The sequence below is a fragment of the Vicia villosa genome, unplaced genomic scaffold (assembly GCF_029867415.1).
Source record: "Vicia villosa cultivar HV-30 ecotype Madison, WI unplaced genomic scaffold, Vvil1.0 ctg.001122F_1_1, whole genome shotgun sequence".
NCBI classification, from domain to species: Eukaryota; Viridiplantae; Streptophyta; class Magnoliopsida; order Fabales; family Fabaceae; genus Vicia; species Vicia villosa.
The window spans coordinates 40,393-105,992 of NW_026705489.1; the positions used below are offsets into that span (position 1 = coordinate 40,393).

The 65,600-nt window shown below is 31.1% G+C and overlaps 2 protein-coding genes across 2 annotated transcripts; both read left to right on the forward strand.

The window, feature by feature from the left end:
* The first annotated feature begins 29,220 nt into the window (after positions 1 to 29,220).
* LOC131633400 (putative pentatricopeptide repeat-containing protein At1g12700, mitochondrial) lies at positions 29,221 to 30,910 on the forward strand. The gene has a single exon (XM_058904112.1). The coding sequence runs from the start codon at positions 29,221 to 29,223 to the stop codon at positions 30,877 to 30,879; it is 1,659 nt and encodes a 552-aa protein (XP_058760095.1). The 3' UTR covers positions 30,880 to 30,910.
* A 14,333-nt stretch (positions 30,911 to 45,243) lies between these two features.
* Positions 45,244 to 47,852, forward strand: LOC131633401 (protein FAR1-RELATED SEQUENCE 5-like). The gene is made up of 5 exons (XM_058904113.1): positions 45,244 to 46,989; positions 47,044 to 47,370; positions 47,450 to 47,581; positions 47,658 to 47,714; positions 47,796 to 47,852. Exons 1-5 carry the CDS (start codon positions 45,253 to 45,255, stop codon positions 47,850 to 47,852), a joined length of 2,310 nt encoding a protein of 769 aa, XP_058760096.1. The 5' UTR covers positions 45,244 to 45,252.
* The last annotated feature ends 17,748 nt before the right edge of the window (positions 47,853 to 65,600 follow it).

Consider the following 65,600-nt stretch of genomic DNA (forward strand, 5'->3'; position numbering starts at 1 on the left):
CATAAATTTTTCGCGATAGGCTCTTTTGACTGAATATGGCCTTAGTTTCTTCTAATTTTGCTTGTAACGAAAATCCCTAAATAGGATCTAAGAACCCTAAAAATGGTAACCTCGTATACAAGCATTCAAAACTCAATTAAACTTCCAGAAATGATCAACACATCAAGCTAAACTCAAATATATGTCTACATCTTGCTAAGTATGCGTGTATGATCAAATACGAGTTGATTTATGTTTGAACAAACCGTGGCTTGTGGGGCTCGATTTGTGAGGATTTGATGCTTAAAATTTATTTGGACAAGTTCAATGAAGTTCAGAGATGATGTTTGAATGCTTAGTTTGTATTGAAAATGACTTAAACTTAAAATTCGAATTTCAAGTTTCTTTGAATTTTACAAGTTGTTACAAGAGTGATATATGCCTATGTAAGCTTCTAAATTCGTCTCCCCTTGATTGCTAAAGTATGATAGCTCTTATATAAGCAAAGAAGTGCTTAGAAACTAAGCTAAGAAGCATTTATGTCTTTGTTGAATTCTTGAATTTTTTAATATATTTAGCTTTGAATTCAAGCCACCATAGCTTGAATTTTCCACACTTCTCCTGCTGTACTTCCTTGGCTGCAGCATATTGAATGATCTTTGATGAGTCATGCTTAGAAATTAAGCTATGCATTATCCTTCCATTTTCCTTTTTCAATTTAATCTTAAATATGATAAAATTAAACCAAAAATGGAACAAAAATGATGTGGGCTTTGTCTTGGTCGTGGGAGGCCCTTTACATCATGGTAGACATGTTTGGATTATGGAAATTAGGCCCCATTTGAAAAAAAATACATTTTTGATCAATGTTGATTTCATGCATTTTCCCAAAAAATGGTCAACTTCAACAAGGTATAAATCCCTCAATTTTTATCATATGAAGGAGGTCTTTCACTTTTTGGAAACCTCAAAGATTCCTCTAACCAATGTCCTTGGTCTCATGTCAAAATGATTTTCCATGCTCCTTGTGTGTCCTTTTGAAAAAAGTGTCTTTTTGTTGACTTTGAAAATGACCTGTAATGTCTTTGTCCATATTTTTCAAATGGTGAATCTAATGACCGTGGTACCCATTTCATTTGAAAGATAATTGAATTTCCTTCAAAATGAGCTTTGGTTTGAATTTTTTGGATGAAGGATGAGAGAGTTATGACCAGTCAAAGTTCAGTTGACTTTTTAGGAGAAAACCCTAATTTTGAATCTTAGGGTTTTGTTGATTTTTGATCTTTCCTTGATGAATTATGATCATCCAATGATCAAATGATGAATCCTTTGACAAAATATGGATGTTGACAAAAAAATTCATATTTGACTGTCTGTTGACTTTTTTGGTCAAACGGGTCGTCTGTTGACTGTTTGAGCTGCTGACAGTGCGTCTGAGCGAATTGAAGTTTGAAAATTTGTATGGTGGTACTTTGAGATATATGGAGGTCCATGAAATCCATTTGAGGTCTCAAAAACTTATTTCTCCTGAAAAAAACAATAAACCCTAGTCAGGGACTGTTTGTGTAGGAGACAGTTAAGCGTACCTGATTTTTGTGCAGTGCTGAGTCTCCGCTAACCATGTGATATTCAGAAGACTTCTAGAACAAAAATCTTGGAATTTTTAAATGCAAAAGTTTGATTTGATTGATAGTACAAAACACGGAGAATTGCACTGTCAGCGGTTTGACTGTCAACTGACTGTTCAGGCATTAATGTAGCAGTTAGAGTGAAAATTCAACAGTCACAGTTGATTTTCTTTTTGTTGTTTTTGTTTTTGTTAATGTTGAAAATTTATTTACATGACTTGTTAGAAAAACACAGACATAATAAATAAATAATATATACTGTATGCGAGCAAAATTACCGATAATAACCCTGAAAATCATTTAATGCACAGAAAAATAAATATTTAACTGGCAGAAAACACACAAAATATTATTTGGATAATTAAGCAACAGTATGAAAAATAGTACAACATTTAATACTGACAGTACAAATATTACATACTATAATGAACGGTACGACGAGTAAACGGTACATTAAGAAATAAGAGATACGGCAAACTTTAAGAATGACGATTAATAACCCATGCTACTAACAATAACATGTAGATGATTGGGAGTGTCAACATCCCAGGTCCACATTTTTCAGGGCTATGTAGACAGAAGAAGGACATGATTACCACCACGACGGTGATGATCATATGAAAACACGTTTCTAACCGCTTCGCCATTTTTGCCGGGGGAAGAAGAATGAATATGAAATAGAAAATTGGAGAGATGGGTTAGAATTTGATGTGAGATTTTATGAAAAAAATGAGAGGTATTTATAGAATGAAAAGAAGGATAGAGACGTTGGGGAATGAAGTGATTCCGTACAAAAGGAAAATTTGAGTGGAAGTAAGATTTGAAAGAAAGTGTATGATAGTGTTGGGAAAAAGAGAGATGTATAGAATAAAGTTAGGATTTGATTTTTGAAAAAGAGATTTGAAAAGAAAGGAAAAGATTTTGAAAATAATGGAATATAGTACAAAAATTAGTGGGAAACAAAAAATTAATAATAATTTACTTGTTACCAGTACAGTCTGAGCCCCGGACTCTGCGCCTGCAAAAGATTTAGTTCAGTACCAATTGCGTTAGTACTACTTATCTGTAAATAAATATCAAATAAATAGCGTGTGTGAAGTAATAAACAGTAATTGGCGTTTGCGTAAGAATAAATCCAACAGCGAGCCAAAATACCGTATAAAGAAAATTCTAAAAACCAAGTATTCATAAATCAGGATATGAAAATCCAAAATCATATGAAACTCTTAATTTTTAGATTGAAGTTTTCTTGAAAAAAGAGGCGGGCAAATTTTGGGGTATAACAGTATCACTATAATCCAACACAAAAATCTGAGTGTATCCTTTGGCTACCAAGCGAGCTTTAAATCGATCAATCTTACCATTTGGACCAATTTTCACTGCATAAAGCCAACGAGAACCTACTAAAAATTTCCCAGGGGGTAGAGGAACCAGTTCCCAAGTACCACTGCTTTGAAGAGCACACATTTCATCAATCATTATTTGCCTCCACTCAGGGTGAGATAATGCTTCACCTGGAGTGTTAGGAATAAAAATAGAAGACAAAGAAGACAAACAAGTATATTGCAAAGGGGAAAGACGATGATAACATAAATCAATATAATATGGAGAAGGATTTTGTGTTTGACATATACCTTTTTGAAGAGCAATCGAAAGATCGAACTCAATTTACGGGATCAGATCCAATGATGGTGAAGGTGTCGGAGGAGAGTATGCAATAACCTCGAGGACAGGTACAGTCTCAGAGATAGGTACTACCTCAGGCATAAGTATGACAGACGTGGGTTGACGATGCTGATATGATTGAAGTGGGCGAGAAGTGGGTGGATCAACCGTAGGGATAGAATGATGGGGGATAATGGGAAACGAGACTTCCGAAAGAGGTGTGGGAGTAATGTCCTGAAGGGGTTCTGGAGTTACTTGGCTGGACTCGAAATATGGAACAACGGCCGAAACGAGGTATCGTTGTAGAGTATATGAGTAGAAACAATAACCTTTTTGGGATCAGTGATAACCAAGAAAGACACACTTTAGATTATGCTGATAGTTTATCAAGACAATGAGAGAGATTGTGTTTGGAGTCGAAGACTCATGGAGCTATTGGGTGAAATGGAGAATTGGGAAAAATGATTGAAGGAGGGATTCTATTGTTAAGGAAAAATGAGGGCACATGATTTATAAGGTAATATTCCATTAGCACATCATCCCCCCAAAACCGAAGTGGAACGTTACCATGGAGAAGTAGGGTCCGAGTGGTTTTTACGAGATGCCGATTTTTGCGTTCGGCTACCTGATTTTGTTGAGGTGTATGAGGACAAGATATTCGGTGGAGAATACCATTACTTGACATAAACGTTTGAAATTGTTGATAAGTATTCACGAGCATTATCACTTCCGATATATTTTTCCTTAAAAATAGCCACGTGCAACGTGAAAAATCATCAATAAAGGTGACAAAATACCTAGACTTAAGTGTAGAGATAATACGCGAGGGACCCCAAACATCATATTAAACTAAAGCAATAGGGGACGAAGCTCATTTATTGACTCATTTGGGAAATTGACTACGAGTGTGTTTCCCTAACTAAAACGACTCACAATGTAAATTAGACACCTTTGATAAACTTGGCACCAACTTCTATAGTTTATAAAGACTAGGATGACATAACTAAGCATGGATAGTGAGTGGAGAATTTTTGGCTGAGTATACATGAGATGACACTGAGAGGTAATAAATGCCTTAAGATTCACATCTAACACGAATCATCCATTTCGAACTCTGATTTTGCAGGGTAACATTACTATTAGTGAAGGTGACAATACAATAAAGAGAACGAGTTAAACGACTGAGTGAAAGTAAATTAAATGGAAAATTAGGTACATAGAGAATGAAAGTAACAGATAGAGAAGGTAGAATTTGAACAGTACCAATTCCTTCATATCGGGTTTGAGAACCATTGGCGAAAGTTATATTAGGTAAGAAACCTGAGGTAGAGAGGAAAATAAAATGATTATTATTACCAGTAACATGACCAGACGCACCAGAATCAAGGATCAAAGGTCCAAGAGAAGATGATTGAGAGAGGCAAACAAATGAATTACCAGTGTGTACAACTGAAGCAGTAGAATCAGAGTTTTGATAATTTTGATACCACTTGAGAAAATCATCGTAGTTTGGTGTAAAGTTTTGAGAGTAGCCCTGAGTATCGGATCTAGAATAATTTTACCGTGGCGAGTGTGGCAATGGAAAAATCATCGGGATCGGTTGGATCGTAGGAGGTGTTTCTTCTAGTAGGGTTAGTTTTCCAGAAGGTCGCCAGAAACAATGGCATCAACAGCGGATGGCGGCAGCAGTCTGGTGGTGATCGGAGAAATTCAAAAACGGATGCCGAAATGAGTCATGATAGTGAATGAAAGGCAAATCAAAATTAGGATACGGTTTTCCAAAAATTTCTCATTAGAAGACAGTGGGTCAACCGGGTAAATCATGATAAAGAGTTGTCTCTCAGTAGGCTCTAGATACCATGTTGAAATACGAGAGACTAAGAGACATTTGAATAAACCATGTGCTTAGTAAAGCACTACATGGACTTTATTATATATTGAGAGATTACATCTAATTACATGATATAGTCGATGTGTGACTATTCTAAATACAAATATTCTTAACAATATATATTTTCAAATATCAACAGATCTCAATGCCATAACTTTTCTTAAATTTTTTATGCATAATCAATTTCGGATTAAAGATTTAGGTGACTTGAAGTATTATCTGGGCATGAAGATATCTCGGTCAAATAAAGGTATATTCATTTCGCTAAGAAAATATGCTTTGGAAATTCTAAAAGATGGAGGATGTTTGGGAGCTAAGCCTGTGGGTTTTCCCATGGAGTAAAATATAAAATTGTTAGATGAATGAGAATTGTTGAATGATCCATCCTCATATAGGCGACTTGTAGGACGCCTAATTTATTTGACTTTTACTCGTCCGGATATCACCTACTCAATGCACATATTGAGTAGGTTCATGCATGCCCCTCGAAAAAATCATATGGAAGCTGCCATGCAAATGTTGCGGTACCTAAAGGATAATCCAGGCCAAGATTTATTTTTCTCTTCCCAAAATGATTTATCTTTATGTGCCTTCTAAGATTCATATTGATGAGGTTGCCCGATATCCAGAAAATCAACTACGTGGTATTGTGTTTTATTTGGATCCTCAATAATTTCTTGGCGAACCAAAAGACAAAAGACATTTTCTCTATCTACAGCTGAAGCACAACATAGAGCTATGACAAGCGCATGTTGTGAGTTGTCTTGGTTGCGTTCATTGTTGAAGGATTTGGAGACATTGCACTCAAAAGCAGCACTGTTGTATTGTGACAACAAAGCAGCTCTTCACATAGCGTCTAATCTGGTATTTCATGAAAGAACTCGACATATAGAGAAACAATGTCATTTTATTCGTGACAAAATCCGAGATGGTTCAGTAGAAACTGAGTATGTTCCTTCGGCGGAACAAATTGCCGATGTATTCACTAAACCACTAGGGAAGGAATCCTTTCTTACAATGAAGCACAAGTTTGGAGTTCTTGATATCTACTCTCCAACTTGAGGGGGAGTGTTAGGAAAGACAATTATATTCTATGATTCTTGTTATCATGAGTTAACTATATCCATGATTCATGCTGTAAATATGGTAACACGGTAACGTTCATATCAGTAAAATTAGAATAGCTTGATTCTAGCGGAATAAATTGTTGAATTATAGGAAACAAATTCTCTAATTAGAGAGATATATGTGTATATAATACCCTAATGTTTCTAAAGGAAATACAATCAAATTATTTCCATCTTCTTTTATTTTACATTCTTTTTGGTCAAAATTTAGAGTAGAGGGAATAGATTGACATTGATGAACTAAGTGAAGAGGTGTGCAATTCTCAAAGACATTGAAAGGCAAAGTTGTCAAACATTATTAAAAAAAGAAGTGTGGTTTGGCTTGCAAGTTATTGGTGCATTTAGCTCATGAGAAATAACATTTTATTCTAAGATGAATTATGCATAGTGGACGAAATTATAACCAATATTAAACTAGTATTTTTAGTTTGTCATAAGTTTAGAGTGTGTAAGAATTTTTACGATTGATATAAAGTTTCATTAAACATCTTTAAATTGAGTTGAATTTCTTTTATTTGAGTTAGAGTATATCTTGCAATAATTCATTCTGATTATAAAAATACATATTTTTACGGTTAGACAATTTTTCTAAATATACTATATAGTTTGTCATGCAAAATTTATATATATATATATATAAATATATATATATATATATGTATATATATATATATATATATATATATATATATATATATATATATATATAACTTCACGTTAATGTTGGTCTTTTTATTTTTGATTTTTGAAAACTTTAGTCTCCCGGTAAGTTCGAAAGTAATTTTTAATGTCATGAGACTCATATTAATGATGTGTTAGTATCAGTTCAACAGTGAATTGTTAAAAAAAATATTTTTATTTAAAATTTATATTGAACATGTCATCAATTTCTATGTCATTAAAAATTGCCTTCAAATTTACAATGGACTAAAATCTTTAAAGAAAAATTAAAATAAAGAGATTAAAATTCAAGATTTTAAAATATGGGGACTAAAACCTAAAAAAATAAAATATAGGAGCCAAAATATAAAAAAAAAAATGCTTCTATTGTTTCTGGCACAACATTTCATCTCATTTTTCCAATTTATATAAAGTCTCTTAAATATATAATTTTTAAAATAGTTGTATGATTTACAAAAATAAATAGGTAACCATTTACAAAGCATATTATATTATTAAAATAGAATCGAAGGAGAGTAAAAATGAATAATCATGAAAAATATTTTCATAAAAAAATAGAAAATTACAATTTATAATTGCTAGAAACAACCTAGAAAATAGTAATTGCTGATGCATCAAATCCTATATCATGCTTATTTCTTCAGCCATCTCTCATGCTCATGATCTAATGGATAAAAATTTATGAAAAACAAATAAATAAATAAAATGGATTTTAAAAAGAGAGAAAAAAGACTAATGGAGGGCTGTGATTGCAGCAGCATAAAATGCAGGTGAGGATCTGTATCCAATTTTTTTCTTCAGCACTTGTGAAGCCTACTTCTTTTTATTGCATCTATTTTTCTTGTTTTTCTTCATATTGTCAAAATTAGTGAGATAATGAGCAGCCATAACTTCAGAATTCTTAGAAAGCAAAGAATGTGATGACTCGAGAGCATAATTTTCATCATCATATTTGCCAATGTTTTCTTGAAGATGAATATACTTGTAACACTTTGAACAAAGGTTCTTGTTTGAAGGAGAACCATAAAATCCACAACCATTAACACAAAGTGATGGATTCATGGTGATCTCAAGGAAAAAATGAGAAGAAGTTGAAAGTTTAATGTTGGAAGATTGAAAAGACAAGTTATGTTAGTAATTTATAGTGTTTATGGCAGCAGAGGCGGAGCCAGGATCAAAATTTAGGATTTTCCGAAAATGAAAGTAAAATATATAAAAACGTACGAAAAAATTAACGACAAGAAATATGATAATATTACTTAATAGAAATGTACTAGTATTTTAATTACAACTCAAAAATAATAAAGATTCTAGTCTAATCGTAAATGCATTCTTCTCTTGTTCATTTCTTGAAAACACTTGATGATATCCATATCATCAATTGTATTAAACACCTCTTTCTCCACAAATATCACTAAACAAACATTTAGTCATGGATTAGCCATTCTACTTATCAATTCATTCTTAACATATTTCATCTCCGAGAATACTTGCTCAACACTTGCAGAAACCACCGGTAAGGACAAAACTAGTTTTATAAGTGTTTGTGGTTATAATTAAAATCTAATAATTAATGATGATTTAGAGTTCACAATTGATTGACAATATTATAAACATTAATTATATGGTTAGTACATACAAATTAAATTTTATATAAAAATAAAGTTTATGAAAAAAAAGGTTGAAGTGGTTAGAAGAAAAAAGTTAATTTTAAAGGTGTGTTTTCATTTATGCTAACTAGTATACAACCAGGGCCGGCCTTGGGCCAGGGCAAGCAGGCCCACAGCCCAGGGCTGGCCTCAAATAAATAGGGGCCTCAATTTAAGAAGGTGTAGGCAAGAAATTATAGACTGAAATAAAAATATATATAGCTTTTAGCGAAATAAATATTAAACTTGATGTTTCAGCGCAGCGGTGTGTGCATTGCCTCAGATAGTTGTTGTTCTCGGTTCGATTGTTACTCGCTTTATAATATTTGAATTAATTTTTTACGGGAACGGTTTGTCCACAATTTATTTGATTGCATGCATGTTTTTATCTCTTATAAATTATTACAATCATTTTAAAAAAAGTTTTAGCAAAGGCAAAACCTTTTTTTTGTCTCTCAAATTTCTATAAAATTAGTATCTTTTAAATATTAATTATAAAACAATTTATGTATAAGTAATTAAAATTTATAATGAGATTTTAAATTAAATTTTATTCTCGATGATTATTTATTGTAATCCTTATAATTTTATTATAATTTATTTTAGTATAAATTTTATTCTCGATGATTATTTATTGTAATCCTTATAATTTTATTATAATTTATTTTAGAATAAATTTTATTCTCGATGATTATTTATTGTAATCCTTATAATTTTATTATAATTTATTTTAGTATAAATTTTAGAGACTATTTATATGTAATAATTAAATATTTAAAAGTTTGTTATACAATTAATTTATTTATTATCAAATTTTTATGATGAAATCAAATTTATTATAATCTGTGCTTTGATTTATTATTTTTCTAATAAAAATAAACTTTTTACGAATTAGGTAAACTTGCGTATTAGGGTCTTAAAGCAAAAGAAAACGTCACTTTTTTTTTTAGAGGATGGATGTTGTCTAAAAATTGGAGCAATTAAAACACTTAAGAGATTCTCATTCTTATTCATATTTCGATTTTGAATTCTTTAATGATTTGTTGATGGTTACTTATCCGCATTGAAATTCCTTTTATTGTTAGAAACAACAAAGACTTCATATTTTTTATTTTGTCTCCGAAATTCTTCTTCATTTTGGAGGATAATAAAACATCTGTATTTTGTTAGAGGCCAATTTATTTATTTGTCCTGGGCCTCTAAAAAGTCGGGGCCGGCCCTGTATACAACCCGCGCGTTGCGCGGTTGACCTATAATATATTATTGTTATTGTTTTTAAAATTTTAAACTTCATAAAAATTCTAAATTATTGTTTTGATTATAGAGTATTTTTCAAATAATTTTATTTGAATAATATATGTAGTATAAATATATATTTGAGAAAAAGTTGAGTTTTAAAAATAATACAGAGGATCAATTATTATTATATATGAGTTTCTAATATTTGAGATATGTTGAATTTTAAGGAGTAATAAGAAAATTAAAGTAATTGTAAATAATATAAGAATTATTTTAAATTTTATCCAATTAATTTGTATCTTAAAAGTTTAATGACTTTAATGAATAATTATTTTTATATAATAATATATTAATAACTTCCCACCACTGTACAAATTAAATTAAATAAAAAAATGAAAACTTGTAGAGAGTGAAATGGAGAATTTGTTTAGGTGGTTTTTCCGTTGGATCCTTTGAATCACGGCTTGTTCATAACTGTTTTTGGTTTTAATATAATCATTATTTCCAAAAAAAAAAAAATGAGAATTTCTTATATGTCATCCTAATAATGCTTATCATTTTAAAATTAATTTTTAATATTTGTTTTATCACGTTATTTGTATATACATATTTTAGTTCTCATTTTTTTATATATTAATCCATTGAAAGTCATTGGTCTATATAAAAAATTGTATAGTCTATAATCATAATATAGCTCAATAATTAAATATATTTTGAAATATAGTGATATTATCTTGTTTATTATTAAATAATTTAGAATTAATAAATAATTATAATACAGGACTTTATATTAGTTTTGATATTTAATTTTCTAAATAAATAAAAATTAGAGTCTTAAACATGGTTTTGGATATTTTTATGATGTTTAATAAGTTTTTAGAAATATTTTATATTCTATCATATTATTGTAGTCATATTTTTAATTAATTTCATTTATTAATATAAACGGTTATATTTATTATATTTTATTTTTTATTATAATCTTTAACAAATTTTCTCGATATATTAAATGCAATATTATTTATGATACAGTATATTTTAAATGAAAAAACACATTGATTTTATATATTATTTTTGTTATGAAAAAAATTTGTGTATAATATTTGGTCAATCGGTTACAATACCTAAATAAAGAACATTATTCAAATTATTAAAAATAGAAAAAATTAAAAAATTAGTGTAGTCATAATAGAAAAAAAATACTTCTGAAACCACAAACCACAATAAATAATTATAGCATTACACAATTAATAATTTTAATGAAATTTATTCTTCTGAGCTAGCATAAAAATATAAACATAAAAATATATATAAACAAAAATAAATATATTAAATAAATGTATGGAGTGTATAAAGAGAAAAGAGAATTTTAAAGTGTATATGTATATTATTGTTCTTCTGACCCATAAACTAATCTACTATGAGGTGTTGGGGCGTTGTAGATTCAAAACTAAAATATAAACCTGAAAAAGCTTAAAAAAAAATATAAGACATAACAAATTCCAAAATAAAATCCAGACTTAAAAAAATACGAAATAAAATTTTATAAAATACATACCATTTATCCTTCTGACCTAGCATAGGAAAAAAATATATACAATTTATATAAATTAAATTAAATATTTTAAATCAATGTATAGATTTAAAAAAGAGGAAATTAAAATAAATTCTAAAAATAATATATAAATATAAATAATATATAAAAATAAACAAAATTAAATATTTGTAGTCACTGAATAGAGTGAAAAAAAGGAGAATTAAAAGAAAATATTCAAAAAAATTCATATCGGATTATTCTTCTAATTCTAATATTGAAAAACTAAATTGAAACAACATGCTGTCAATTATCAATCCTCTTGCATGCAAAAGGTATGATATATACCTTTGAAATTCATAACCATCCTTTAATGTTAAAATTTAGATATAAAAACCTTTTAATGGTATGAATTGTATGCTTTAGAATTCATAGAGTCTTATTTATTGCTAATTTTTACTAACCTTCCACTAAATTTTATTTATTTCAAATTATTATTATTACTATTTAATTAATTACTATTTAATTAATAGGAGAGATTACGAATATTATGTGAAGAGGTAGATTTATAAAAATTTATTAGCATTTATTTAAATTATTTAATTTATTAGAGGAATATATTTGGGAGGAGGTTATAACTATGTGGAAATACTTAAAAAAATGCATTTATATAAAATTAATTAATTGATTAATTATTTTTTTTTTTTTGAATCAATAAATTTTGATTAATTCAAAAAAATAGTAATTACACGGCGATCGCACACGATCCAGCCAAGCACAGATCAAATACACAAGCGGAGTACTATTAATGATAATTGTTATTATTTAATTAATAGGTGAGGTTACGTATATTAGTTGAAGAGATGGATTCATAGGAAATTATTATTATTATTATTATTATTATTATTATTATTATTATATTTATTTATTTAATTAATTGAAGAAGTGTGGGTGAATTATGATTATGATAATATATAAAGAAATAGTAAAATTTCAAATTTTTTATTTTTATAAGTGTATATTTTATAATTATTGAAGAATCAGTAATAAAGTAATGATTATTTATTAATATTTTACTATTCAATGTTATTGTTAGAAAGATGATTTAATAAAAAAAATTGGTATATAAAAATTGTTATATAAGATGATCAATATTATTAAAAAATAGTTGTTAGAACAATGGTTTTAATAATATTGTTAGAAAAAAATTGGTATATAGAAATTGAAAATTCTAAAATCATGCCACATAGATTAGAGTTGTGTTTATAGTTGCTAAAATCATGCCACATAAGCATTAGGGTTCTCTTCAAGGTTGCCATCATGACAACCTTGGATTTATATTAAGTAGATTAAAAGAAGTTGTGCACGAAAAAAAATGTTAAAAGAGGTGAAGGTAAAAAATTAAAAAATTGAAGTGTAATAAAAAAATAACAGAATATGCAAAACATATCTGTTACAGATTTCGAACCCAGGACCTCTGGTATAAAACTCCCAAAAAGCTTTTATCACGTGGGCAAATTTCTATACATTTAGGGTATTCCATGAAATACCCTATACCCCTTGGATCCGCCCCTGCATAGCCGCCGTTAGAGTAAATATAGGAGATTTATGTGGATCGGATATCTTATAATTAAAGTTTGAATTATAATTTGATATTAAAAATTGAATTAGATTTAATCAGTTTAAATATATAATCAAATCTTTAAATAAAGTTGTTAGAGTAAATTAGGAGATTTATGTGGATCGGATATCTTATAATTAAAGTTTGAATTATAATTTATATTAAAAATTGAATTAGATTTAATCAGTTTAAATATATAATCAAATCAAATTAAAATGAATTTAAAATTAAATATATTTATTTAAACTCACAACTAATTTTTTGGAACGATTAATTAGTTTTTACCTCATGGTATTTATTGTTCTTTAAATAAAGTTGTTAGTCAACTTCGGTTTAATATATCCCAAGGTTCTTCTTTAAAATCAAAATATGAGACAAAAAAATAAATAAATCACATGTCAAGTTTATTACAAATATTAATATCCATATTTGAATCGGTTCCATATTAAACTTTATTAAAAAAATTAGTCTCAATATTCTTTCTAGAACTGTTGAAAATCCAAAGAGAAAATTGAAAACTTTATTTATATATAAACTCATTTGTTTTATTTTGAATATTTTATTTTCATATTTATATTTTTTATTTTATTAATTTATTTTTTTCCCATATATGGATAGATAGTAACGATATATCAAATAATTATTAATACAGTTAGACTTAGATGCATAATTATTAGGAGATAGTTAGTTTAAATCTTTTAAAAAATTAGGGTTTGATTGATTCTAATATATCATAAAACAAATCTTATGATAATAAAAAAGTATTATTTAAAAAAAAAAACAAATCTTATATTTATTAACTTTTTTTCTTATAAATTTAAACTCTCGCCTATTCATTCAATCATTCAACAATTATTTTCATATCCACACAACTTCTTGCTCTCTAAAATTGTTTTTCACTTTTTAACTTAGTCTTCACTTTTCTTTGAACCTATCAAAGTGAACACCATGGTTCCACCAATTTGTAATAACAAGAAGTGTGGCACCTATGATGTTATTGGTATCAAGGCTATTTGTGGAAAGTGTTTTGTAGAATCCATCAAAGAACATCCTATTGCATCTAATATTGAACAACAAGTTATTTCAGCAAGCCCGGTCAATAAAGTACCTTCTCCTATTCCTGCTACAACTCTCAAAGATTTTAAAAGCTTGAAGATCACACAAAAATTGGACTAATAAAATTTGAATGTCGACGTGAAAAAGTTTTTTGCGGAAGACATAAATATTTAGAAGTAGACTCATGTAATCTGGATTGAACAAATCTTTATCGTCCAAACAAATCCTTAAATTTGTTGGTGATAAATTAGAATGTAGTATTTCTTAATGTAGAGTTGTTTTTTTTTCTACTTTTCTCGAATTTTTTATGAATTTTGCGATATTAGTCATTACATTTGTTATACTGATATATTAAATCAATGTTCCAGTTTTTTTCAAAAAAAAAAAAAAAATTAACCTTTTATTTCAATATTGTTATTGAAATTTGAAATTCAATAAATAATTTTATCTTATTTATATTTTTGACATTAAATAATATATATTTTTCTATAAAATAAAAATATACGCTGATTAGTGTATAATGATTTGGTTGATTTTTTTTGCTAGTATGCACACAAATAGTGACATTTCTATATTTGTTATGTTTTTCAAATAAAGATCATAATCAACCTCCAGTCCACCATGGAGAAAATAAATACTTGGAGTGGTGTACAAAATTATTTCGTTTAGTGTTATTATTATTTTTTTATTTACAATATTTTTAGTATAAAATTAACTTAAAATTGATTTAATAACTTTATAGAAAAAGTAAATTTAAATTTAAATCAGATCAAACTAAAATTTAGAAATTTAATTGAAAAAAGAATACATTTTTAGGATGATTATATAAGTAAATTAGTTACGTTGTAATATTTTTAAACTATCATCAATGAAATATCATAAATAAATTCACATGAATCCTGATTTTTATTAAATAGACTAAAATTGATAATAAAAACTTTTCGAAGAATTTAAATTTTAAAAAAATACAACATTTAAAAACACATGTTAAACAAAAAACCAACAACCTATTTAACCTGATATTTTTTTTAACAAATATCATTATTTATAACTATTAAAAGTTTACAGATTATGTCCTGCAAAATTAAATCTGCAGTAACAAAGAATGGTTTTGTTGGATTAAATTAACGCACATAATCTGCATATTCTTATTTTGTTTTTAACAGAATTCATAACTTTTTTTTTTATTTATTATTAACACCGTTAATTTATCTTTAAATTATTTTCCAGTATCGATATTATATAGATATATTACTCAACTAGTAAAATACCTGTGTTTAGGATGGCAAAACGGACGGTAGCCCGCGGGGTCGTCCCGCGTATCCGCCAAAAAATAGAGGGTTGAGTTGGGATTTTAAGCTCGCCGCTCACTAAAGTCCGCCCCGCCAAAACCCGTCGTCTACCTAAGTTCGTTCCGCTAAAGTCCGCCGCCCGCTAAAACCCGTCTCACCTATTTGTTAAGCTCGTCTCACCTTAAGCCCGCCTGACGTCAATTTTGTCACCCATACCTTTGTTTATATTAGGGGTGGCAAAACGGGCCGCCCGCCCCGCCCACCGCCCGCCCCGCCTTATGCCCGCCAAAAAACGAGCGGGGAGGGCATGCCCGCCAAGTAAAATAGGCATCAAAGTCATGCCCGCTCCGCCAAGATGGCGGGTTGGCGGGCGACGGGCTTACCCGCCTATTTTTATTTATATTTTTTTTAATAGATTAATAGACTTTTTTTACATTTTAATTAAACTTTTCACTTATTTTTTAAAACAATTTTTTATAAAAGCAACTTTTTAACAAATTTATTTAAAAAAATATTACATATATTTATAAATAAATGTATAAAATAAATCATCAAGAACTGCAATTACTAGAATTAACTAAAAAAAAGAGTGAGTTTTGGAGGAGGGGCGGGCTTTGGCGGGCGGCGGACTTTGGCGAGCGGCGGGCCTAAAATCCCAACCCAACCCGCCATTTTTTGGCGGGTGCGCGGGCTGGCCCGGCGGGCCAAGGCCCGTTTTGCCACCCCTAGTTTATATTGTATGCACATTTATTTTCATATTTAAAAAAAATGATACTGGAAGTTGCCGTCGAGTCATTACTACTGATGACTCGTACCTTCCGCTGAAATGGGAGTGGTGACCCCATTTTCAGCACGCTATACGATCGACGCCGGCTCCATACCCTGGTGGGATCTGGTTTGGGAATGTGGTCCAGAAACCCTTTCCCAAACCCTATCCCAGGGGTGGTGAGGTAGAGAGAGGAAGCCCCTACCCCTGAACGAATGATGCCGTAACCCTCTTCATTAATAAAAAGATTCATTACATCTTCCAATAGAATTTTTAATATTTGATTCAATACTTTTATTTTTTTCTGTTTTATATAATTTTTATAATAAAAAATAAAATTTATCAAAATTTTATTATATTTGAAATTTTGTAAAAAGGAAATACTAAAATTGGTAATAAAAATATTTAGACTATCAATATTTTATAAAACTTTTAGAGAAATTAAAAAGAAAGTTGTTGTATATAGAAGATAAAAAAAGCATACTTAATTCTATTATTTAATGTTATTAAATTATAAATTTAAATTAAAAGCAATTATTTAATATAGTTAATTAAAATTATTTTAGTATTTTATCATTTAACCTATCCATTTAAACATGCATGGAAAAAGGCACCCAACTAAAAGGGCACCCAAAAATTAGCTTCTTATTCTTCCATGTCCTCTAAATCACATAAGTTAGGATTTAAAAAAACAGTAAAAAAACATCACGATAAAACGATTTTTTGATAGATATCGATATTGATACCATTATCATATTTTTTATATTAATGAATTAATTAGGACTAGTTCACACAACGACAACTGTAATTAATGTCGCAACACCTGTCCAGACTCTTCCTTCTCTAAGCCTGAACTTCAAAATCTCATCGCAATGGTCTCTCTCACTCAAAAAATCGAAACTGTTCCAGAGAGTAGTCGCGAAATAGGGATTGTGTTTAGATGTCGAATCGTCACGAGTTCTCTTGTTCCTTTTCTTTCACTTTTAAGTTTGATTTTCGATGCAAAATCGTTGTTGTGATGTTATTCATTGTTGTTGCAGGTTGTGGTTTTTGAATTGATGAAAAATTATTACTCAATTTATCGTTTCGCGCTATGCACATCAAATGTTTGGTGAAATGCCTGAACCATGTTATCGTTTCACTTACCTTATTTATCGTTTCACTTACCTTATAGACAGCAGAGCCAAATCCACCTTGTCCAAGTTTATTTTCATGACTATAATTTCCATTATCTTTCATAATCGTTTTCTTATCCAAATATATTGTTTGTTTATCATTGATAAACTACTTTTTTGTTGCTCTTACTACTGTGTTTTTCTCTGATTCTTAATGGCATTTCTGATTTTGTTCAAGAAAAATTGTGGTGAGTCGTTCTCAAGGTAATTCGCTAGGTGGTAACTGTACAATCGTTGCAAGACAAAAACATGGTTAATTTTGTTAATGGACAACAATGGTTGATGTCTGTAAAACTTAGGTGAAGGTGGCTCATGACATCAAAAATTAAACTGGTACTCAAATATATGAAAAGGTAGATGTGACTTATGTTATGGAAATAGAAAGAACTGGGTGAATTAGGGACACAACATATAGTGATGACTTATGCTAGTAAGAAATTTGTTATAGGAATAAAATTCATTTTTCCTTTACCAGAAGAAAACATTGGTATACCAGATAAATAAACACCAAATCCTCACGTTCAAAGACTATAACCTACAAAAGAAAAACCATTAGACATTTAGACTATAGCAGAGTTATACTTGAAGTCAAATATGAGCCTTCTTCATTATCCAATGTATATATTCTAAGATGTAGTCTATTTTTTATCTATGTTGGCAAAACAAATTTTCTAGTAGTAAAAATATCACATAATTATTACAACTATATGTGCATGAATTTTATGCATGGGCGTATGAAATAATCATTCATCTCAGAATGACAAAGAAGTATATGGTAATATGGATGAGTGGGGATCGCGAGTACATGTTCTAGAATCAGTGAATCTAAACTAATATATAATGCATTTTCATATTCAATAGATCACTCAAGTGAGCTTATGCATCAACACCTAATACATAATTTTAGATTGATATTTATCCAAATTTATCCATATTCTATAAATAAATTTAAACCAAAACATAAGATAAATATTCATTCAAAATTGAAAAATCAGCAATTATGTAGAAAATGAAATCATCCTTTCTAGACCAGCATTGAATTTCAAAACTATAAGACTTGTTCATAGTGCAGCTGTAATTTGGACTTAGCAACTATGGTCTTAGAAAACTTAAGTCATTCTAAGCTTACTTCACTAAGGTGCGAAACCATTTAAGTGGTTTTAAAATGGATATGGTTTGGTTTTTGAACATAACCAACGATGCACATCCCTAAATACAAAACAGAATTGGTAATGAAGAATCATGCTAAACCATCTTTCAAGCCCTCTAAAAAATAAAGCAGATAACAATGTTTCCATAAACATAATTTATTGTCAAATTAACTATTTTGATACTTGAATATATATACGTCAGACAAATTGACAGAACTAGAAAAAATTAACAACAAATAATTTGAATACTTTATTTTAAGAAAAAAATTAAAAATTGATCAATTTTTTTAAAATTATTTAAATTTCTTAAATTTTCACATAATCAAATACGTTAGAATAAGCTATGTTATTTATGTTTTTGATGACAAAAGTGATTTTACAAAAAAAGATAGGGGCATCAACCAAATCCCTATCACATAGAAACGAATTTAAAGAATGGCATTCCTAGCCTATTCTTTACATATTCCGCCCTTAAACTAATCGGGGTGGAATCAAAAATAGAAAAATCATTAAGGTTAAGTCATATGTTAGCAAGTGCGTCAGCACAACAGTTTCCCTCTCTAAAAATGAAGATCTTAAAATATTTGTTAAATACTACGGATAATTTTTTATTAGCAAAAATAAGACTCATAAGTTAATATAAGAATTTTAGATAAAACACTAATAAAGATTAAAACTGAATCAAAATTACATTTGATATTTCAATGGAAAAAATGTTTAAAAAATGGCATTTTTAAGGGAAATATTATATTGCAAGAAATTTAGTTCTTAGAAGATTATGATGAAGTATTTGCACAATCATAAATACATGCAACATGAATATTAGAATTAATTCATTAATCATTAACATACATTTCTAAAATACGAAGAGGAGATTTGGACATGTTAAAAAACATATAAATATTAAATTTTGAAAGTTTCAAAGATTTAAAAAGAGAAGAATTCACTTCAAACTCAACTCTAAAATAAAGAAAAGAAAAAGAACAATCTACCATAAAACTCATACATTCATGATAAAACATAAATTTATAATAACACATTATTCTCATCAATTTAATAGCTATATAACAAAACAAATAAAAAATAGTAAGAAATGTATATTTAATGACTCAACCACACTCATCATGAATATTTAATGTTTGGTTTAAACAACAATTCTACAAAAATTTAATCGATATGCATCACAATGTAAATATATTTTATATGGTCAGTTAATTAAAACCATTAAATTTTAATAAATATTTGACTTTTTATTTAATCGGAATCAAAGTATTACAATTTACATATGAATGATTCTGATGCATTGATGATATAAAACTTTTTATCGGTGTTTAAAAATCGGACCTAACCGGTCGGTCGTAACGGTCGAACCGAGAATCGACCAGGTAACCGGCCTGGTTTAATAGATGGATCGGAAATATCATTGAACCGGTGTGAACCGGTCAAAACCGTAAAAAATGACGGTTTTTCGAAACCAACGGTTTTTGAAACCGACGGTTTAAATGCATTTTTTATTTTTATTTTTATTTTAAAAAATTAAAACGACGTCGTTTTGATTATATTAATGAAAAATTAAAAAAATAAAAAAATATTGCAGATACGGTTGATTTTGTTATCGATGATTTTGATAATGAAGGAGATCCCAACATTGAAACAATTTTTCCTTTTGAAATTAAATTTAGTAAACAATGAAATTATTTTTTTATAAATTATTCAATCAGATTATGTTGCGATTAAACTTTGTTAGAATATAACTAAATAGAACATTAGTAGATATTCCATAGTTAGAGGGAAAATGAGTCTTTTTCCTTAAGGATCTCTTTTACTAGTTGTATGCGTTCTCTTAATTTTTTTGGAAGGAAGAAATCAAAATGAGTGTGTGTGTGTGTGTGAGAGAGAGAGAGAGAGAGAGAACGCGCTAATGGAAGAGGTTAGAGAAGTAGGAGGAAGAGCAAACTAATACCATTTCTTGCATTTTGCATGTGAGGTTTTGATTATCTCGAAGAAGAAGAGATACTCTAATCAAAAGCTTCAAGAGTTAAACATCATTACCTTCTACGTCTCTCATAATCAGAATTTCATCATCAAATGAGGTGAGTTCCATTAGTTAGGAACTTGGGTAGAAATTGGGGGAAGATTTCATGATGTTGGGGTTTAGATTGTGATTAATATGTTGCATGCTTAATTAAATGATGAAAATGTGTTCTTACGATGACTTTACATGCCTTAGAATGTTGATACATGTTGGGGTTCAAATTGGGATAGAAAAAAGGACGGTAGAACCTTAATTTCATGGTCTTCTACTGTCAAGTTTCTCTTAGCGAAAGTCAACAAACTTGGACCAAATTGGGTTTCCACAGAAATGGCCATATCTTGAGTTTTACAAACTCGAAACGGAGCCTGGTCAGAAGCGTTGAAATTTTTTTTTAATGCTCCTTATGACTATGTTCAGATATCATGATTTTAGTTCAGTTATGACATATGTCAAATGGATGTTTAATTACGTGATGTTGAATAAGCATAAATGGGCTCGAGAATATGTCTATAGGATGTTACCCCTTGTGTTAATGTCATGCCATTAGGTATAGCCTAGATCTTATACATGACTAATGCTCTCTTGACCCGAGTAATGGATGCATGGTTGTGATTTAGCAAGTTCTAGCGTATATTTAGAAGTTCTCATTTTTCTAAGTTTCAGAGCTTTTGCTTAACAAACTACCTAGTTCCAGATCTGGGTTTGCCTTTGTTTGAGTTTGCTGGGACTTCGCTACACCTCACTTAACAAACTTCCCTGAACAAAATTTTATAATTTTATTCCCTTGAGTGCATGTTTCTTCCGTGATGCGAACCAGACGCCTCCTTTGTCTAATATGATTAATGTGATGTATTGTGAGTTGATATATGCTATGAGGTGATCATTTGTTATGCCTCTCTTATATCTCTGATTAATATAATGGACTTAGTTTTCGATGCTCTACCATTGCGATGTGTTTGTGAAGATCTTAAAGGGCGTTTCTTAGTTGCTGTTCACATCGACGTTATTGGTATGTTGTATACACATGAGCTACCATTGCAATGTGCTTGTTGGGGTCTATATGGTGTATACCCACTTGGTTTTCACATCGGCTTGAACAATATGGCGGGGATGTGATGCCAAGTAGGCAATATCATACCAGACTCGCCTTTAGTGATGTCACATTGTTGCACCCCAATTTTTTACCATTTAGATCCCACCATATTCCAAATTATTGGATCATCGTCATTATCATCATGCATATATCATTTGCTAACAAAAAATACAAAAAAAAAATTGTTGCTACCACTTGCGTCCTAAGACATGGAACTGATCAAAGAGGAGACTGAGCAAATTAGGATTTTGAGGCCCACAAGGAAGTTCAAAATTCTCCTATGATACAAGGGTTCTCCCATCAATATTAAAGCCCAAGGATGGCCCAATCCAAGATCAACCACTTTCAAGATCATCTGAGACCCAAGTTAGGGTTTTGACTTAATTCCACTAGAGGGTTGACTTTTATTCAGGACATGGCTCAAAGACTCAAACCATGATTCAAGGGCATCCAAATCAACATTATAAACCATTCACATTATTCATTTGAAGAGGAGAGCTTGATTCATGTGGAATCCACACAATTGTAGTTTCATTTGGAAAAAGTCAACTTTGTGGGTCAACTTTTGACTTTTGAGAAAACTGGTCAACCATGAACTTTTGAGGATTCAAATCATCAACATATGATTATTGAAGACATTTGACCAAGGGAAATCAATAAAATTCATCAAGAATCAAAAAGTCAACAAAAGTCAAAATTAGGGTTTTTAAGTGATTTTGACCTTATTTTGGGAACTTCAAATTTCGCCTACACACTCAAAAATATCCCAACATGAAAGTTTTAGATCTTGATCAAATAAAAAACTTTGTATCTACTCAAGGTTTCATCAAAAGTGATTATTTTGGGAGATGTGGAATTTAGAAGATTATGTTCAAAAAACTTAGAATTTTTTTCACTTGAATTTCTTCCAAATTTGTGGCCATTTTTCTCCATGATCCCAAAAGAGTTTGAGAAAATTTTTAAAAAGTGGATTTAAGTATGTAGAAAGGGTCTTTTAAAGAGACCATTAGCATGAAATTTCATGGCTTGAGCTATGAGATATGATTTTGTAAAGAAGGCACCATGACACTTGAACTTAGGCCATATTCATGAAGAACTTTGAAGAACCAACTTGAAAATCCATGCAAGCCAGCAAGAATCTTGGCATTACAGGTCCTATAACTTGTTCAAGAGGCCATAATCAGTTGATTTCACAAACATTTGAGCTATGGTCCAATTGATTTAAGCATTGTCCAAGTTAGAATTCCATTAATGGCACAAAGGCACCACTTCCATTTTAGAAAAACAATAATTTTTGCTTTGTCAATGCATTAAGCTCCCAACTTGTTTCAATCTGATTACAAGCAAACCTAAAGCTCAGACACAACATGTTTAAAGTGATTACCAATTCTAAGCATGCTTGTACTATGCCTTGGAACCATGTTCATAACTTTGCTTCAAAAAGAAGTCATCAAGCCTTAAGTCTCCATGTGATTAGATTCAAATCCTAATGCTCTTCTATAAATAGAGGTCATTTCTACACTTCAAAATACACAAGAAACCATCCTCAAACCTTTCAGAAACTCCCTCAATTCAGAATTGGTTCAAAAACTCCATTGTTGAGCTTTGAAGTCCGTAACTTCGGATCTCTTATCCCTTACAACCTTTGCACAAAATAACCATCCAAATACTTTCAAAATAGCATATAGACACTTATGTATGCATTTGAACTCAACTGAAACACACATATCCAAACCTTTATATCCCACTTGTTCATCATTGTAGGTTGAGGTCTCCAGATCGATCCAGGTGTTTCCAGGCCAAAGTGAGCATTGCAATAGCTTCCTAGAGGTTCAGTGAAGCTAACTGGATCATTGAATAATTCCCAGATTCACTCTAAATCCATACTCGACCCCAGTTTCAGAGGTATGTAGTTCAACTTAGAACTCCATGATTGGAGTGTAATTTTTTGCATTTCTTGATACCATAATGTTTGTTTTGACATGCTGAATGATAGCCCTAAGGTTTTAAAGGTTGATTGTACTTATTCATCATTTAATTTCAAATTGAAAAATTAGGGTTCTTAGTTTATTTCTAGAAATTCATGAGTGTTAGTCTGAATTAATTTGCAAAAAATACATGTTTGAGTTCGTGTCTGAATCTTGAATGGAATGCAATCTTGTTTGGCAAAAAATGATCAACATTTGTGAAAGTTTGAATTTGGCTCCCATGGCCTGAACCGAGGTTGAAGATGAAGTGGGAAAATTGATTTTTTGAACTTTGTTTATATTATGTTTAATCGTTGCCATTCACTAACGACTTCATCGTTACAGCTCAGTTGGTTTGTGTGTGTGTGTTATGTGCGCGTCCTAAGGGTATGGGGTTCGAATCCCCCTCGCCCTAGACCTTTTGCTCTTTTTTTGTTTTACATTTTTCATCACTTGCTTTGTGTTATATTGAATTGAGTGTGTTATATTATCAACTAGCGCGCATTGGTCTGATGATCCATGTTTTGTGAAGTGAGTAAAGGAGCGTGGGTTCAAACCTCCATGGGGCCAATCCTTTTTTTTTACTACTTGTTTTCTTCACCTTTTTACTACTTTTTTTCTTCACCTTTTCATATTGTGATAAAAAAAATCCAAAAAATATCTATTATTTCATTATCTAAAAATTAATAAAAAATATGTCTTTTTAAGTGTTAAAAAACAACAAAAATCATTTCCTTTTGAATATTTTCTTCAAATCAATCTTGTATATTTTTGTGAATATTTTTCTAGGGTTAGGATAACATGTACTTGACTTTCTCATGTACCCTTATACCAATTCTCTTTTAGAATTTGATATTTAATCATTAAAAATTAATTAGGTTTAGGTGTTGATTTCAAAACCCTAATTCAAAAAATATGTTGATCTTTGTTTATCCATGTTAAATGAACTTGCTTATCTTGACCATTATCTTTTGTACATGTACATATACTTGTTGATTTCCATCCTTGTGGTTTGTACTTGTATCCACCGTGTTATCTTTTTATATATCTTGTTTATCTAACCATGTGCATAAGATTCACATCTATCATCCATCATTCATTCAAACGTGAAAATTATTCAAAGGTATAAACATCCTTGCTCATTGATGATTATCATACTTACTTGTTTGTCTTTTGTGACACATATCATCACATACATACTTGAGGTATCCATTGATTGATTGCTTAAGTTGTTTGTTGAAAATCCAAAGGAATGAGAATGATATTGACTAAAATTGTCAAGGTACTCAAACTCTTTTCCAAATCACTTTTATCTTTGTGTTAAAGTATTGTTAAAGCTTTTCACTTATTTTAAATGGTTTTATATTGTTAAAGCTTAACCTTTTCAAATGAAAAAATGGATTTTTATTGTTAAAGCTCAACCTTTATAAACCCACCCTTGGTTTTGTATTGTTAAAGCTCAACCAATCATTTGTTTTGAAACCTTGGTACTAAGAGAAGAATTATTCCCATTGAAATTACTCTTAGTGCATTGACCTTGTATTGTTAAAGCTTGGTCCCTTTTTATTAAAAACTTGTTGAGTATTATTAAAGCTTAACACCCAAAAACATTTTAGCCCCTTTGGTCCCTTTTTATTTTCCTTTTAAGAGGAACTACTAAAGCTCTGACTTCTCTTTTCTTTAAAGGGGGTGTGTAGGCCTAAGATGCGATGTCTTATCGAGCCCATTTTCAAAAACTTCTTTTCCCATCCCCACACTCTATTTAAACAAGTTCACATATGCTTTTCCAAAATAAATGTACACAAAAACAATAATATTTTCAAAGAGGTTATTATGGGACACCATAGATGGTAGAGGTGCTTAAAACCTTCCCTTTGTATAACAAACCCTCCGTACCCAAATCTCTGATAAGTTTATTAGTTTTGATTTTAAAAACTTCAGTGGGTTTTATTCGCTCTTTCTCCCATTACTTTTAGAAACAATAAAGCGCGGTGGTGACTCTGTTTAAAACAAATGAGTTAAGTCTTTCCCATGGCTTTAGTCTCACCAATTTCACCGCTACATACATAGGCAATGTTACTAGTGCTTTTGCCTAGTGGGCTTGTGCAGTCATGTAGGTGTGTTTGCACATGTTGTTCACAATTTCATGTAGATGATTAACAAGAGGTAATATCATTTCGTTAACTCGTCATGGATGGGATTGTGTAGCCATGTAGGCATCTATCACTTTGGACTCATCTATTTCTATTTTTTTCTAGGGCACAATATCAGGGGAATTTAACGCTTTGACCATAACCATAGAATATGTTTCCAACCAAACGTTGATCCAAATCTTCTGATGAGCAAACTCAATTGCTGACATAGCACCCGAGAGTTCGAAGATGAGAGAGTTAGACACTCCTAAAAAAGTAGCAAAGGCACCCAAAAATACCACCATAAGTAGAATATTCGGAATTAGAGATTGAAACTCCATCACAATTTAATGTTATCCATTTTCTCGGAGGAGGATGCCAAATGACCTCAATGATATTAGGGGCTTTCGGAAGCAGAATGATAACCTTAAAACTCTTAAGGATCACAAACTCATGAATGCTCGGGTGAAAAGCAGAATTAATAGAACATTTCGTAATGGAAACAACATCTAGAATATAAGAGACAGAAGATGATATATTGATAAACTTGCCTTTAAATATGATAGAATTCCTCGCCATTCAATGGCGTTGAAGATGTGAATGATAGCGACATTAGAACTGGTCTTGCATTGATCAAATCCGGATCAGCTGCAAAAATGCCAGACATCATGCCACCCATGAAAGGAGTATACAATGTTGAGAATGTTCTTTAACCAACTCCAAAGTTTAATCGCATAATTACATTCAAAGAACAAATGATTTTCCGTTTCCTTTTCCATATTAAAAAAATCACATTTTGAAGGGAATTGGAAATTTCTTGTTTTCCATTGATCATCCGTAGGCAGCTTGGTATGAAGCAGCTGCAACACCATAAAAGATTTCAAAGGTCGTATTGAATTAGACCAAATCCATTTCCACCAATCATTTTGGATGCCTCTAGAATGTTTAAAATCGAAAGCAAGATTTAAGGATAAATCACCAGAAAGGGAGAAATTCTATACTCTCTTGTCCGACCTAAGGTTAAAAGGGATATGGAAATTGATGATATGAACCTGGTGGGAATGTGGAATATGGGTAGAAGATTTAGCAAAATCCCATATACCATTAACAATGATGTCACTAACTTTGTGGACAACAATCAAAAGCGGATTGCCGATGTCAATAAATAATAGAGAGCCACAGCAGCTATCATACCAAAGGTTGATGGAAGTACCGTTGCCGAGACACCAAGAAATTTTTTCCATAACATTAGCTATCTCATGTTTGACGTTTGACCAAATAGAGGAGAAGATACGATGATTAATAAGATTTTTTTTCTGAAAACTCTTTGCCTGAGGATAATAGCCCAAGAATTAGTTTGTGAGGATCCCAGGCGATTTTCAAGTTTGACGCATCATTTAAAAAGATAAGCGAGCGAATACCATTATACCAAGGTCTCCTTCCTCTGAAGGCTTACACATGTTTTTCCACACCACTGTAACAACCTTGTTCTTAGTAGTCTATCCACTCCATATGAATCTTTTCACTGCATGCTCGAGATCCCGAATCAGAGAAACTGACTGCACATAAATGGACATGCTATGAGTTAACATACTTTGAATGGTTGACTTAACCAACTCAAGTCTACCTGCAAAAGATAACAACAAACCTTTCCAAGCAGCGAGCTTATTGATAATATTATTGGTAATAGGTTGCAAATAGGCTTTTTTTTGGTATTCCTTTGAAAATGGGAACACCAAGATAATTGAAGGGAGTAGTCCTTTTGTTAAAAACAGAGAGCTTAGTAAGAATATTGAATCTAGAAGAAGACATGGCTCCACCAAGGATAAAATACTTGTTGCAGTTAACCCTTTGCCCAGCAGAAACTTCTTACTCTTCGAAAGTAGAGATGGGAGTTTTTATGTTAGAAATTTTACCTTTGCAAAAGATGAGAATATCGTCAGCGTAAAAAATGTGAGTAGGCACTAAGATATTCTTCGACCCCACAATTAGCTTAAGCTGATTGGAAGAGACTAATTGCAAAACTTTCATACTAAGCATATCTTCAGCAAGGAAAAGAAGCAGAGATAGCAGATCGCCTTGACGAACTCCCCTAGAACAGTTGAAATATTCGTTCAGAACCCCGTTGATATTAATGGACATATGTGCCAATTGAAGAATGCTGCTATTCCACTGAGCGAACTTTTTATTAAAAGCGAAACTTTGAAGAACTTTCAAGAGGAATTGTCAGCTGAGAGTGTCAAAAGCCTTCGATATGTCCACCATAAAGATTGGGTATAAAAGGTGCAAGCCTATCTGCTATAATTTTTGAAATAATATTAAACTTTGAAATTCTAAAGAGCAATAAGCCAAAAAGTGTCCAAAGAGTCAGCACCCTTGCTTTTCGGGATAAGAACGATTGTATTCGAGTTAAAGCTATGCAGAAACCAACCAGAGTTGAAAAATTGAAGAACCGCATTCGAGACGTCCAACTTGATGATGTCCCGGTAATTATGATAGAAAGTAGATCCAAACCCGTCCGGGCCAGGAGCATTATCTTTGTTAAAAGAAAAAACAACAGTTGAAATCTCATCCAAAGAGGGGATCATAGTGAGGATAGTGTTCATCCTATCATCCACAAGAGTAGGAATTGTATCTTCCACGATTTTAGAATCCTGCAAAACAGATGTGTTAGATGAAAATAGAGATTGGAAGTAGTTCACAGTGAAATCAACAATCTCCTCCGGGTCCGTAAGCAGATTGTTCTCATGCTTGATCATAGAGATGGGCCTAAGTTTGGTTTTAATGTTGTTGGTACGATGGAAAAATTCGTGTTCCAGTCTCCCTCCAACTGCCATTTTATTCTGGATTTTTCTCTCCAAAAGCTTTCTTCCACGTCTAAGGCATTTGAAAGCTTGTTTTGAGCCTCTAATTCTTGCACTTTGAGGTTATCATTGATGCCAATTTGCTGAATATGGTCTTGAATCTTCTCAAAGACCTCCTCAGCTTTTCTCACATTATTAGTGACTAAGATCTCTCTTCAGAATTTGTAACTTCTTACTAAGAACGAAAATATGGTAGCTGGTGATCTTTTGAGACCAACTAGACTCAATCAACGCCCTACAATCCTTGTGCAAGGTCCAGGTTTTAAGTAATATAAGTTGTGAAGCAAATCTGACAGTGTTAATATGAAGTTCCAGCAAGAGAGCATTATTATTCTAACAATCTGAGCATAATTTGGCTAAAGTAGAAACTGAAATTTGATTGCAGGAGTCAAACTAGAGTTGGTTTCCAATGCACCTCTCAAGCCTTCTCTCAATGCAGTAAGGGGCATCATGTTTGTGGATGAGATTGTTGTTTTCTTAATTTAGTTATTAAACTAAACTCGTAAAATAAATAATGTAAATTTGAATGAATTCCCATTATTTAGCATTAAATTTCTTAAAATGTGACATTTGGGCGTTTAACTAGGAACATAAACACTGGATCTCAATACAATACAAGTGAAATCTGTAGTTTATTACTATGATTCAACGATTGGAATGCGAATCCAAACGACAATGTCGTTGAGGTATGTTGTTGTATCTCTTTTCAAACCCAAATTTCATCTTTCAAATCCTAATAAACTCATTCGATGCTTCCCCTCTTCAACAAACTCAAGATTATACTCTCAATTCCACGACCAAGAAAAACACAATCTCATTTCCTCATTCAATCGCTTGCTTAATCAAGGTTATACTCTCAATTCCATCATCCAAATTGGTAAGATTTTAGGTTCTCTTGTCAAGGGCAAGCATTTCCTCACCGTTGTTTCACTTCATCGAAAATTGGAATTAAACACAGGAATTAAATCAAATTTATTCAGTTTGAATATCTTGATCAATTGCTTTTGTCAATTGGGTCATAACTCTCTTTCCTTTTCGGTATTTGCCAACATTCTCAAGAAGGGTTATCAGCCAGATGCTATAACTTTGACTACAATAATCAAGGGTTTCTGTCTCAAAGGTGAGGTCTATCAAGCATTGCACCTTCATGATAAGGTGGTAGCTCAAGGGATAGCGTTGGACCAAGTTAGTTATGCAACCTTGATCAACGGGTTGTGTAAAGTTGGACGAACGGGAGCAGCTTTGCAATTGATGAGACGGATTGATGGGAAATTGGCTCGGCCTAATGTGGTAATGTACAACACGATTATTGATAGTTTCTGCAAAAATAAGCTTCTCAATGATGCTTTTGATTTATATTCTGAAATGCTTGCTAAGAGAATTTCTCCTGATGTTGTCTCTTATAATACCTTAATTAGTGGCTTATGCATTGTGGGTCGATTGAAAGATGCAATTGGTTTGTTACATGAAATGATATTAGAAAAAATCAATCCAAATGTGTATACCTTTAATATATTAGTTGATGCTTTTTGTAAAGAAGGAAAGGTGCAAGAAGCTAATAGTGTTTTTGCGGCGATGATGAAACAAGGTGTAACACCGGATGCCGTTACTTATAGCTCTTTAATAGATGGATATTGTCTGGTTAAAGAAGTGAATAAGGCAAATGATATATTCAATGCCATGGCTCATAAAGGGTTGACGGTTAATGTCCATAGCTATAGTATCATGATTAATGGATTTTGTAAAACTAAAAGGGTGGTTGAAGCTATGAATCTCTTCAAAGAAATGCAATTTAGAAAAATTATTCCTAATACAGTAACTTATAATTCTCTTATTGATGGTTTGTGCAAATCGGGGAGAATCACATATGCTTTGGAGCTTGTTGATGAGATGCGGGATAGAGGCCAGCCACCTAATATAATAACTTACAGTTCTATATTGGATGCTTTATGCAAAAACAATCAAGTTGACAAGGCAGTTGCATTGATAAAAAGACTTAAAGATATGGGTATTCAACCGAGTGTGTACTCATACAGCATTCTTATTGATGGATTGTGTAAAGGTGGAAGACTAATGGATGCACAAAAGATTTTTGAAGTTCTTTTGGCCAGAGGCCACAATCTTAATGTGTATACGTATACTATTATGATCCATGGGTTTTGTAACAATGGGTTGCTTGATGAGGCATTGGCCTTGCTGTCAAAAATGAAAGATAATAATTGCATTCCAAATGCCATAACTTATGAAATAATTATCCGTTCCCTTTTTGATAAAGATGAAAATGATAAGGCAAAGAAACTTCTTGGTGAAATGATTGCAAGAGATCTATTGTAAGACTGACACTAGATAAGTTATTTGTCTTTTGTACATGGTGTGCTGATTATTAAATATGTGACGATGGACAAACATGTCATGTATTGTTGTGCTTAATGCTTATCATTGCAATACTCTGAAGACATTAGAAGAATGTATTGTCTAGATATGGATAATGGAAAGTGGGACTTGAGTTGGAAATATTTCTCTTTCAACTTGATTGGTTTTCTTCTTCTACTAGTGTTTGGCAACAAGTTCTTTATTCTTGTAAAAAGTAGGTTTGAATGCTCATTCAAATGGAGTGCTGTTTTTTTTTTACTTCAGTTTGGTTCAAGAATTGTGATTAGGAACACTGGATTAGGTTATATAGCATTGAATTGCAAGTGAAGTGAATCAAAATTAAAGGTTTATTCGCCCCTAGTAAATGTTTTGGGGCCATGGTTGTTGTCATTTTAGAAACTGTTATATTGAATTATAATAGGGCAAATAAAATGAATTGCCACATAACAAGTGCTTTTGTATTATAATAGTTTCTAAGACCTGAACTGTACAGGACCGGTACAAAGCTTGGCACTTAAGTGAATAGTGAAGTGGTCAAAATGAAAGGTTTGTTCCCCCTAGTTAATATTGATCTAAAGTTGAGTGAAAACCCCCAATTTTCTGCAACTTTTAACTTATATGCCAACAAAGTTTCACTATTTGTGAATGTTTAAAAATCTGGGACAGATACTAATATATGTTACTCGAGTCTTCCAAGTGATGCAAGCTCATTTGGATAAATGATTATTTCATACTCTCATGCATAACATTCATGCACATATAGTTGTAATGATTGATCGCACGATAAGATTAGGACGAACTACAAGTATGGGGTGTTGCCAAGACATCTGTGTGGGACGAACCTGCGGCCTAAACCACCTGCGACAAATTTGCTAGTATGACCAAGGTACTGTGTTCTGAATTCCGAGTTTGATTTTTTGTTCTTCCATTTATTCAACTGAGTTATTGACAATGTTGTTAATGTTATAATGAATTTTAGTATTGAATATTAGTTCAATGTTTCAGATTTTGAAGCAATATGATGAATGTGGTATATTCAGGTAAATTAAAGTTCTTCAATCAATTTGATAACCGTTATGTTTCCTATTGAACAATTTTGAATAGAATTTGATTAATTTTCTCTTCTATATAATTGATTTTATAGAACTGGTGTACATAGGAATTGAAAACAACATAACAAAGCAAACATTGCAAATTTGCAAGGTCTACTGGAGGTGCTGAAGCTAGTCTTTCCCATAAAGTTGAAACTGCACAACACATCTATTGGAGCATCATAGAGAGGTATGAGCCCTTTTATAAAGGACTAATCACAGATTTCAAGGATCCTTGTATCTCTATCATCATTTATCCAAATGCAGGAAACAATTATCTACCATTTGAAAGTCCAAAACCTCTTAATGAATTTCAAAGGAGGTGGAGCTAGTGCAACCTCTTCCAGGAACAAAGATTCAAGCGGATTTGTAATCTTCAACATATGACTTGTATTGAACGTCTAAAAGAGAGAGCTGAACATGCAACGTTAAGGCAACGAATGGACGAGATGGTGGAATTCTGGTGCAGGGAGAGATGTGACATTCCAGAAGGTTTGCAGCATTATGAAAATATTGTAGACATTGAAGACACTTCTGTACGAGATGGTGGTTTTTGTCGTCAGGAAGAAAGATGGTGCAAATTGGATGTCCCAGTTTTCAAAGGAAATGACCCATATGGCTGTAAGTTTTAATTCGGGAAGTAGGGCCAATTTCAAAACTTATAAAGCAATAAGAATATACATGAATTATTTAGTTCCAAGAAATGTATTATTTAGGTATTTAGGTTTTTATTTTTCATACGCAGGGCCGGTCCAACAAATTTGGAGGCCTAAGGTAAAATTTTAAAAAATAAAATAAAACTAAAAATATATATTAATAAAATTTGTATTAATTTTTTATTTTAAAATTTAAAAAACCATCAATGAATTCTTAAAGATTTAATTTATTTATTAAGTCTCTAAATAATATAAAATTAATTAATAATTTTTAAAATATATAAATTTTATTAATTTAATCCTTAATTAAAATTAAAAAAATTATCGTGTTACTTTTTATCATCTTAATATGGTAAATTAAATTTACTAATTTTATATACTTCTTGAACTATATAATAAAAATAGCTTACTTAATATATTTATATAATTTCATAACTATAAAAACACAAGTATTATTTTAGAAACTTAATTTAAATTATTCATTAAAATTACTTATTTTTACTCATGAGTCATAAATATATTATTAGAGAAATGATCCATGTTATTGAATGAAAACTGGAACCATATTAATCATTAAGAAAATTGAATAAAGAATAGGAAGATTCATAAATATAATACTCAAAAATCAACAACAGGACCATATTAATCATTAAGAAAAATGAATAAAGAATAGGAAATTTTATAAATATAATACTAAAAAATCAACAAGGCAATGGTCTTGCTTGCCTTGCTCTTGGGTCGGGTCTGCGATAACGTCGGTGATTGTTTCGGTGCATAGTTATAAGATTAAGGTTCAAGTTTTATAAAATACTATGTGTTTATGAGGGGTTCTGGGATTTGGTAGGTTGTCAGGCAAGGTAAATCGATCTCGTCGATCGTCGAACAAGAGCGACATAATAGACATCAGCCTAGTGTGTTTTGGTGGATTCGAAAAACACAATATAGACTAATAACAAGAAGAATATGCAAATTATTCATTTTAAAATAAAAATATGCAGATTATGCAACATTAATTTAATTTTAACTTAACCTTTCTTTATTAATTCATTTAGTCAAACCATTAAAAATCACATTTGTGCATTTATTAAGATTCTTTTATTACTGCAGATTTTATTTTAAAGGAAAAATTGTAAGTAATCAGTAATCAGTGAGTTCTTAATAGTTACTCTATTCGTCTCTTATTAGGTTTTTTTTTTAAATTTTCGCACTTTTTTCATAAAATGATTAACTATATTAATTTTAATGATAAAACGAATTTTATTTACTAAAATAACCTTATTAATGACAAGTGGAATAGTTATATAAATTAAATTATAATAAATAAGGATAAATTTTTGTCTATTTGTTAAACTAAATTTAAGGTATCATGTGAATTTTCTTATGATATTTCATTGAAAAATAATTTAAAATATTACAAATAATAAATATTATATTGATATTTTAAAAAGATAAATAATTTAATATAAATAAAAATAAGAAAGACGATATCTATTGTGAGACTAAGAGAATATAAATAATGATATTTCGTAAAAAAAAATTATAAGCAAGGAATTCACTAAATGAGAGTACTAGGAGTACTCAAAACCCGCTTATAAAATGAACGAAATGGATATCGGATAAAGAAGATTACTAACCAAGTGAATTCTAAATTATGTAAATTAGAGGATTTCTGCTAAAATCATAGAAATTACACTTGGTATTCGTAATTTTACCGATAGATAATCACTTAAAAAAATTGAATTAAATAGGTTGTTAGTTTTTTCTTGTTATAACATGTTGTCGGTCTTTTTAAATCTATTTAAAAACTTTCTTTCAAATTTAAATTCTACTAAAGTTTGTATCATCAATTTTTGTCTATTTGTTAAACTAAATTTAAGGTATCATTTGAATTTTCATATGATATTTCATCGAAAAATAGTTTAAAATATTACAAGCTCACTATATTATCATGGGTTAATAGTAATTCACCCCCTGTAATGTTAACGAATTTTGTTTTTTCCCCCTCCCTGCCTTTTGACAACGGTTTTTTCAAAAAAATCGTTGTCAAAACCTACCTTTGGCAACGGTGGAGGGTAAATCGAAACACGCTCATATTACAGGGTAAACTACTATTAACCCTATTATCATCCAACAAACTAGGGCTGGACAGAATAAAGAAAACCGACCCAAACTACCCAGCCCATTGTAACCGAAAGAGGGTGGTTGGGTTACAGTTGGGTTAACGAGTCAATCGGATTGTCAGTTTGGTTATTGTTGGATAACAATGGCTCAGTTCAGTTTATAAAAACTAACCCACAAATATCCATAATCGACTGACATTATTTCATTAACATCAGCTATCATTATTTGTACAGGCCCAGTAACCAAACTCCATTTAAAAAAGACAATTTCTTTATCCACCCCCTTCTTAGGAACTCGCGAAATTTCTTAAATGTCCCTATATTTCGGAAGTGCATCTCCGAATATATTTTTTTTGGAAAAAAATGTTTATTTCAGAAGTGCATATCTGATGAAACATTTTTTTAAGAAAAAATGTGACTTCGGAGATGAACTCCCGAAAACACCGTTTTTTCCAAAAAAGTGTATTCGGAGATGCATATCCGAAATTTTCCAATTTTTTGTCTTGAAATTTTTCAAATATGCATATCCGAAAAAACTCAATAATTATTAAAAAATTAAAATCAAGGTCAATACAATTAACAGTATAATTTAATGTATTAATTAAAAATATATTATTAAATATATATTATAATCGAGATATAATAATAATATTAGTCTAATAAATATTTAAATCAACACTTTATTTTTATATATAAAATTAGGTGACGTCTACAACGAGGGACCAATTAAATGGTTCACTGGTGAAACACATAAAAATTACCATTAGATTTAATCAATGGTGTAGATTAATTAAAATTAAAAATGAAAACACATATACATATCCACATACAATAAAAGCCTAATATATGTTTTTTTTTAGAAACACATTTTTTTCCTTTTAAATTCTCTCTAACTTATTAGAATTCAGCAAGTTTTCTGCAAATCAAAGTTTTGTGACATTAATGGAATCAATCACCTACTTTGTCCTCTATCAATTGAGAGCTAGGGGTAAAGAAAATGAATTTGAAATGTTAATTAAGTAAATAACAATGTATGAGATTGAATGAAGACAATTGTTCCAACCCTGAAAAGTGAATTTCTAAATACTATTCATTTTTGTTACTTTCGTACTAGTAATTAACAAATATATTTGTCTTTAATTTACTTATAATTTCCATGAAAGTTTCTTCAAATTGTTAAGATTTCATTTTAAGAAAGTAATTAACAAATATATTTGTTAACGCAAATCCCAATAAATTTGTCTTTAATTTACTTATAATTTTAGTGATTGGTGGTTATTGTCTTCAAAGAAAACCGTTTATATCATTGTAGAGAGAAGTGACATAAGATTAAGATTGTGTGTGAAAATATGAAAATATTCTCATTTATTTTTAATGAATCCAAACCATCGATTAAATCTAATGGTATTATTTATTGGTTCACTGGTGAGGGACTTAATTGAACCCTCACCCTAGACACTACCATAAAATTAATAATAATAATAATAATAATAATAATAATAATAATAATAATAATAATAATAATAATAAAGATATTTATTAACTATTTATTTATTATTTTTTATGATACATAAAAAAAAATCATGGTGGAGGTCGATTATGATCTTTATTTTAAAAAAACATGAAAAACAAAATTCACGGTGGAGATCGATTATGATCTTTATTTGAAAAAAACATGAAGAAAAAAAATTCACTATTTGTGTGCATGCAAATATATATCTATATAGCAAAATATCAATTCATTTATTACACAAATTAGTACAGATTTTTATTTGTAGAGACTGATCCTACGTTCTAATTTATCACCAACACATTTAGGTATTTGTTTGATCAACCTTAGACGATCAAAATTTTTCTAATCAACATTACACGAGTCTCTTCAAAAAAAGGAACATTTTCACATCGACATTCAAACTTTATTAGTCCAAATTTTATGTGATCTTCATACTTTTAAAAACTTTGAGAGTTGTAGCAGGAATAGGAGAAGGTACTTTATTGACCGGATTTGCCGAAATAACATGTTCTTCAATATTTGATTTAATCGGGTGTTCTTTGAGAGACTCTACAAAACACTTTCCACAAATAGTCTTGATACCAATAACATCATAGGTGCCACACTTCTTGTTATTACAAATTGGTGGAACCATGGTGTTCACTTTGATAGCTTCAAAGAAAAGTGAAGACTAAGTTAAAAAGTGAAAAACAATTTTAGAGAGCAAGAAGTTGTGTGGATATGAAAATAATTGTTGAATGATTGAATGAATAGGCGTGAGCTTAAATTTATAAGAAAAAAGTTATCATAAATATAAGATTTGTTTTTTTTTTTAAATAATATTTATTTTATTATCATAAGATTTGTTTTATGATATATTAGAATCAATCAAACCCTAATCTTTTAAAAGATTTAAACTAACTATCTCCTAATAATTATGCATCTAAGTCTAACTGTATTAATAATTATTTGATATATCGTTACTATCTATCCATAAAGATATGAGAAAAAAATAAATTAATAAAATAAGAAATATAAATATGAAAATAAAATATTCAAAATAAAACAAATGAGTTTATATAAAAATAAAATTTTCAATTTTCTCTTTGGATTTTCAACTGTTCTGAAAAGAATATTGAGACAAATTTTTTTAATAAAGTTTAGTATGGAACCGACTCAAATATGGATATTACTATTTTTAATAAACTTGACATGTGATTTTTTTTTGTCTCATATTTTGATTTTAAAGAAGTACCTTGGGATATATTAAACTGAAGTTGACTAACAACTTTATTTAAAGAACAATAAAAACCATGAGGTAAAAACTAATCGTTCTAAAAAATTAGTTGTGGGTTTAAATAAAATATATTTAATTTTAAATTCATTGAAACTTGATTTGATTCTATATTTAAATTGATCAAATCTAACTCAATTTTTAATATAGTTCGATATTTGATCCACATAAATTTCCTATATTTACTCTAACTGCTCTGCCATGATCACTATAAATTACTAACATAACTTGTCTTTTCAATCTTCCAACATTAAACTTTCAACTTCTTCTCATTATTTCCTTGAGATCAACATGAATCCATCACTTTGTGTTAATGGTTGTGGATTTTATGGTTCTCCTTCAAACAAGAACCTTTGTTCAAAGTGTTACAAGTATATTTATCGTCAAGAAAACATTGGCAAATATGATGATGAGGATTATGTTCTCGATTCATCACATTCTTTTCTTACTAAGAATTCTGATGTTATGGCTGCTCATTATCTCAATAATTCTGACAATATGAAGAAAAACAAGAAAAATAGATGCAACAAAAAGAAGTAGGCTTCACAAGTGCTGAAGAAAAAAAATCTGTTTTGTAGAATGTATAGATAGGTTGATATAGGATTTGATGTGTCAGCAATTAGTATTTTCTAGGTAGTTTCTTTCACTTATGAATTGTAATTTTCTATTATTTTATGAAAATATTTTCATGATTATTCATATTTACTCTCCTTCTATTTTAATAATATAATATGCTTTGTAAATGATTTTCTATTCTTTTTTGAGAAAAGGGGTAATGCACTGACAGTGTAAAATAGTTTTACACTGTCAACCAATCACAACCATGTATCTAATTCCATCACACTTTTATCTTTAAAAAAATTTAATGACATGGTAAATTGCTTGTTTTCTATTGGATGACAGTGTAAAACTGTTTTACACTGTCAGTGCATATCCATTAAACTCTTTTTTTTTTTAAAATCATATACAACTATTTTAAAAATTATATATTTTAAGAGACTTTATATAAATTGGATAAATGAGATGAAATGTTGTGACACAAAGAATAAAACATATTCTTTTTTTTTTATATATTTTGGTCACTATATTTTTTTTTACTTATTTTAAAATATAGAATTTTAGTTTCTTTATTTTAGTTTTTAGTTTTTTGAGGATTTTAGTTCCTTGCAAATCTGAAGGCAAGAGATTAATTACTATGCACTGTCGGTGTAAAAAATTTCACACAAACAGTGACTCATAACCACCCACTAATACGAATTAATAAATAATTAAATTAAAAATAAAATATAATTTACAATCCAACGTCCATTATTCACTGACGGTGTAAAACTTCTTTACACTGTTAGTGCATTCCAATTAAACTCCTGAAAGCAATTTTTAATAACATAGAGTTCATATTGATGACATGTTTAATATAAATCTTAAATAAAAATGTTTTTTTTTAAGAGTTCATATTGATGACATGTTTAGTATAAATCTTAAATAAAAATATTTTTTTGAACTGTTGAACTGACACTAATATGTCAATATGAGTGTTATATTATTAAAAATTACTTTCGAATTTATAAAGAACTAAAATTTTCAAAAAAATTAAAATTAAAAATTAAAATTTTATATTTTAAAATGGAGGGACTAAAATCTAAAAAAATAAAATACTTAATATTACAATATTGCATGACCAACTATATAGTATATTTTGAAAAATTGTCTAACCGTAAAAATATATATTTTATAATCAAAATTAATTATTGCAAGAGATACTTTAACTCAAATAAAAGAAATTCAACTCAATCTAAAAGAAGTAGAACCTTTATATCAATCGTAAAATTTCTTACACACTCTAAATTTATTCATATGTACATGACAAGCTAAAAATACTAGTTTAATATTGGTTATAATTTCATCCACTACGCATAATTCATCTTTGAATAGAATGTTATTTCTCATGAGCTAAATGCATTAGGGGTGTTCGTGGTTCAAGAACTGAACTGAACTAAATTAGTGGTTCAGTTCAGTTTTTGAAAACCACTTTAATAAAAAATCAATTAATTGTTAAAACAGTTCCAATTCAGTTTTAAATTGATTTTGAACCAGATTGTATTTATAAACTGGTTTACAATCAACTTTTAGTTATAAACTAGTTTAAAACTACTTTATAATTAAAAGTCAAATTTATTTTATAAGTACCTGTTTGGTTTGACGGTGGAAGTGCTCCATCAAATGTGAGTATGTCCATCAAATGTGAGTATGGTATGTTTGGTTTCGAATTTTATTTTAACCGCAGCCGTGCATTTTCTCCCAAATCGTGCGTCTAGCTGAAGCTCGAAATCCTAGCTTTTCAATTTTAGGAGAATCGATTCTTTAATGACACCATACATCACAGCTTAAAACTTCTATTATACCCCTTCGTAATTGCTTAAAACCCAATCACAGTTCTTCTTTTTACTGCTATTATTTTTGTACTGATAGCTTCATATTTAGGGAATATAGAATAATGGGTTGAGCATTTTACAGTGCAAACAATAAAAGGTAATATAGGCTCTAAAGACCCACTATACTTTTTTCTTTATGTTTAGAGAGGGTTTAATCTTTTAATCAATTTATTTGGCCTTCCATCTCATAAAACTTGATTTTTTGTGTTTTCAAAAACTCTTTTTGTTGTAAAAAATTCAATTTTTCGTATTTTTGAAAAATTCGATTAATTATTTTTATGAAAAACTCAATTTTTTATATTTTCGAAAAACTATTTTTTTTTAAATATTTTAATGGATTTAAAGTTTTAAGTAAAATGTATTGAATCATAAAAATATTACATATAGTGAATATTTTTTTTTGGATTTTTTTTTAATTTTCCTGAAAAAAATTATTTTTAGATTTTTTTAATTTTCATGAAAATAAATATTTTTTTTGTGCTAAATTTTTATTTTTGGTTTTAGGAAAAAACTAATATTTTCGAACCAGTTTATAAAACGAAACTGGTTCAGAACCGGTTTTAAACTGAAATTGAATTGTTTAAATTAAATAGTTCAGTTTATTAACCATTTAAGTGGTTCAGTTTTTTAACATTGCAATGCAATTCAATTATAGTATACAATTCAGTTAACCATATTTTTGAACACCCCTAAAATGCACCAATAACTTGCAAGCCAAATCACACTCTCTTTTTTTAATGTTTGACAACTTTGCCTTTCAATGTCTTTAAGAATTGGTTGAAGTGTTCACTGCATACCTCTTCACTTAGTTCATCAATGTCAATCTATTCTATCACTCCCTTTAGAAGTATTAGGGTATTATATACACATATAAATCTCTCTCACTAGATGAATCCGTTCCTATAATTCAGCAACTTATTCCTAGAATCAAGCTATTTTAATTTTATTGATATGACCGTTACCATGTTACCATATTTACAGCAAGAATCATGGATATAATGAACTCTCATAATAACAAGAATCATAGAATATAATTGCCTTTTTCCTAACACTCCCCCTCAAGTCGGAGAGTGAATATCAAAAACTCCCAACTTCATTGTAAGAAAGGATTCCTTCCCTAGTGGTTTAGTGAATAGACGGCAACTTGTTCCGTCGAATGAACATACTCAGTTTCTACTAAACCATCTCGAATTTTGTCACGAATAAAATGACAATTTATCTCTATATGTAGAGTTCTTTCAAGAAATATCGGATTAGACCCTATGAGAAGAGTTGCTTTGTTGTCACAATACAACAGTGTTGCTTTTCGGTGCAATCTCTCCAAATCCTTCAACAATGAACGTAGCCAAGACAACTCACAGCATGCGATTGTCATAGCTCTATATTCTGCTTCAGCTGAAGATAGAGAAATTGTCTTTTGTCTTTTGTCTTTTTGTTCGCCAGGAAATTAGTGAGGATGTTAGTCTCAAGGCCTTTATTACCTCTCAGTATCATCTCAGGCATGCTCAGCCAAAGATTCTTCCCTCACTATCCATGCTCAGTTAGGTCATCCTAAATTACCGAAGTTGGTGCTAAGTTTATCAAAGGTGTCTAATTTACATTGTGATTCATTTCATTATGGAAACACACTCGTAGTCAATTTCCCAATCGAGTCAATAAACGAGCTTCGTCCCCTTTTGCTATAGTTTACTCCGATGTTTGGGGTCCCTCGCGTACTATTTCTACACTTAAGTCTAGGTATTTTGTCACCTTTATTGATGATTTTTCACGTTGCACGTGGTTATTTTTAATTAAAAATATATATGAATTATTCTCTATTTTTGAACAATTTTATAAAGAAATAAAAACTCAATTTGGTGTGTCTATTTGTACCTTAAGAAGTGATAAGGCTCGTGAATACGTATCCCAACAATTTCAAACTTTATGTCTGAAATGGTATTCTTCACCAAACATCTTGTCCTCATACACCTCGACAAAACGGGTAGTCGAACGCAAAAATTGGTATCTCATAGAAACCACTCGGACCCTACTTCTCCATGGTAACGTTCCACTTCGGTTTTGGGGGGATGATGTGCTAACGACATGTTACCTTATAAATCGCATGCCCTCATCTGTCCTTAAAAATAGAATCCCTCATTAAATCCTTTTTCCCATTCTCCACTTTACTCAATTCCTCCCCGAGTCTTCGGGTCCACATGTTTTGTACACAATCTCTCTCCTGGTCTTGATAAACTATCCGCTCGATCACTAAAGTGTGTCTTTCTTGGTTATCATCAATCCCAAAAAGGTTATCGTTTTTACTCACATACTCTACAACGATACCTTATTTCGGCTGTTGTTCATTCGAGTCCAACCAAGTAACTCCGGAACCCCTTTAGGATAATACCCCCACACCTCTTCCGGAAGTCCCATTTTCCATTATCCCCCATCATTCTGGCCCTACGGTTGATCCACCCACTTCTCGCCCACTTCAAACATATCAGCGTCGTCAACCCACATATGTCATACCCTATTGTAGCGTTAAAAAATACTCGACGTGTTCACACACTCGAAATACAACAGAGTCTCCACCGATATTTATTTATTCCAAAAGGAAAGAGAAAATATCGAACAAAACCCACGAATAAAAATAAAAGGATAAGATGGTCATCGCAACCAAATTAGGGTTCGGGAGTCGGTTAAGGAAGGGGAATGTGTTAGCACCCCTCACCTCCATCGTACTCGATGGGACCCATTTAGCTAGTTTTGTGAATGAGTGTTAGCGTGATGTTTGCGTTCTTTAGCTTATTAATCGAGAAAGGATAAAAGAAAGGGTTTTAGGTTTTTTATTATTGTGAAGAAAAAAGAAATGATTTTTTTTATTATTATGCTCACCAAGACATTCGTATCTTGTGCCTACGTATTCCCTCGTGCAATGGGAAAGTCAGAGCAATCGTAGTTTGGACGAAGAACCACGAAAGTTTGTTGTTTGATTTTAGCGAGAGGTACTCAATCGCACTCAAATGGAGGCAATACTACGCGCACATGGATAAGAGATCACTACAAGAATGGATAATTAAATCAAGAGTAAGATGAGATTTTGGCCATCATCGCATTCGAGTGGAATGTTTAGCGAACATTTTGAGCGTAGGTATACACCTAGCGTGTTGTTCACACAAGATATTCAAAAGGGTGCGAACCCAATTGTCACTTGTTATCCACGTTGGTAAAAGAGGAATATTTGCTGACGTTTAGTAAACATATTGAGCATAGGTGTACACCTAGCCTGTTGTTTACCCAAGATATTCAAAAGGAAGCGAGTCCAATTGTCACTTGTTGTCAAAGTTGGTAAAAAAGATATTTGCAGACTTTTAGTAAAGGATTGAGCATAGGAGTTCTCCTAGCGCGTCTTTACCCAAGGTATTCAAAAGGAAGTGAGTCCAATTGTCACTTGTTGTCCTTGTTTAATTAATGTGTTTTAATTCAAAAGATCAAGATATTCAAGAGGTGTACTCCTCTTGTCACTTGATCGCTTGATTTGATTAAAAAAGGTTCTTAAAAAAATTTATTTAATATTTGAATCCAAAAGATCAAGGTATTCAAGAGGTGTTCACCAATTGTCACTCGATTTTTCGATTTGATCAAGAAAAGAGATTTTTGTAAAAAAGAAACTCGACGTTGGATCGAAAAATTATTCGGCATTGGACCAATGTTTATTAGTTTTTGGATTGAGAGATTAATCTAATATTTTTTGGTATTTTTAATAATAAATGAGAGAATAAAAGGCTAAATAAACATTTTTTTTAGATATTGAAATAAATTCTAATGAAAAAAAAACATTTTTGTATTTTATTGAAATATATTTGAAAATAAAAACAATTTAGATTTTTAACACCATTAAATGAAATAAAAACAAAAGTCTAACTAACAAATATTTTGGGTTTTTTTTTAATGTATGAAATAAATAAGACAAAAAGAGGGCTAACAAAAACAGCAAAACATGGGGGTGCTGGACATAATTGAGGCGCTGGGAATAGGATGTTATGGCAAGAAAATCAGTCTTGGGTTAAGCAGAAAATGATTAAAGGCCAAGTTCACTCTTCCTCTCTGTTCTTATTTTCTTCTAAACCCAGATTGAACCATGGAATTCATGACAACAAAAACCAACCACGGCGGAAATGGAAAGCGATGGACAGAGCAATCAAAATCAACGGTTCGCGCAACAATAACAATGATTTTAGCCGATTAACATAAGTTATGGAGGGTTGACGGTTTGGGTGAGCTTAATGATGATGTTGAAGATTAAATGGAAGGAAAGTTATGTAAGAAAAGTGAAGATCGGATGATACTAATATCTACATGTGCGTTTGCAAGTTTTTGAGGAAGATTGGAAAGTGATATTGCAGGTTTGTGATAAAGGTTCTAAAATTGTGAGTTTGGTTCAGATTTTGGAGGAAGATATTTGGTCTAAATTTGTGCAGGGTAACATTAATTTTCCTCCCCCTTCTTGTAGCTGCTAAGGACTCTTTTATAGAGGAATTGAGGTGGGTTTTGGGGGGAAATTCAAAAGGTTTTGAACATTTTTGCTAACTGTTCTTAGGCTTTTTAGATGCAGGTTTATCATGGGCATTTTAATGAAAAGTTTGGCTTGTTATGTGCAGAAATTTTGGACCAATGCAGCAAAAAATTGGAACGTTGCCACATGAACAAGACAATGTGGGAACAAAAAAAACTACATAGTTCAAACAAAAACAAAACTAACTTGGACGAGTGTGGATCATCTCCTTCAAAATTGTCTACTTTCCTCCCCTTCACCAAATCCCAACCACTTGATTAATCCAACAGCTCACAGTTTAAGAGTAAAAAATATATATAAAACCCAAAAGAACAACATATTGTATCTCAGACAGTTTAGGCGGGAGTTTAGACACTTCAGCACTACCAGTTTCTTCTTCATCTTTCTCCAAGGGTCTCCATCTAAAAAATTGTTCCAATCATATCTTCCATGTTTGCTAAAACCAACACTCATATCTTTTAATTTATCCTTGTAAGTTTTATGAATTACTTTCGTTTGACATGATTTTGTTATTAAATAACATTTCATCATATAATTTATCTCATATTTCTATTCTTAGTACAATATATCGATTATATAGAATGGGCATTCATTTATGTGTTCATGCTTAGTGACTTTTGAAATATTTGATATCAAAATGTGTTTTTCTGTTTTAACTTCTTTTTCCCTAAAAATGTAGAATTATTGATGCAAAATGCAAGAAGATTGGAAGCCAAAAGTAGACATGGTTTTTGATAGCATGAATGATGCTTGGAAATTTTGGATTGATTATGGTGGGAGAGTAGGGTTTGGAGTGAGAAAACAATACATACACAAGAGTAAAGACGGTTCGACTACTTCTTGCAGGTTTGTTTGTTGTAAAGAAGGTTTACGAAAACCAGACAAACGAGATTATAAAACAATCAAGCCAAGAGCTGAGACTAGAACTAACTGTCAAGCAAGGATAGGACTTAAAAACATGGGTGAAGTTTGGATAGTGCGTGATTTTGTCGAGGAACACAACCATATTTTCCACTTGAAAGAAACAACACATATGTTGTCATCTCAACGAAAAGTTTCTGAAATTCAATGTCAACAAATTGAATTAGCAGATGATGCTGGTCTTCAACAAAAGAATTCATTTGATTTGATGAGTAAGGAAGTGGGAGGTAGAACCAACTTGGGATTTACACGTCTTGATCAAAAGAATCACCTCCGAAATAGAAGGCAAAGAAGTTTGGTACACGGGGAAGCCGGATATCTACTACAATACTTTCAAAAGATGTCGGTTGAAAATCCATCTTTCTATCATGCCTATCAAATGGATATGGAAGATCAAATTACTAATGTCTTTTGGGCGGATGCAAGAATGCTCATTGATTATGGATATTTTGGTGACGTAATTTCTCTTGATGCAACATATTGTACAAATAGTTCACATAGACCATTGGCGGTGTTTTTGGGATTTAACCACCATCGAAAAGCTGTGATCTTTGGGGCTGCCTTATTGTATGATGAAACAGCAGAGTCATATAAGTGGCTTTTTGAAACATTTTTAGAGGCACACAAGCAAAAGAAGCCTCAAACTGTTTTTACCGATCAAGATCATGCAATGGCAAAAGCACTTGTTGAAGTTATCCCCGAAACATATCACGGCCTATGTACGTGGCACTTGATGCAAAATGGTATCAAACATTTAGGCAATTTAATGAAAGGTGGATCTCATTTTCTTAGTGACTTAAAAAAGTGCATGTATGAATATGACGATGAAGAACAATTCGAAGAAAGTTGGAGAAATCTCCTTATAAACTACAAGTTTGAGGAAAACACTTGGTTGAGAAGAGTTTACAATGTAAAAGAAAAATGGGCATCTTGTTATATGAAGAAGGCTTTTACATTAGGAATGCGAAGTACCCAACTTAGTGAAAGTGTGAATGCAAATATTAAAAGTATTATGAATGTGAATTTGGATATTATAAAGTTTTTCAAGTGTTTTGAGGATGTTATAGAAGAAAAAAGATATAATGAATCAAAGTGTGAATACGAGGCACGCCAAAAGATACCAAGACTCCGAAACTCATATTCTGATATATTACAACAAATGTCTGAGATTTATACTCCCACTATTTTTGAACTATTCCAAAATGAGTATGAGTTGTTTGAAGCATGTTCTATCAAGAGTTTTAACATACAAACATCAACGATTGATTATGTTATTTCCATGGCAAGGGATTTGGGAGAGTGGCAAGTGTTCTTTAATTTTGATAAGAACTCAATTAATTGCTCTTGTCGTAAGTTTGAGAGTTTTGGCATACTATGTTGCCATTGTTTAAAAGTATTTATTCATATAGGTGTGAAATCGGTGCCTAGAGCTTATATCTTGAAGAGGTGGACAAAATCAGCAAGAAGCGGTGTTTCACATATTGTTGAAGATGCTGATTTTAGTCATGATGTGGAAGATGCTGATTTTAATCATGATATGGAAGATGCTGATTTTTCTCCAAAGCAATGTTACAAGGTTATTTGTCCTCGCCTTATTAGGATTGCCACTGAAGCATGTAGAAGTCCTGAAACATTCACTTTTCTTGCCAAAGTTGTTGATGAGTTAGATAAGTGCATACTAAAGTTTCAAAATAGTCATGTAAGTGGTGCACAAGTGAACATTTTTCTTAGCAAAGTTAAAGAGATTGAAAGTAGTATTGATAACTCAACACATGTCAGTGGCTTTAAAAAAAAACAAGGTGGAAAGGGTTCAAAACGTAAGAAAGGTTGGGTTGAAACCAAACTTACTGATAGAAAGAAAAGTGATGGTGCAAGTACTTCTCAAATCAAGGTATTTTTTTAATTACTTATTTGTTCTATTATAGTTAACTATAAAAATTCACATTTTTTAAAATTTATGTTTCATGTAGATCAATACTGGGACTGTACAGATTATGAAAAGTAAGAAAAGTGAAAAATTAAGCAATTCACAAAGACAAGTGCAGTATGAGGTGGTCGATATGAGTGCACCTATTTGGCTCAATGATGCGTACAATAACATGGTAAGCTAATAGAAACTGGAGTTCATGAATAAACTAAAAAATATTTACTAAATAAATGACTTTGATGTTTATGCAGAAAAATAATGAGACTTTGAGTTCATTTGGTGACATTAGTTTTACTAGCTTATTGATGGTATGTGTTAATAATTAAATAATATTTCTTTCAACACAACCAAGTCTTTTTTTTTAACTATCTTTGTCTTTAAAATGACAGGAAAACAATCATGAAGATACAAGTGGAAAAGAAGGAGTAGTGGAAGAGAAGGAGTAGTGAAGAGAACTTGTGTTATGGACATGTTATGTAGATATAAAATTCTGCATTTTTTTGGGTGTTAATGGAGGATAGTATATATTTTTGGGGTGTATATGTTGTCAAATAGTGGATCAATATTTGAACATGTTTTTTGAACTGTTATTTTGCTATAGTTTAAGTAACATAAGGGTTGTAATTAGTTTATGAAGTATTGTAAATATTCTGCAATATATCAGTACTTTGGACATGTTTATGAACATGTTTTTTTACCTGTTACCAAGAGTATGCTATTAGTAATAGTATTAGCTTCATAAGAAATGATTCTGCAATATATCAAAACAATTTTATTTCTTGAAATTATAACTTATATAATACATCAGTAAGACCCCTTTTACAACCATTGCCCCAACTAAGAAATGCATCTAAGGCTCTTTGTCTAAAATATTGCCACTAGAAAATACATACACAACTATTTATCTAAAATATTGCAAAGTTTCAAACAATTATCCTTCAATACTTCTATCTAATCCAAAGCCACCAAGAATTACTTCCAAAGCCACCAAGAATTCACAATATTTTCACAAAGGAAATTTGTAGCTTCACCAAAAACAATCCAACAGCTCACAGACTTCACATTTTAATATTCTCTTCTTCAATTTCTTCTATTCTCTGTTTTTCTGCAACAAATACACCAAAAAGAGTAATAATGATAACCTGAGTAAATTGCAGGACATTGATTTCCATATGTAATGGGAGTAAATCATAGCAGGCTGTCTATTTGGTGCATGCTGTTTCGGTAAACCATACTCACCTTTTGCTTTCATCATCACCACCGTAACTGTAATGAAAACAAGAGAATATGGTATCGTTTAGTGAAGTGTGGAATCGCTATCCAACAAAAACAAATACAGAGTACCCATTCCACAATCTCTATCCAACAAAAATAGATACAGGAGAAGCTATAAAGAGAAAAAAAAAAAAAGAGAGAATTAGAGATTTGAATGTGTTGTATTTGTCGATGTGTCGTATTTGTCGTTGCCGGAGTTACGATTTCAAGGAATTTGCCGTTGCCGGAGTTGAAGAATCATCTTCGTGATAGTTGATGGTCGAGAGAACTCAGAGCCATCAAATCCATTTATTTGCCCTCTTTTTATTTAGGGATTTTGGAATTCAACTTGTTTTTTATTTTTTAAATTTTCTATCATTAGATTGATCTAAGGGCTAAAATTGAGAGAAGGAGAGTAATGGAGAAGATTTTGAAGGAGACGATCCGTATCCAACTTGGACTACATAAAAGGATTAATGGGCCTAAAACCAAAATAAATTAAACACTTCCTTTTTTTTACATAATAATAAAAATGCTAAACTAAACTAAAATATCAATTCTAATCAAAATAAAATAAAACTATATATTTAAAATTAAATATTTTTTTTTTTGAATCAAATATGAAATGATGAATTAAAATGCGACACGCCTAAATGAATAAAATATATGGGGCAAAAATTGGGGTATGATAATCAAGCTACATTGCACATTGCTTCAAATCTAGTCTTCCCTAAGAGGACCAAACATATTGAGATAGACTGTCACTTTGTCAAAGAGAAGATTGAATCAGGCCACATTATCACAAGCTTTGTCAACTCAAATGATCAATTAGCAGATGTGTTTACAAAATCCTTGTGAAGTCCCATAACTAATTATATATGTGGCAAGCTTGGTGCATTTGACTTATATGCTCAAGCTTAAGGGAGAGTGTTGATATTTATAAATATAGTGTTAAGAATATTTGTATATAGAATAGCCCACATCGACTATATCATGTAATTAGATGTAATCTCTCTCTATATATAATAAAGTCTTTGTAGTACTTTGCAAAATACACAGTTTATTCAAATTTCTCTTAGTCTCTCATATTTCAACAAGATCATTACCCGTTAGGAGGATGTCATCAACATAGATCAATAAGGCATCATCCACATTCCTCTCATCTCGAGGTTGCTTTGGTAATATTACCAGGAGGCCTTTTGGTTCTCTTGGATCACTCCAACCTGCCTGTAGGGTAGCAGGTACATCATATCAAGTGTAAAGTGGATAAGACAATCTCAACAGATTGAGAGTTAGTCGTCCCATAACAATGTTATACAATGATGAGACTTCGACTATGAGGTATCTAACATTGATTGTCTTTGTGTTCTCATCTACCCCAAGCATCATTTCAAGGGCAATAGGGTCTCTCACCTGTACGTGCTCGCTAGAGATCCCGATAAGGGAGCCTTGGAAAGTTTGGATGTCATCTGTATGAAGTTGGAGCCTCTCAAAGGCGTCATAGAACACGACATTCTCATAGACTCCAAAGTTAAACATCACCCACTTTATATCTTAACATCATATTGCATTGTAATGATCGTATGGTTATTGTTGTGGAGAGGATGTCGACGACATCTTTACTTTAAAAGAAGAGTTGTGGATTTGGCTCCTTTTTTGAATCCGCCTAAGAGCAGAGGGTATGATGCTTTCTGTTAGAACCTATCGGGCATACTATCGATGAGAAGAGTTGGATTCCTCGTCTCTAACGAACTCCCCTGCTATGGTGTTGACGGTCGCGTCTACATTGGTGAACATTTTGTCGCCTCGTTCCACCATCATGTTGAAGAAGGCAACAAACGTTATTCGTGAATGATAATGGGAGTGGCCCAAATAAGTTTCTCATGGCCCACGGTGAGCGCCAATTGTACTTGCTAATGAAGTGCAATCATGACAACTCCTTATTATGTAGGGTTGTCTTGACGTTTTAGGGTATTTGACCGTGTTTAGGGCTAACTCACATAAAGTTGTGAGAATATACATATATAACTTTTCTAGGAGAAATATTTGATCCACCTTGATCAAGGGTAAGCAGTTTTCCTTCATTGGTGAGAATATACATATATAACTTTTTTAGGAGAAATATCATGAAAGTATTAGTTTTATGATAGATTAATATTTACAATGGAGTTTTATCTTTCAAAATATAAGATTTTTATGTTTTTTTACATTTCTAAATCCCTTCTTCAAATTTGTTAATCCTCACATTCACTTATGTACCATATGTATTTATGATTTTACAATATGCTTGATTATATGAACCCATTTTCTTTCAATGAAACGTTTCTCTTAGAAGAACATTTTTTAACAACTTTTTTTTAGAAATAATATTATGCAATCTTCATTCAGTTTTTCATAACCTTAATCTTCAGTAAGGATTTATTTTACTTCTTATCTTAACTTATGAGTTTTATTTTAGCATATAAAAATTTATTAATATTTAATAAATGATCAAAATTCTCTTTATTTTCTTCCTTTTTCATATTTTCTTGCTAACAATAATTTAAATGATTCTAAAGGATCTCAACATTTAACAAATAATTCTTATAAGAAAAATGCTAACATGTGCCCTCAGCGCAATGGTTAAGAATTTAAAATAGTAAATTTATTTCGGTAATCTACGTATTTAATGCCTTGAAAATTGAAATATTAAATTTTTTAAAATTTTTTTCTTATTGAAATACTTGAAAATAAGAATCACATTCATTTTTATTCGATCAATATTTCATTTCATTTACTCTTCCATCATGTTGTATTTATTATACAAAATAGTATTAGTTTTCTAAGTAGTGCATATAAATTATACCGATATTATTTTACAAATATTTAAATTATTTTTTTAAAGATATTTTCTATCACTAGCATAAAATAAATCATCTAAGAGAAGGTTAAATGTCTCTTCATTAAAGTTTACTAATTATTATATAAATTAAACGAAAATATTATATTTTTCATCATGTTTTGTTGGTTGCCAGTTTGTCGGGTGGTCTATTTGGGTTGGGTTCGTGACCAAACACCTAATACCACCATGTTTTGTTGGTTGTCGGTTTGTCGGGTGGTCTATTTTAATTTTTGATCCCCATGTTTCAAACTTTAAGGAAAAAATTAACCTATTTTTTATTAACTTATTTTATATTTTATAAAAAAAATTACTCAAACAACAACAATAGAATCTTCAATAATACTCGGACATCTTATGAAACAAACTTGTCTGAAAGTAATATATTTCAGCACACGAAAAGAAAATAAACGCGTAAAGCCCCAAACCCGAAATCTCAAACTCTAAATCCTAAACATTAAATTTTAAACCTTAATAACCGACCGCGTATAAACAGTTTCTATGGAATGGATGGATTAGAAGGGTTTCCTTAAAAGTTTGATATATAATTCACATGTAACATATTCAATTGTTACTAAAGATATATGAGATCGTTTAATAATCAGAATCATAAAATCAGCTAATGAAGTGCAATCATGACAACTCCTTATTATGTAGGGTTCTCTTGACATTTTAGGGTATTTGACCGTGTTTAGGGCTAACTCACATAGAGTTGTGAGAATTTACATATATAACTTTTCTAGGAGAAATATTTGATCCACCTTGATCAAGGGTGAGCGGTTTTCCTTCATTGGTTGGTCTCTTTGGTTAGTTACGGTAGGGATACATCACCACCCAAATTTAATAAACAAACGGATGAACAAACCATTCTGGGTGGCCCAAGCCCAATTTGGGAGACCTACATAATAACTTAGGCGGTTTGTAGTACTACTAGGGTCATTACATATGGTCTTTTTAATATCATATTGCATTTCATTTAAGGAAATTTCTTTGTAGACCCCCTATGGGGAGAACCTCCAGCGAAAACCCCATAATACCCCTACTTCGAAGATGCATCTTCGAAGTTTTTTTTCCAAATTTTCCCAGAATTTGGAGATGTATCTCCGAAAACATCAATTGGGGTTGTTTCCGGAGATGCATCTCCGAAAACACAAATTTCACATTTTTTTTGGTGTTTCGGAAATGCATCTCCAAAATATGCAGAAACCTATTTTTTATTCTAAACAATATTTAGTCCCGTATTCTATATTAAACGAAAATGCTTAATGTAAACAGTGCTTGATATAAACTAAATATAACACGCAAATTGGAATAAAATACTAATATTATATATAAAAAAACAATGTACGGAAATGTCAAAATAATACAACCCGAATACAAAAAAGTCAAGACTAAAAAATAAATAGGCAACAGCTACTGAGTATGCCTAACATTAACTCCTTGGGACCTCATCTGTCTGGTATATGCCACCGCACCGCCCGCGTCACCGACCATCCTCTCCACGATGGCAACTGCCTCTGGACTGCATGCGCGATGATACCTCAGTCCAATTCATCCCTCCCAAGCATCTCTATCCGCTGGCATATCGGTAGGAGATCAGTGGCATGGTCATCCTCACCCTGCTGGTTCTCCAAGATCTCCTCATATGCTGGCCTAGGAGCTCTGGGAGCGTCGGGAGTCATCAGAGGATGTGACACCCAATAGCACCATGTCACGTACCCCTCTACACAGTGCCATTCCTGGGTGGCCTCCATACGCCAATACTCCTTCGGGACCAAATGATGTGCCCAGTCCTCAAATATAGCAGTGAGGTCCACTCGGGTAACTGTGTCTGGAGCAGCCTCAAACAGTGACCTCGGTATCATCAGCACACGTGCAAACTGCCTCATGCACCACTCCGGCAGATACCTCACCATTGTGTTGGCCTCGCATGCCAACCATCTAGAGTATAACGCGATGCGGCCGAATGGGACAACAGCAGTGTAGTCGGTGAATGGCGTCCAACGGATATCGTTGTGAGCAGTGCGGTCCAGGTACCCGCGATATGGTCCCACTGCGTTATTCCCCCTTTGGAGAACGTATCGGGCGGCCCTGGGCATTACGTCATCACACGCAGGATCAATGGCGAAGCCGTGGATGTGGGGGAAGTAGGAGACGATCCAACCCTGAAACACAAATACGATAATATGTTAAAAATAAATATGAACCATAAATAAATGTGAAATAATTAAAAAGAAATGTACCGTCAGGAGTGTGCAAGATCCAATCAACTGCCTGGTCCTCTAGTTGGAGGCTGCATTCAGCTTCTGGTATAGGTATACCAGGATAGCTGACCCCTAGTTCCATAGGTTAATGGTACTTAAGTCGATAAAGTAGCGGAGATATATCATGTCAACGTAGGTTGCACTCTTGTCCACAAAGAGTGCAGTGCCTACCAAAAACATGAACCAGCACCTCAAAGCGCACGCAGGATGATACTCTGTAAAAAGCTCGTCACCATCCTTCTCGAACTCTGCTGCCGCCACCAAGTGGTTCTCATACAGCTCTCTCAAACTGGAGAATCGGATATGGGCCCCATTCTTCGTCTGACACTCCAAATCAGCCATGTTTGGGTCCATACTCAGATAGTCGGCCATCCACTCAATAGCCTCGACCCTCTGTTTCTGGGAATGGTGCAGCAGCCTCCCTCTGATCGGCAGGTGGAGCAGACAATGAACATCGTGCAAGGTGATCGTCATCTCCCCAACAGAAAAGTGGATAGAAGACGTTTCCTTGTGCCATCGCTCCACGAAAGCCCCCTGCATGTCGTGGTTGATAGTGATATACCCGGTCATGCACAACCCGCCGAACCCAGAACCAGATACCACATTATTAAACCACTGGTCATCTGGTTTAAACAGATCAAAAATCTTCCGCGCGTGGTTCACGGATTTTATCGTCGGCCTATCCTGTTACCACAAAAACAAAAAACAAAAAGATTGTTAGTTAAAAAACGGTTAAATTATAAAGTGTAATTAAAAAAACTTAAATAAAAAATGGTTAAATTATAAAGTGTAATTAAAAAAGATATTTGTCCCTCCCAGACACGCCGAGCAACGTGGTCATGGTATTTAATAAGCAAGGATGTGTCCCTAGGCCCTCCCGGGTAGCCCTGCTCCTCCTCCTCCCCGTGCAGAGGGTCTACATCAGGTATCACCTCCTCCTCATCCTCCCGTACCTCCTGATGGGAAGAAGACACCCGAGTCAGCCGACTCCTCGATCCAGATGAGAAACCAGACTCATCCATTTGGACGGGTACTCGTACTCTACCTCGTCCCTGTGTCGATGCCAACTTTGACGCCTGCTCGCGTCTAGCCGATGTTGTCTGGGTCTCTCTGCCATGTCTAAGTCATGCGGGGTTGCTTGCCATTTTCTTGAAAAAATTAAAATCCATAAGAATGCGAAACAATCAAGGAAATAAAATTAAAACATTTTTGGCCTAATTTCGGAAGTGCGTTTCTGAAACTGGTCAAGGAGGTGTTTTTGGAAATGCACTTCCGAAACCCCCCTGCGAACTCCATTTTTGTAGAACTTCCAATCCTTGCCCTAAGTGCATCAAAATCAAATTTTTCCTATCTAAGTATATCCAGTGACATATAATAACTTAAATGTACTACATTATACTAATTTCTAACAACCCTAATATCAATTTCAATCCTAAATTTCAAGTTTTGAAAACTTACTGATTTGAGGTGTTGTTTGAGGTGTTTTAGAAGTGGTGTTTGAATGTTGCAGAGCAATTTGATGTTCTTTGAAGTAGTCTTTGTAGGGTGCTTCTACAAATGCTTGAGTAATTTGGAAGGTTTGAGAAATTTAGGGTAAAATGGAAATGGGGGGAGGTTGTTTTGTTTAAATAGTAAAACACGCATTTTTTCAAAAATACATCTCCGAAATGTTGTTTTCCGAAATCATTTCCGAAATGCATTTTCAAAATCATTCTTTTTTTAACTTCGAAAATGCATTTCCGAAACATAGAAACATTTTGAGAATTTCACTACGGATGATCAAGAAAAATTGGGGTCTATAAAAAAATTTCCTTCATTTAGTTGCACGTTCTTTAGGCCTGATAAATTTATCTCGATATAATATTAAAAAGAACGTACAATTAAATAAAATGTTATTTTATTTTACAAAATAATATTATTGTTTTAAGTAGCAATATCATTTATTTCAGCTACACACTTTTTTCCTTATATTTTCATTACTTTAATTTGCACATTCATTTTTGTTCATTTTCTTGCAAAATAGTAAATATCAAAGATCACATGAATAGTTTGAATAATTTTTTTATGAGGGGTTATCAAACATATACTCTCTATGGTGCATGTAGATTAATGTGACCATGTTTACTATAGTGATCATGCAAATGAGGTATTAAATGATTTTTTTTTTTGTGTTTGTAGTGTTATGAAATCCCAACACCAAATGTTAATGTTGTGTATGGTTGAATCATTACATAAACATGTCATTAAATAAACATGTCGTATGATTTTTAATTTATTTTTATTGATATAGCATTATTAAATTGATGAGAATAGTGTGTTATTATAAAGATGTGTTTATCATGAAAGTATTAGTTTTATGATAGATTAATATTTACAGTGGAGTTTTATCTTTCAAAATATAAGATTTTTATGTTTTTTTACATTTCTAAATCCCTTCTTCAAATTTGTTAATCCTCACATTCACTTATGTACTATATGTATTTATGATTTTACAATATGCTTGATTATATGAACCCATTTTCTTTCAATGAAACATTTCTCTTAGAAGAACATTTTTTAACAACTTTTTTTTAGAAATAATATTATGCAATCTTCATTCAGTTTTTCATAACCTTAATATTCAGTAAGGATTTATTTTACTTCTTATCTTAACTTATGAGTTTTATTTTAGCATATAAAAATTTATTAATATTTAATAAATGATCAAAATTCTCTTTATTTTCTTCCTTTTTCATATTTTCTTGTTAACAATATTTTAAATGATTGTAAAGGATCTCAACATTTAACAAATAATTCTTATAAGAAAAATGCTAACATGTGCCCTCAGCGCAATGGTTAAGAATTTAAAATAGTAAATTTATTTCGATAATCTACGTATTTAATGCCTTGAAAATTGAAATATTAAATTTTTTATAAATTTTTTTTCTTATTGAAATACTTGAAAAGAAGAATCACATTCATTTTTATTTGATCAATATTTCATTTCATTCACTCTTCCATCATGCTGTATTTATTACACAAAATAGTATTAGTTTTCTAAGTAGTGCATATAAATTATACCGATATTATTTTACAAATATTTAAATTATTTTTTTAAAGATATTTTCTATCACTATAAAAGCATAAAATAAATCATCTAAGAGAAGGTTAAATGTCTCTTCATTAAAGTTTACTAATTATTATATAAATTAAACGAAAATATTATATTTTTCATCATGTTTTGTTGGTTGCCGGTTTGTCGGGTGGTCTATTTGGGTTGGGTTCGGGACCAAACACTTAATACCACCCTGTTTTGTTGGTTGCCGGTTTGTCGGATGGTCTATTTTAATTTTTGATCCCCATGTTTCAAACTTTAAGGAAAAAATTAACCTATTTTTTATTAACTTATTTTATATTTTATAAAAAAATTACTCAAACAACAACAATGGAATCTTCAATAATACTCGGACATCTTATGAAACAAACTTGTTTGAAAGTAATATATTTCAACACACGAAAAGAAAATAAAAGCGTAAAGCCCCAAACCCCAAATCTCAAACTCTAAATTCTAAACATTAAATTTTAAACCTTAGTAACCGACCGCGTATAAATGATTTCGATGGAATGGAAGGATTAGAAGGGTTTCCTTAAAAGTTGTCCATCCCTATGATATATAAATCACATGTAATACATATTCAATTGCTACTAAAGTTATAAGAGATTCATTAATAATCAGAATCATAAAATCAGTGGTCTTTTGTCTTAAAACTATATAGTATAGAAAAAAACTGTCATTTATCTATTAAATATTATCATAATAAATAAAACATAATAATCACTCAAGACATCGCATATACCAACAATTTAAATCACTGTAACTAATCTATGCCAACAATTTTAAATCACTTTAACTAATCACTATTTAAAAAACATAAATGCCAACACTCTAAATATCATTTCCTTAACACTTTTAAATATATTATTGCAGAATCATAATAATTAAAGTAAATATCACATGTACACAGTGTGAATTTTTAATCCAAATAACCAACCGTTTCCATTAAATTCTCAAAGTAACTATGATTTCCACCTATTTTTCGAATTAACCCATTTTCAAACAAAAAAAATAGAACTAAAAGATGTTACCAATTAAATTTGCGACTACGTGCATTTCATAAGAGTTGTCGTCAATTGAATTGGCGACAATGTACAAACGAAGTGCACTAATATATTTAAAACTGTTACTACAGGTCGCTACAGAATTGAAGCTTAGTGCAGGATGTTTATGTCTAACAAAACTATTAGACCAAGATTCGTGAAGATCTTGAAAGATTTCAGTTTAAGTATTCTGCTTCAATAGAAGGAAAAGTCAATTTAGATATGCGTTAGCTAAAGTAGTTAGGTTTGTGGTATTAAGATTGTTGATTATCTGTTGTATAAAAAATACTTGTATATTAATTTTACAAACAATGAAATACCTACTATTTTCAACTGTGAAACCATTGAAGAGTGATTTAAGCTCTGGAGATGATGAATGAGCAAAACAACTATAAATCTTGTCTACATTTTTCTTCTCCCTACCTCTTTTACATTTTTGCTTAGTTTTATATGTTTTCAGTTTGTTTTATATATATATATATATATATATATATATATATATATATATATATATATATATATATATATATATATATATATAACCTTTCTTATAGTGATTTATTGCATAAGTTTAGATCTGTGATGGATCTAGTTCATTGATTATTCCATTGTTGATTATGATTGTATGGACTCTTATCTTTAGATTGAACAACTATTTGATCATAATCAATTTTGAACTAAGTGCAAAATTTGAGTTATGATCATTGTTGTATTACTTGTCAAAGCAACTTCATCTATCTCAGCTGCAGGGCCGGCCCTGGGCCTGGGCAAGCAGGCCCACAGCCCAGGGCCTCAAAAAGATAGGGGCCTCAATTGGGAGGTGTATTCAAGAATTTATAATACTAAAATTATAAATTATATATTTGTTATCGAAATTATAAGACAATTCTTTGCTTCTAGCCCAGCGGCTGTCTCATATCCTTGCGAGATTAGTGATAGTGGTTCGATTCTTTGTGGCCATTAAATTTTTAATTATTAGTTTTCTTATTAGTTTTCTTACAATCTCTCTTAAAATGACAAACTTTCCTACAATGTGCTACATTATTCCATGCAATGAATTCTTATATAATTTTTTGTGACAATTATCAAGTATTAAAATTTAATTATTTATAATGAGATTTTAAATTAAATTTTATTTTTGAAAATTATTTATTGTAACTCTTGTAATTTTATTTTAATTTATTTCAGTATAAATTTTAGAAACTATATATGTTATAATTAAATATTTAAAAGTTTGTCATACAATTAGCTCATTTATTATCATATTTTTTATGACGAAATCAAATTTATTATCAATTGTATTTTGATTTATTATTTATCGGATCTTAGAAATAAACTTTTTATTAATTAAGTTTAGAAATAGGAGAAATTAAGGCACTTACAAGATTCTCATTCTTAATTTAATTAATTATATTTTGATTTTGAATTCTTTAATGATTGGGGGATGCTAAATACAACCTTATTCGATTTTGAATTCTTTAATTAATTATTTTTGCATTGAAATTATTTTTATGGTTAAAAACAACTAAGACTTTATATTTTTTATAATGTTTCCGAGATTCTTTTCATTTTGGAGGCGAGTAAAACATCATTTTTTTATAAGGATCCTTTTCTTTTTTTTTTGCCCTGGGCCTCTAAAAAGTCGGGACCGGCCCTGCTCAGCTGTGTTTAGTTTTTATTGCCTCGTGTAATTTTGATAGACATTGTACATGTTGATTGTTAAATAATTCGCTATATTTTGCTTCTGCATACCATTTGTGTATCATTTTGTTAAAGAATTATTTTTGAAAATGGTTTTAGGAAAATGGTATATTCAGCTCCTCTTCTAGATCATTCAATTCTCATATTCTCCACTAATAATTGGTTAGGCCAAGAAATATAAAAGACCTTGTCTCATTTTTAAAATAGATTTTGAGAAAGTGTATGATTCTTTTAGTTGAAGCTTCTTAGATTATATGCTCAACAGATTCCAGTTTAATAAGAAGTGAAGGTAAATGGATGTCCTACTCAGGAGAACAGCATCCAAAGGAGTTTGAAACAAAATGGCCCTCTTGCTCCTTTCCTTTTTCTTCTAGGTTGCTAAAGTTAAGGAGATCGACAATGAAATTATTGGTAAACTATTTTGTAAAGGGGAAAAGGATTCAAAGCAGAGACTTAATTTTTTTTCTCATATATAATTAATTTGTTGACTTAGTTTTGTTATTTTTATAGCTATAGCACAATCCAATAAATCGCTCTATATACATTCATTGTTACAATTACATTCTTCACGCTATGATAACAAGCACATTCTCCTCAATCTTATCAAATTAACGACAATTCATGTGAATATGATTTAAAATTGCTCACAATTTTTTATTTTTATGAAACATGATTATACTATGATTGAATAAGTTATAAAACTCCAATCATGACTATAATGGTGTTTAGTCAAAGTAGACCTTTCGGATAACGTGTCATTTTTAAATTTAAGTTGGGTCATACAAAAGTCAAGATTTTAATTTTCAATACATTTTCAATGCATTGAATACACGTATTTTTATAAATACTTACCACTTTAATCACTTAAAGAGTGTCCCAAGTACACTGGTTAGCATTTTCCATTTAAGTTTACCACTTTAATCACATAAGCTTATGAGTTTTTCTGCTGCAGTGTGTAAACCCATGTCCCTACATCTGCGGACACGTGGAGCAAAGTGGCGTTCGAGGGGAGTGTCCCGTTTCCCACTCAGAAGAAGGAGTAATGAGGAAGTGATGGTTGCGCATCTTGAGGGAAAAACAGAGACGTTATCATGATGACATGACATCAGCGACGTGGAGTGAATAGTTGTGCCATTAAGGAGAAGAGGAAACAAATAAGTGGGGACGGTGGTCGACATTTCAAAGATGTCATCATCTCATCAAGATCGGCATTCGAAAATGGCATCTCTAGGGGGCATTTTGTTACTGCAGAAAAATTGTTAAGACATGTTGATGGTGTAATTAATAGAAGAGTCCTACAAATTAAAGGATTGAGCCTTACAAAAATTGATCTGTGAAAGAATGTGGGTCGATGATGGAGGAGAGCTTTAAAAAATTATAAGTTGGCAAAATGGGAAAAAGTCGACGTGATCTGCAAAATTGGTCGAATTCCTCTGTCGACCATATTAAAAGGTGAGACTTAGAAGAGTTTGTGATTGTGTTATGCACTAGAAGGTAGTGTCGAAGTGAAGATCTGAGCGGGAAAATTTGAAATTCAAATGCCAGCGGTTAGCAAAAGAGTAGCTCCCAAAAACAAACGCTAAAAACGTGGGGAGCAATTGTTTAAATCGTGTAGCCAGTCATTCAGCCTATAGACGGTTATCTTGCAGTTACTCTAGCTTGTAGACAGTTATTTTATGTCATTATAAATAAGAGACCCAACAAAGGGCTCCGGGTGTTCACTTGTACTAAAGTCACTTGTAAAAAAAATTTACATTCCCAGCGCGAGGAAGCAAAAAGTTTTCAAGAGTGCTAATGTACGTGAATCACCATTTTTACTTCAATGCAATTTCCATACTTTTCAACCGTTCCTTTTGAACACTTCGTCTTAATTTCGTTTACGTTTGAACTATCATTTTATGTTATTTTCTACATTGTTGATAATGGGTCTATTACGATAATAGAATTCACCAAAGATACATTCGTTGTGTATCTCTTCTAAATGTTATAAGTGTTATGTCGGTCACGAGTTACCTTCCGTCGATAACATTAGCCTTGTTTGTGGAAAACTTCGCTTGTTTAAACTCTTTGTAGGAAACTGTTTCTCTTAGATCAAATACTGTGTCGAACTGAACAAGTCAAACCTTAGTTACATTAGCACATGTCTTAAGATCAACTAGTCGATTCTGCAAGTAACCCTTAATTTGTAGGCTTTGGAAGGACTAGCGGTTGTTTACCAATTTCCACATTAAAAAGTATCAGGTCAAGTCATAAGCCTAAATTTGGCCTGACCCGAGCCAAATGGATCATATGTGATATATGGGCCAGTTTGTTTCAGCTTTAAAAAAATAGATTTTTTCTTTGTATTTTTGAAAATAGATTTTCTAAAATCGTTTTTCAAAATATTACAAGTTTTTTTATATTCGCTTTTTCTAAAATGAAACACTAGTTTTGACATCTTATAACATAAACATACATAATTGAAGACCAAAAGTTAGTCAAAATCATAATTTTTTTCAAAAAGTTGTATTTCAAAAATGATTTTTATGAAAATCTATTTGAAATAGTTTCAAAATTAAGTGATTTTTTGAAATTTTGATATCCAAATTTTTTCCCCATAAATAGATGAAATACCTAAAATCACATTTTAAGAATAACTATTCAAACAAAATTTTTATTTGAAACTTTTATAAAAAATTTCTTTGTAAAATTTTTTTTTACAAAATTTGATAACACTATAAAAATCATTTTTAAAAAAAATCAAAACAAACGGGTTCATAAACTATGAATATTGCTCCCTATGCTCGCAAAATTCCTACACCCCATGGGACATACTACAAATAGAATATTTTGATTATGTAAACATTTGAAAGAGATAAAAATTGTCTTGGTGTAAGACTCCCATGCTTTGAAAAGTGTTCCAACATCAAATGTCCAAACAATCCCTCAATTAGAAAAGAATTTTTGAAGCAACTTTAAACACTTTTATAAAGTAGTAACTTAGCAAAAATATTGACAGACTTAAATCTTAGGGTTAATACTACTTTACCCCCCTGCCATATAAGCGAGATTTGGTTTACCCCCCTCTAAAAAAAAATTTTATTGGACAAACCTTACAAAATAAAAATTCCATCAATATTGACCCTGATCAGTTTTTTTGGCCAAGATTCTTAGAATCTTGCCTACGTGGCATTTTTGGTAGTGCTGACTGTACAACACATAAGCAATGTGGCACAGTCAGCACTGCCACGTGGAATTTATTATTTTTTTTGAATTTTTTTTTTTAAATTAATATTTGTTTTTTAAAAAATAATTTTTTTTAAAAAAAATTAATTTTTTTTTTAAAATTAATATTTTTTTTAAAAAAAAATTAATATTTTTTTTAAAAAAATTTAATATTTTTTTACGTTTTTAAAAAATATTTGACAGTACCTGCGGATTTACGTACGGATTTAAAAATACCTGCGGATTCACCAACGGATTTGACAATACCTGCGGATTTACCTACGAATTTGACAATACCTGGGGATTTACCTGCGAATTTACCTGCGAATTTGACAATACCTGCGGATTTACCTACGAATTTGACAATACCTGCGGATTTACCTACGGATTTGACAATACCTGCGGATTTAACTACGAATTTAAAATTACCTGCGGATTTACCTTTAAAAATACATGCGGATTTACCTGCGAATTTGACAATACCTATGGATTTGAAAATACCTGCGAATTTATATATAATAAAAATAAATTTTAAAAATAATTAAAAAAAAACAGTAAAACAATTTTGGAAAAAAAATGTTAAAAAAAATTAATAAAAACGTAAAATTTTTTTAATGTTTCCAATTTTTTATAATTCTTTTTTAATTTTTTTATAATTTATATATAATAAAAACGTAAAAAAAATATTAATTTTTTTTTTAAAAAAAAATAAAAAAATCAACAAAATTAATAAAAAAAATTTAAAAAAATATTAAATTTTTATTAAAAAAAAATTAATAAAAAAATTTTTCAAAAAAAAATTAAAAAAAATAATAAATTCCACGTGGCAGTGCTGACTGTGCCACATAAGCAATGTGCTGTACAGTCAGCACTACCAAAAATGCCACGTAGGCAAGATTCTAAGAATCTTGGCCAAAAAAACTGATCAGTGTCAAATTTGATGGAATCTTTATTTTGCAAGGTTTGTCCAATAAGTTTTTTTTTTAGAGGGGGGTAAACCGAATCTCGCTTATATGGCAGGGGAGTAAAGTAGTATTAACCCTAAATCTTATCATAACGAGTAAAGATTCACATTTACATAGTGACCCTGGTCTTAAATTCTGACGTCAAACTTACATACCATTTTTAACAATAGTATATTCTCAAGAAGCACATGTTGAAATGGTATTGCACGTATAAACTCTAACTCACAATCATTCTAAGGTGAGAAACAAGCTTTTTCTTTATCTTCTTTTCTATGAAATTTATTTGAAACTTTTAGATTTCTTTTATCAATTCTATGAAACTTATTTGAAACTCTTAGATTTCTTTTATGAAAAAAATTAATTCCGAGAGATATAATTCAGAAAACAATTGTAAGTAGTTTAGTGTTTTTTATGAGTTTCAATTAAAGATTTATTTGAAACCTAAGACAAAGAATTTGGTGAAATCTTTTCTGTCCGGAGTTCTTTTTTAGGATTCTTCGTATCAAGATTGTTTGTAATATGATTGAAGGTTTAGCTCAATATTCATTTAATTTGCTTAAGTTTTGAAGACTATTTTAGAATATTCAAAATCAAAATTGATTGACAAACAAATTGAAACCAAGAAGAATTTAAACTTTTAGACATGTATTGCCACAATTTACACCTTTAAACTTCCATTTGATAGAGGAAACTAGAAAATTCCAATTTTATCAAAAAGTTCATCCAAATATTATGAAAATATGTTTGAATATATGAAACATGAAAACTGAATTTTATCAAATTAGATTCTTAAGAAACATGAAACACCCCTAAGTGGATTTTAAGAAATCATTGAGGCTAAAAGTAAGTCTAAAATTATGAGTCATGTCTAATTAGGTTCTTCTTAAATTGCTCACTTATAATATGGTCCAATTAACTTCATAAAAATACACGGGGATTTCTTTTTCTTCCCTTAAGGTATGGATCACACCTTTGAAAAATTTAAAATTACTCTCAGGTATTTTTAAAGATTTATCTTTGAACGCACCTTAAATCATCTCATCTTTCGTAAATCGAACATTCATTCTATTTTTGTCAAAAATTAATTCGGAGATGTATCTGCGAAAAGTTTATCGGGTATATTCGGAGATGCATCTCTGAAAACACCTCTGAGTGCATTTTAAACTATTTAAACAACATTATTTCGGATATGAATCTCCAAAAACTTCTCTGCATGCATCTTGGGCAGAAACATTGTCCTAAATTTGTATTTTTTTTAAGCCAAAGCCATTTTAATTTAACTAACAATGTCATAATTTGATTCAAACAGTAATAAACGCGCACATTATAGAACAAAGTAATGCATTAATTAAAAAAACGTCACATAATATTACAAACATTGTTTAAAGTATGTAATACTAAAACATCCCAAAATAGAAGGGAAAAAAGCATAATTTACTGCGTATGCATAATCCTAACCCCATGCCTTCTCCTCTACCACCGGTAACCTAAGGCATTTCGCGATTCTGTAAGAATGACACATGTGAGAGCAACCGCATCATTTCCACCTCTATCAAACCACCAAGACTCTATGCCCTCATACGTAAGCCGCATAATATTTTGATAGATCAGAAACACATCAATGGCATGGTCATCCTTGGTCTGCTCATTCTCCAGGATTTCCTCGTGAGCTGGCCCAGGTGGACGTCCAGGAGTGTCTGGTGTCATGACAGGGTATAGAACCAAGTCGTGTAACCGTCCACATAAGACCACTAACTTGTGGCTGACATGCTCTGATACTCCTCTGGTGCC

Bases quoted from the DNA above. Each gene is read 5' to 3' on its own strand.
- LOC131633400 (XM_058904112.1), top strand. From the start codon at position 29,221: ATGTCGTTGAGGTATGTTGTTGTATCTCTTTTCAAACCCAAATTTCAT.
- LOC131633401 (XM_058904113.1), top strand. From the start codon at position 45,253: ATGCAAGAAGATTGGAAGCCAAAAGTAGACATGGTTTTTGATAGCATG. The intron at 46,990-47,043 runs GTGGAAGATGCT...TTTTCTCCAAAG, and splicing joins ATGCTGATTTTAGTCATGAT to CAATGTTACAAGGTTATTTG. The intron at 47,371-47,449 runs GTATTTTTTTAA...TGTTTCATGTAG, and splicing joins CAAGTACTTCTCAAATCAAG to ATCAATACTGGGACTGTACA.